Source organism: Trachurus trachurus (assembly GCF_905171665.1).
Source record: "Trachurus trachurus genome assembly, chromosome: 22".
In the NCBI taxonomy this organism is placed as follows: domain Eukaryota; kingdom Metazoa; phylum Chordata; class Actinopteri; order Carangiformes; family Carangidae; genus Trachurus; species Trachurus trachurus.
The window spans coordinates 15,658,726-15,714,173 of record NC_139907.1 but is presented as its reverse complement, the minus strand read 5'-3'; the positions used below and the strand labels follow the sequence as shown (position 1 = coordinate 15,714,173).

At 42.7% G+C, this 55,448-nt stretch overlaps 1 protein-coding gene across 1 annotated transcript; it reads left to right on the top strand.

Moving 5' to 3' along the window:
- Nucleotides 1-11,480: 11,480 nt before the first annotated feature.
- mboat2a (membrane bound O-acyltransferase domain containing 2a) lies at nucleotides 11,481-54,325 on the top strand. Its single transcript, XM_083998921.1, has 13 exons — nucleotides 11,481-11,687; nucleotides 33,696-33,841; nucleotides 37,656-37,733; nucleotides 42,608-42,703; nucleotides 44,460-44,515; nucleotides 45,976-46,030; nucleotides 46,890-47,076; nucleotides 48,101-48,293; nucleotides 48,776-48,879; nucleotides 48,979-49,043; nucleotides 49,197-49,329; nucleotides 50,009-50,160; nucleotides 51,919-54,325. Exons 1-13 carry the CDS (start codon nucleotides 11,604-11,606, stop codon nucleotides 52,097-52,099), a joined length of 1,530 nt encoding a protein of 509 aa, XP_083855047.1. The 5' UTR covers nucleotides 11,481-11,603; the 3' UTR covers nucleotides 52,100-54,325.
- Nucleotides 54,326-55,448: the final 1,123 nt, after the last annotated feature.

Sequence of the window (55,448 nt, the reverse complement as noted above, 5' to 3'; positions counted from 1 at the left end):
TGATCCAAAAGAGGAGAAAAGAGGACTTGGACTGACAGACAAACAGGAGGAGCTTCTTGCTAAACTCTCTCCAGAGCTGAAGGCGGAGTTCAAGGAAGCTTTCTCAAACAAGGCTTCAACGACACTATGCGCCAGCAGCAGCAATAAGCTGAAAGAGTACCCAGTCATAATGATGCTACTGGAAGTGACTACAAATTCAGGCCAGCTGATCGGCACCTTGATTGACCTGGCATCGGACACAAATTACATTTCCACTGAAGCCGCAGAGCGTCTCAAGTTGAATGGCGAAAGCATCAAGATGATTGTCCAAGGAGTTGGAGGAATGGAAAAGACAGTTTCTACTAAAAGGTACACCTTGAGGCTAAGAATAAAGACCCCCAAGGGTACAGTAACAGAACACAAACTCCTCTGCTACGGCTTGGATAACATTGCAATGGTGAACCAAGCAGTCACACCAGAGCAACTACAAAGGTTCTTCCCTGATGTTGCAACCAACGACTTGATCCGCCCCAAGAAGATTGACCTTCTAGTAAGCCACAGGGAAGGTCGCCTGGTCCCACAGCCAACCAAAGTAGAGGGAGACCTCGTCCTCTGGGATGGACCCCTAGGTAAGACTGTCGGTGGAACTCACCCTGAGCTTTTTGAAGAAGTTGACCTTGCGGTGCATAGGTCTGACACGCACTTCGCAAGATCAATGAGAACAGCATCAAAAGCATACAGAGAGATCCTTGTGGACCCTGCAGGATCTGGTGAAGTCCAAGGGACGATCGTCCGAAGTACTGCAACTTCCAACAAAGAAGTATTCGAGTGGTTCAAGTGGGATAGTGTTGGCGCGGCTTGTGATCCTCAATGTGGTGGCTGCAAATGTGGTAGGTGTCCCCCTGGAGGCAAGGAAATGACCCTAGGAGAGGAAAGGGACCTAGAAAAAATCAAAGAGTGCCTCACCTACGTGCAAGCGGACAAGCATTGCGAAACCCCTCACTGGGATGCAGCTTACCCATGGAAAGGAGATCCTGCGACGCTTCCTAATAACCGACGTGCAGTCGAAGCAACTTTTCTGAACACGGAAAAACGCCTTGAAAAGGAGCCAGAATGGAAGGCTGCGTACAGAGAGCAAATCCATGACATGGTCTCTAGGGGAGCTGCCGCTAAACTCACTAAAGACGAAATCGACAGTTGGAAGGGACCTAAGTGGTACATCAGTCATCTGGTTGCTCCTAATCCTCATTCAACCACCACACCTGTAAGGATTGTGTGGAACAGTAGCCAAGAGTTCATGGGAGTAAGTTTGAACGACCTCCTGCACAAGGGCCCAGATGTCCTCAATCAAATCAGAGGAGTCCTTCTGAGGTTTAGGAGTGGATTGTATGCTGCCTTAGGAGATGTGAAAAAAATGTACAACTCCGTTTGGCTAAAAGATAAAGAAGTGCATCTTCATCGTTTTCTTTGGAGAGACCGCCTGGAAGACGATATTGAGGTCTTTGCCGTAGTCAGGGTCAACATCGGTGACAAGCCTGCAGGCTGCATAGCCCAGGTTGCTATGAGAGAAACGGCAAACCTACCGCAGTTCGCTGCCATGGTTGAAGAACGTCGAGTTCTAGTAGAAGACAGCTATGTCGACGACATCTTAACTTCCCACGATGAAACAAAGACACTGGAAAAGATCACTAAAGGAGTGGAAGAGATTTTAAAAGCTGGAGGCTTCTCCCTTAAACCATGGATCTTCTCTGGCCAAAGTGGGAGGTCAGAAGACACAGCGAAGTCAAGTACGACCGAAACAGTCATGTCTGCGCCCAAAACTCTGGTGTTGCCTAACCAAATGCAAGACGAAGAGAGCAAAGCATTAGGAGTCGGCTATGAACCAGAGACAGACAAACTTCGTATAATGATGTCCATCAACTTCTCAAAGAAGCGAGGCAAAATGAGAACGGGACTCGACTTGCGAGAAGATGAAGTCAGAAGTAACACGCCAAATCCCTTAACGCGTCGAGTGTTGTTAAGTCAGATTGCAGCATTCTACGACCCCATTGGCCTAGCCTCACCAGCTAAGCAGAAAGGGGTTATGCTTGTAAGGGAATCTTATCAAGAGGCGGGGAAAGACAACTCAACTAAAGATACTTGGGACGACCCTCTCTCGCCAAAACTTCGGGAGGCGTCCATAAGACTCTTCGAGGAGTATGTAAGACTTGGTCACGTCAGATTCGAGAGAAGCCTTACACCACCAGGAGCCATTGGCCGGCCAGTGGGAGTCACGTTTTCAGATGGAAGTGAGGAGTCCTACGGAGCTGTGCTCTACCTTCGGTGGGAAACGCAGAACGGAGTCGTCGTGAGATTGGTTGAGTCAAAAGCCAAACTTACTCCTCTCAACCAAAAGGGAGACGTGATTAAGGCAGAGTTATGCGGCGCTGTCTTCGCAACCCGTCTTAAAAGGTACTTTGAGAAGCATTGCCGCATTGATGTCACACACTGGATCCACTTCGTAGATAGCCAAACAATCCTGGGAGCAATCCAGAAGGATAGTTATGGCTATCAGACTTTCTTTGCGAATCGCATCGGGGAAATCCAGAAGGCTGGACCAGTAGAAGATTGGAGATGGGTTGAGGGAAACCTCAACATTTCAGATATCATTACAAGGGGAGCATCTCCTGAGGAGCTCGGTGAAGAGTCGGAGTGGCAAAGAGGACCTGAATTCCTAAAGTGGCCAGAAGCTGAGTGGCCAGTGAAAACAGCCAGTGAGATAGTGGCTACCGTTGCTGATGACGTCAAAAGGCTCAAGAGGAAAGCTTTCTCAGCTGTGATCACTAGAGCTCAGTCGAAGAAAATGCCAAACTCCAGCCAAGCTGACGTCAGTTCAGACATGGGAGTCTCATCCGATGACCATAGTCATCTCCCGCTGCAACCCTCACTAAAAGATCAGGATCCAACTTCGGCAGAAGAGAGACCAAAGAGGAAACTTAGTGGTGTAGCTCTTGTGCGCCTTGTTGAACCAAAGCGGTTCGGTACGCTGTCAAAGTTGTGTGGGACCGTTGCCTGGACTCGACGAGCTGTGGAGTTCTGGTTAAAAATCTCAGATCCAGCAAAGTGGGAGGCAAAGTATTCAAGGCTGTCTGCAGAAGAAAGAGCAATTGCTTTCCAAGATCTGGCTCTTGTGGCCCAAGACGGCGTGGAATTTCGCGACACGACTCTAAACCGCCTGGTTGTGTTCAAGGACGACAATACAGGACTATTACTGTGTGGTGGTAGAGTCCAGTCTTGGAACGAAGACGGAACAGCTGTACCATTAATCCCCTTCCAGTCGTGGCTTGGAACCTTGCTGGCAAGAGACGCTCATGAGTCAAATCATGAAGGCGTTGCCGCCACACTGCTGCGTACAAGAAAAAAGGCCTGGGTGGTGCAAGGTCGGAGGATAGTCAAGAAGGTGATTAATGAGTGTCTCACTTGCAGGAAGCAGAGAGCTAGATTGTGCCAGCAGGTGATGAGCGACCTCCCTCGGGAACGTACCAGCAGAGCAAACCCATTTGAGTACACCACACTAGACCTCTTCGGTCCTTTTGAGGTGAGAGACGCTGTCAAGAAGAGGGTCAAGAAAAAGGTCTGGGGAGTAGTGTACTGTTGCATGGCTTCTAGAGCCGTCCACGCCGACCTCGTCGATGACCAATCTTCTGAAAGCTTTCTTCAGGCCTACTCTCGATTCACTGCGCTCAGGGGGCATCCGAAGAGGTTGTGGTCGGACAGAGGCTCAAACTTTGTAGGCGCTAAACCTGCACTAAAAGAGCTACACAGACATCTCGCCTGCTTGCAGAAGGATTCTGTTGAAGACATGGCCGCCAAAAATGGCACAGAATGGCAATGGGACTTCCACCCTGCGGACGCGCCCCACAGAAATGGAGCAGCCGAGGCAGCGGTTAAACTCATCAAAAGAGCTCTTCACAGCCTTTGCGGGTCAACTAGCTGTTACACCTGGGGAGAGTTCCAAACTCTTCTTTACTCAGCAGCTAACTTGACCAATGATCGACCCATTGACGCCAAGGCGCAAGAGCAGGAAGACGCAGTGGAGTACTTGACTCCTAACTCTCTTATCCTGGGACGCACAGGACTAGGAGGAGACATGCACGGAATCAACGTGGAAACCCATCCTTGGCGGAGGCTAAGAGCCGTCCAAGCTGGAGTGGACAAGTTCTGGTCTAAGTGGAGCGAGTTGGCAGGCCCAAACTTGTTTATCCGTCACAAGTGGCACAGAGCTGAGAGAAGTGTCAAAGTTGGTGACGTGGTCTGGTTAGCAGATCAAAATGCCTTGAGAGGACAGTTTCGACTTGGCCGAATCGTCGCTGCATATCCTGATAAGAAAGGGATCGTCCGGGATGTGGACTTGAAGATCTGCATGGGACTGTCTGGCCCCCATGTATCCAGGGTACAGAGAGGAACCTCTGACTTACCTACAACCATCGTGCTTCGCAGGGACGTGCGAAGGCTGGTGGTTTTGATTCCAGTTGAGGACTACCAGAAGTAGATAAGTCCTCACCAAGGGTACCCAAGGGACTCTGTTAGTTAGTAGGTAACCCTGGGAGGCAACTGAGTGATTAGTGGGCAAACCTACACTCAGTAGGAGGCAAGGTGGTGGTGCCTACCTCCTTAGTTAGCTTTGTGTTCGTGTTGGATCTACGAGGAACATCTAATCTTGAAGGACACTTATTTTGAAAGGCTATAAAGGCTTGGACTTTATGTTTGAGATACCTACTGAGAAACTCAAATGACTGTTAATTGTGGCCTCTTTGGATCTCTGATCAATCGGCCAAGTGGGAGGTGTTAAGACTTTCATTATTTAATCATTATTTGTAGCTCTGAGTATTTTATTTAAGAGTTTTGAACCTCTGCATTTTATTTTGAAAAGTCGTCATGACTTCCGGTAAACGGCATGACTTCCGGGTTTACGGGTCACATCAGTTGTGTCCGGGACTTCGGCAGGAGTACATGGCCCATTGGTGAGCTAGTGATGTTAGCTAAGAAATAGCCTGCAAACTATAAGCAGCTTGTGAATACATGATGTGTTGGTGCTTGTGTGTTAGTAAGCAGAAGAATGAGAGTGTGTTTGTTATTTATCGCTCGCGATTAGCGCTCGCGATTAGCGCCGCTAGCTAGCGTTAGCATTTCCGCTAGTTAGCAATAGCATTTCCGCTAGCTAGCATTAGCATTTCCGCTAGCTCCCGATTAGCTTGTTATGCTAGCGTTGTTAGCATTTGGGTTGGTGTTTAGCTGGCTGGTACTGACACTGATTTAATAATTTGGTCCGCTGTGTTTATTACAGTTCATTGTGTTAATTCATATTTAAAAAGTGTATGTTTTGTGAAGTAAAAAAGAATGTAAAAAAGTAAAAATAGCTATTTAAAGGTTATAATTTCATGAATACTATTTAACCTGGTATTTTTGGTTATTCCTTTCAGGTTTATGACCTGTGTTACGACCTGTGTTGTGACCTGTGTGGTCACCTGTGATCATTTGTAATACAAAATAAAGAAGATCAAGGGAAAGCACGAGTTATTCCTTCATGTGCTTCTGTCAAGCCCTTTCGGAGGGCTGAGAATTTAAAAAGTCCGAACAAACACACACATTTATTTATTTACGTGTTTCACTTGGGACCAAATAATGATCAATAGAAAACCATTTTGACATTAAAATCCAAAGATAATGAACAAAAGTGTGAAACGAAACAGGCCTCCTTAAATTCTGCTGCTCCCCCTACCATTTACACTCCCATCCCCTCCCCTCCCCTCCCCTGCCACCCCTATTGTGTGTCCACTCTGCAGGCTGCACTGGTCTGTGCAGTGCTGCCGAACTTTGCTGTCACAATCAGCTTAGTCCAGTCCTAATCTGCAAAAAAAAAAAACATGAAACGGTGAATGATATCAAATCTCAGAGTGCATGTGTAACCACAGGAAAATAAGGATGGAAGGAAAATGAGCAATTACAGAAATTAGCATTCACACTGTCATGAGCATCATTTCCTAAAAGCACATTGAAAAGCTCTAAGATAATGATGTCTCCTTTAACTGAGAGCGGCGAATGGGGAGACGGTAAGGCAGAGAGAAGCAGCGCGAGAGAGAGAGAGAGAGAGAGAGAGAGAGAGAGAGAGAGAGAGAGAGAGAGAGAGAGACGTTAGGACATATAAGGTCATACTGTAAGTGAGGGAAAATGAACGATTGCCCCACCCTTCCCCAAATGTGGGCAGAAAGTGAAACAATGAGCTGAGACTGCTCGTGTTTCTGCCACTGAAATAGATGGTGGTTATGGTGGATTTGACTCCACACCTTCCACATGTAGAGCTGATGTGAGGGGGAAAAGATGGGCGTGTGTCTATGCACTCAGCAGTTGAGCTGGAGGGCAGCCTCTCCTCCCCCCTCTATTACTCCTGGGTTTTGGTTATCACACTGCACTCAATCACGTGATATTCTAACTTTTACATCCAGGACGTTTTAACACTGATATTCCCAGTGTTCCCAGGCAGAGATTCATCAGTGTGCAAGAGCGTATTGATTGGCTAACACTGTTTATTGATTGGAAAATATGGCCCTGGTCTTAAGTAACATCTCAGTGATTCCCGCAGGTTGTTCTGCTGGACTGTTTTCAGTAATAATGATAATGTGCTCCGAGGAAATTCCCACTGGGATCACCAAGAACCACTGAAACACGCTGAGTACGCTCTCTTTGTCTGCAGACGCTGGCTACTGCAACCAAGATGGAAAGAGATGGAGGACAAGGGGTGCAACAAAGTCATAAGGATTGCAGTGGTAAATATTGCAGTAAATTCACATTACATGTTGTCTGTCTCTGAGGACCTTTTCTATTTCAAGAAGTCTTGTCCGATTGGGGGACTCAGGCCTGACAAGCGAACACAAAGACGCTTCCTGTCTGATCTGTGAAGAGAAAGGCTGCACGTCCCTGGAGGGGCTGCAAAACATGAACTATTGACTATATAAGGACCTTATGGACCTCTTGACCACAATACAGATCAGCCTTAGACCAGAGCCTGGCCTGGAAATAAACATCAGCCTCACAGTGATGGGGAGTATACCCTTTGAGGAGGAAGTATAATCACACATGTACTTATGAGCTGCATGGCCTTGATTATGATTGAGTGCCAACCTCATGTAACTCACCCACCATTCACACACTGCTGCAGCCTTCTATGCAGATTAGAGGAGGGGTTTTCTCTTCCCTGCTCTTCCTCATCATCTCTTTTCTCTCCTCTAAAACTGCACTCTACGGATGGAGTACCAGTCTGTATGTGAGAGAAAGAGAGGCGGTGAGAATGGGAAGGGGGGGGGTTGAGGTTGCCATGACAATGGCAACTTAACCAACTGTGTCTATCTTCACGATTGCGGCTTTAATTGGATATCATTCAGCAGGAAAAGAAACGCGTCAGCGTGGAGTGACATGAATGCAATGAATCTCTGGCTGTCGGCCTGTCTTAATGTCACCCTCCCCCCCCCCCCCCTCCCCTTGTGTAGTTGTGAATGATTAATGGTGATTATATAACAGCTGTAGTATGTGATGTAGTCCACTGAGGACGAGGGAACTTCCACAGGTGCTTGCTATGTTTAGATAGAGCGTTTATGTTTTTGTTTATGTGCCTTCAACTACTGACAAATCAGTAATATTAAAACAGATAAAGGCTCATGTGCTGCAGTGTGTTTTTGCTGCTTTTCTTTAATATTTGATGAACCCTTTTTGATTATAATATGATATGCAGCCTCAGAAAAAAAGAAAAGAAAAGAAAAGCTTTGTGATACACCAGTTTAACAATTGAACACACACACACATACACATGTGCAATGAGTCATTCTTCCACAACCCTAATGACTGGGATTCAAAATCAGGTTGACTAAAATGTGTAACCGCTCAGGTTTAGGGCCGAATACCATGATTCAGAGATGCCGGCTTAAGTTCGAAACAGTTCACCTTTCTTAAGACTCAGCAGGCAGAAGCAGGCCACAGCAAAAAAAATAGGTGTGGTCAGGGCGTGGGTACAGGTTGGTAACAGGCCGATGAACCAGGCAAAAAGAGCAGGCAAAGGCGGAAACAAGCAAAAGAGGCAAGAAAAACTGGAAATCTCCAGTGTGGAGAGCAATAAACCAACTGCCAGGGAAAGAATGGAAAGGAGCCAGAGTAAATACTTAAGAGCTGCTAGGGGAATAGGGAACAGGTGAGTACGTGTGAAGGGTGGCTAGGCAGAAGGGTGGTGGCATGACAGCATCTGAAACGACAAGAGAGTCAGTAAAACTGAAAAGGAAGAGAATGAGACCTCCTCATTGAAAACATAAGTCCAAAACAAGCCAATTGGTGGTGTAATGCACAATTAAGTTCGAGTACCACTGGGACAGCAAGCACTGGAAATGCAAGAAACAAAATAAGACAGGCTGATTGTTAAAGAGGAAACATGAAGCTCAACAAAAAAGGACATTCCTGAGAGACACACACATTTTTATTGTGAAATGAAAAATGTTAACAATTGTGCACAAGCAGGTGAGTCTTTATTTATTGATATTATTTGAAGGTTGTTGTTGTTGTTTTGGTGCAGTTTGTTTTCCTGAGTCTGCTGGTTTTGAATTGGACTCATGTGTATAAAACTTTGCCTCAATAACAACAACTCAACAAGCAGAATAAAAAAGCACAAGCACAAACCAGCCAAGGTGGCCTTCTCATCTCCAGACCTCTGATATAATGAGTGCAGTGAATAATTTAATAGACTGAAAGTCTTTTTCCTCATCATCAACTGTTATTATCATATTTCTATAACTAGAGTCACATTAGAGACATGTCATTTACTGATGCATATTCACACAATTGGCCTTTCACAATAAGTGTCACAACATTTTATAACAGCTATTACCTATTGAACATCAATGGTTATGGTGTAATATTTGTAGTTTTACCCTGAGAGAAAAATATTTAATCTGGCAGTTTAGACGTGGTGAACACCCATCCATGTCCACTCATGCTCATTTAACATAGATTTAAGTAATAATGCATAATGAATAATTGAAGGTCATTTATTATCATTTGATTAATGTGTTTTTCCTCCTCTCATTTATTATGTGGTGGACCTCCACTTGCTCTCTCCTCCTACTACCTCTTCCTCTAGCTCCAATAATAACTGGAGCTTGTCCACCAGGACACTTGAAGGTCTTTACTGTTTACTGCCCCACTGCCTCCATTCTTTATTTCTCATCCTCCCTTTATCCGTACCTTTCCACTGTGCCCTGTCTCTGCAGTCACTCATGGGAGGTTATGTGATATATATAATGTATATATCTTTTCTTTATGACTATGTGTCCCCAAAACTGAGTTAATGCTCTTTATGATAAGCAATGAAAAGGTCAGAGTTAAAGAGCTGTGATAACATTCCTGAGAGTGCAAGAGAGGAAGTTATATAGTGTGTGGACCATCAGCTGCCAACTCTGCTCTATATAAGGTTAGGGGTGTATATCATCTGTGCCCCTTTTTTGAATGAGAAAACTCATTGTTTGCATCAGAATACTTCCTGTCAGAATCTCCTAGTGCCTAGTCAATATGACAAGTCCATCTCTATTCATAGCTTGTTATCGAGTGATTCTCTCTGTGATGAAAAGCGTATATATTGATAATGACTTGGTGACAGCGCAGCATGTGGTGTACCAATCCTTCTGTCTTTCTGGAGTGAACTGAAACTGCAGTGGAGTCAGATGAGCCATTGTGGGTGAGTAAGTGCTGCTCTCTACTGGCTGCTGTGACTAGGTGCAAAAAACAACTTCACTGCTTCAAACAAAACATAACTACAGTAGATTAATTTAGGGAGGTAAAAAAAGACATAAAGAAAAGTGTGACTACAAAATATGATGCTAACATGTTCTAACATGTGTTATGGTAAAAAATTTAAACTCACAACATTTACAGTTTGATAAATTATGAACATAGTCAAAATGTGTCTGTGTATATTTTGCATTTTTAACCCTCTCTAATGGAAATAAAATGTTTGTTTCAAATGTACCAAAGGTGAGGAATGAGGAAATACAATAGATTCACCATACTAAAGGCTACATACTGCATGTTAGGTTCATGCACAAACCAGTAGGTGGTGCTAGTAGACAGTGAGGACAAAAAAGAAGGGTATTGCAAGTTACTATTCACAATAGTTCAATTTTTATTCAAACTTTAGAGATCTGTTTGTCCCATCTTTGAGCCACCTACATTTTTGTTAATTTTGAAACATGATTTTCTGTTCAGAATATCAGTGCCCCTTTTCATATAGGCCTAGCTCATATTGATTCTTACCTTTGACCTTTAGATGGATTTTTGTCATTGTAAGGTCATGATGCAGTGCAGTCATTGTTGTGCAGAACTGAGTAGCCTAACATCCAGCTCCTTATATCCTGTGCTTCATTTTTATCTGATAAAGACAGTAAAAAAGAGAACACAATATTCAACTGACAGAGACTTCATTCAGGAATATGCAGTGATATTAAATGTGCACCAAAAGCCCTAAAAATAAAATAATAATATCAAACACAATTTTATTTGCTATTTGAGCAACTGAAGAAATACATTATGTCCAATGCAGGACACTATAGACATGATTAAATATACCACAGCCTATATATTAATTCAGACAATAAGATCAGCACAGTCAATGCAGCTGCCCTGCTGTTACAGTAACACCATCTTTGGTCTCCTTGTGGTTGTGTCATCTTCTCCCTCACACACATACACACGCCTTACGTCACACTTTTCCACCTTCACGTGTGGTCGGCTATGCTATAAACATGGGTGTGCATGTGCGTGTGTGTATCATGTATGTGTGTTCAATTTGCCTTTACATCTGTAAATTAATACCCACCCACTCCGACTCCATCTCTAAAGGAGCACCGTGTGATGGGCTACTCTACGTGAGAGGTCAAAAATATATGATTATAGGTTATTACAGAGGGCTGGGTCGCCATCTCTCCACCCACACGAACACTTTTTTTTGTTGTCGCCAAAGCGACGCTTATGTCAAGATAGTTCACGTCCCACTCTACCGCGATAGCAACCTGTATCAGACGTATGTGCGTACGTACAAATAGGCCTCGGAAAAAAACAAAAACAAATTGAATGAGTAGGTAGCCCTACATAAAATGTTAGCTTACATGGTCATAGTTTTATATTTCAAGTAAAAACCAGTGAGAATATAGATTTTTGATTCCACCACACGCAAAAATATAGCTAGTTTTTGTCGCTAGGCCAGGCTACTGATACATATAACTTCCCACTTTTAGCCATTTAAACATAGATATAGAAACGTTTCTATATATATATATGCATTTAAACGCATATAATGTCATGTAACACAGGCTCCCTCACCAACTCTTGTTACTCTGGTTACGGGCGGCAGACGAAGCGAAGCGGTGGGCGGCTTGTGCTCTCGCCTTTCTTCTGTACTCTTTGTTTGATGTGTGCTGTGGATTACAACCATCCAGTCCGTCGCAACAGCAGCGGCAGCTGTAGTAGTGTATTTATCATCGCAGCGGCCGAGGGGAGTGAAGCGAACCGAAGGAAGGAGAGAGAAAGGATTTTCGGATCCCGACCCAAGCATGGCTACCCAAACGACAGCATCATGCACTGGATCCACTCTGTTGCAGCCAATCAGCGACATTATCAATCTCCCCCTCGATCAGGTATGTTTTTCTTTTTGTGAATAGAGACGTTATTGATTCGTGAGTAGAAAATGTAACGTTACCATAAGCAGCATATGTATCGCAGTTAGCTAGCATCTGGGGGTATAACGTTAGCAGAGGCTGATGGTGCGCATCGCTATTCTTCCTTAACGTTAGCTTAGCCTGTATACATTGCGGATTCACCCCCCAAAACGGCTGCTCATACACAAAAAAAAATCAGTGTCGGTGTTTTACTATCACCATAAGCCTGTAACCCTGTCAAGATGCACAGCAGCTAATGGCTTTAGTGTCTTCCTTTCGATGCCCAGAGCCTAATCCAGTGGTTTCCAAACTGGGGTCCGAGGACCCTCAGAGAGGCTCTGATCTGCTTTCTATCGGATCACCAGTTTAATCTGGATTAACTAGTTAAATTTCACTCAACATTGCCTTGAAGTTGGCCACAGAGCAGAGTTTAAGATGATTAATCTGCATCTGCTTTATGAACAGACACACTTTCTGACATGCAAGACAAAACAGCTGTGAAATGGATTCTTACAGTAATAGTCAGAAAGATCTCAGATTTGGCTCATCCTTCATTGTGCGTATTCAGTGGTGCTTAAATTAACCAGTCACCTCAGCACATCCAGTTTGGAGAAAGACATGCAGTCAAGATATTACTGTATTATGAGGCAATTCCTTAAGAATAGACGACTGCAGCAATCGCAGCTTGTGGAGCTTTATATTTATAACCCTAAACAAAGCCCAACATGTGTTTAGAGGACATTACTTGACCAGTTCATGTGCAGTGGGAGTTGGCTGAAGACCATAGGTGTGGTTCATCTACAGGATTATACTGAGATGACAGTGCCACTCTCATCACACATGCATATACGCACTGTACATTTCCATAGCAAAGACTGAAGTGGATACAGTGCACATAGCTCGTGGCTATGTGTGGAAGCTTCCGGTCGTATCGGCCTGGTTCAGTGACTCAGGGTTTGTTAGACATGTATGTGTCTCTGCAGTCCAGGTACTGTACACCCCCCATCAACACCACCAGTGTCTTCTCTCTTTATCGCCTCGTGCTGTTGATGATATGATTTGTTGAAGTGTGACTGTGGTTTGTCGAGAAAAGAAATGCACCCAGTCGACCACAGTGGTTTCCCCCCAAATACATAATGATTTCCACGTATTTACACAGAAGAGGTTGAAATGTCTCTAAAATACTTTCATTTTCTTTTTTATGCGGGTGTTGCCGTCTGGTAAATTTTTCTCGCGTCATCAATCATTCGTTACCTCACACGTTTCTTATCAGCAAGGGTCACACACACATAACCCTATTTCCTCTTGCTACCACTTTCACATGCAGGCGGCAAAAGCCCTACATTATTGCTCAAAGTGTAAACACCCGAGATTATAAAAGCGTGAATGGGAGGTTGTGTGAATCATAATATGCAAAACGGTGGACTTGAACAGTTTCAAACGAGCTGTGTGCAAACAAGAACTTGACTTCTTTGTCAACAGATCACGTTCACGGTGTTGCCTCCAAACCATGTGACACAACCCCTTGTCTTGTAATTCAGGCCCAATGGGAGCTCCATCGTACCTACAGTACATGTGCAGACTGGAATGTTTCATTATGTCTCCGGCGCTCTCCGCCCCCCCCCAAGCGCGCTGTGCTCTGACAGGAATGCTCCACGGCAAGAGCCGACCGTTTTTTAAAGGATCTGGTCTGGATCATAGAAACAAATAATTCTCTGAACTTGGGAAGGAGTTCAAGTGTTCATACTAGGGGTGTGTATTGGCAAGGACCTCACGATACGATACGTATCACGATACTTGGGTCACGATACGATATATTGCGATATATTGCGATATCCAAATTGTGCGATATATTGCGATATTACATAGTCCGCTGAAAAACTAAGAATGTATTATGCATCTTAAAATCCGAGTTGTAGGCCTATATTTACATTAAATGATAGTAGTAATTCATCACCAAATGAAAACTTTGTTAACATCTGTGTTTTCTAATAAGACAAACTTCTCAGTCTGTTTACCTCACTTCAATCTTTTGTATTGATACAAAATGGGCAAATATATGCATCTGACAAATTGTTTGTATTTCATACTAGTTCAAATTAATTAAATACAAACATGTAGATTGCTGCACTCTTACAAGTAAAAATAAAATTAAATATGTAGTTTTACATTTAAATAAAAATGTTAAATTGAAAATGAAATAACCTTATTATCTGAGACTGACATAACCTGCTGTATATTTACACTCCTGCGCTTCCACGTCCTGTCTGGCAATAAAGGCTGCAGTCACACAGACTGCAGTCACACACAGACACTGGCAGTGAGAGACACTCGTCCGTCAAACAAACACAACAAACAGCTGTGGATTTCCACGTGTGCTGAGCAGTGAGCGGAACCTACCGCGGCATCTCGCACCACAACAGCACCAGCTCCCGTTAGCTTAGCGGCTACCGGAGCCTGTCGGCTCTACAGTCTATGGTCAGCTCTGTAGCATTAGCTCCTCCAGCTGGGCTGCAGCGCTCGCGGTGCTCCGGTTCTACCTGGTTTCCGTGACAACGTGAACACAGCGGCTCCTCCGCTACGCTGAGAAGCTGTGAACAGTCTGCAGTAATCCGTGTTGTTGACGAGGGAGCGGACGCTTGGTGGCATGAGTGCAGGCGCTGTTAGCGTGTGTGGATTAGCATGTAGCTCGGCACAGACGCAGCCTGGCTTGCCCCGTTTAGGTGATCTGACAAGCCGCCTGAGGTGATGCCTCAGTGGGGTTGCACCAGGTGCAGCCCCGGTCTCTCCTGGTCCTTCACGACGTAGAAAGCCGAGCTCATCCAGCACACTGCACTGGGGTTTGCTTTGCTACGGACGAGTATCAGTCGGTGTCGGTCGCACTGTGGCACATTCTACACTTTATGAAACATGTGCATTATGTTTGATTTACAATGATGGGGCTTTCCTGATCTCTTCCTCTGATGCCTCCAACAACGCCATCTACTGGGCTGAACAAGCAACTACTACTTTAGTACCAAAAAAAATAAATTCACCTTTTTTTTTTCATCTCAATTTATATAATAAAATATCGATACTTGGCGTCCTTGTATCGATACAGTATCGCCGTTCAAAATATCGCGATATTGTGCCGTATCGATATTTTCTTACACCCCTAGTTCATACCTTGCCAATAATAAGTGGAACAATGAGTTCCCCTCTGTTGTGTATTTCTAATGGTAATAGTATTAAATATTTATAAGAAATAGGTATTAGACTACTCTAATAATAGTAATAACACAATTTGTAATTGGTTTGTTGTTCAGAGGGCTATAATTATTAATGATGACTTTTATTTTTTTATTCTATGTCTGAACAGTTGCCAAGCCTCTTGCCTCGGTGCCATAGGGGTTTACTCGGAGGATGTGTAGCATTTACAAAGCAGGAAATGAGAAGTCAAAAATATTGGTATTGACTCTCCCAGTCATATGCCTCTGGCCTTTGCGCATGTCGTTTCTCTCTATTTGAATGGGCACTGGCTGAGTACACAAGAAAGGCATTGCAACAAACAGGACACATTATCATGGGATCATAACACCCCCCTCCCTCCCCCAATACTTTGTTGGACAGGTGTCACCCCCGTGACAATGTGGCTTGTTAGCTTCCTGCCAGCTGGGAGCATTACTGTGCCAGAGCTGCTGTCAACATCGCGGAAATCAATACAGCCACTCAGATACAGTATGATCTGTGTGCATCACAGACATTGACACTCATTTTTTTATGAGGCCATTATAGTGTGCCACCTCACTGTATGTTGTTAGGATGTAAGTAACCCATAGGGGGGACAGGACAGGTCTCTGCACCAGACGGTGTCACAGCTATAATAGGACCTGGGAAATCTGAACCAACACTATGCTTCTGCCTCTCTCTCTCTCTCTCTCTCTCTCTCTCTCTCTTCCTTCCTCTTTACTTTTCTTTCTCTTGCTATCACATATGGCCTTTCCCCACTCTGGTACTACTTATAACACCTCCTACAGCATTTCTCTGTGCCCACCACCACACCACACATGTTTCACCCACTCTGAAGGGGTTCTGAAACGACAGAGATGTATTATAGGCTCGAAATTCCACGTCCTCACCTCCAGCTGCGTCGGCCCTGGATTTGGTTATATTTGCATCTGCTTGTCACAAACCTTGTGGCGTTAAGGTCATAAACACTATAAAGTGCTGCTCCCAGACTTGTAGACGTTGACCTGATGGTGTTCATTAGGGAAATCCTTGACATTTTACAGCATATTATCTGGCCTCCACCACCCAGAGTTTAAACACCCAGGCTGTTGCTTTACACCTTTGTTTTTCTGCTCATGTCGATTTCAGTCTAAAAAGCAGACATGTTGTCTTTTATTCCAGTACATTGACCTACACTGATGTCTGTGTGGTTATCGTCAATGTCATAGTAGTCTTTAAGTGCGGAATTGAAAAGGTTTCTTTAAAGGCCTTTTGGATGAAAGGTGAAATGTCTTCAAGCAACCAAGAAAGAAGTTCAGTGGCCTTCAATTCAGCTCTCAAAGACTTTAATTACAGATTTTGCATACTGCTATATCTCCCTTCCTTTAAGCCTTTGCATAGCATTTGATGTCAGGCAGCATTGACACTATGACACTAACCCTTGCAGATTGGGCTCAAGGTTTAATTGTGGTTCCTGTTCTCTTTTCATATCATCATACACAGAAAATATAACCAAATTTATGTCACAACACCACAGACCTTGTTGCTGTGTTTAGCTGCTAAAGCTAGCTTGAAAACATAAAAAAGAGGCCCCGGTTTATCCACCTGAGATGTTGACTTTAAGGCATCTGACCTTGGAGGAATTGTTTCCTCGAAGAAAGGACTTTTGTAACAGGCTCAGTTGTATCATCAGCTGTGAAGTCATTCTACAGCTGCAGCTGTTTCAATATGCAGCAGCTGGACTCCTCCACCGGCTCCTTCACATACACAATGAACCCTCACAACTTTCTGTTTGTTTGTTCATCTCCTCATTGTCTTGCATCCTAATATATTTATGAGGAATTGTGCCCTTACACAAGTGATTTTGTACCATGCAGTCCAAAACAAAGAGTGGCTGATTTTGTGACTTGCCTTTCGATATTTAGTTTGCATTTTAAATCTCTTGTTTTTTTCTATTGAAGGAAGTAGAAAAAGGGGAAGTGAGTAGTGACTTAAGTTTACCGATGCTTGAATTCTGTAGGTTTTCAGTTGTACGGCATGTGACAAGTTGTGTGTGTTCGACAGACGCAGTTAAGCCTCAGTTTTCTCCGTGTCCCATACTTTAATGACACAACAAAAGAAAATGTCAGTTTTCTGGCTTTTGCTATTTTTATCTCTGAATAGCAGGAGCATAATGCTTCCAATGCCTCTATTGAGAAACATGCAGATGGCTTCGCGGCACATCAATCATGTCAGTGAAGCAACAATGTTGGACATAATGATGCTGCAGCCTCGCAGGTATACCAGCTCACGGAGCAGAGGTGGTGCCGCCGCTGTGGTTGCAAAAAAAGGCCCTGCTGCCCAGCTGTACAATCAGTCTTCTGTTTATGTGACATATTGGATTGCAGTTTGTCAGTTGACAGCCACATCTTTTATCATGATAACAAGCCTTCTTTTGTTGTCGCTGCTGCATTTTCCACCAGGCTATTGTACTGTAGGCCTGTGAGCCCACACAGTGCCGAGGGTTTGACTCCAAGCTCTCCTTTTATCCACTGACTGCTCCCTGCTATCAGTGATACAAGTCTAATACTGTCATATAATGAATGGGTGGGGTGAAATGAGGCGGTCACATCACTCAGAGTTATTCATAACGTCTCTTGATCCTTGTAAAACAATCATACAAGTTGATATTTCCATCTCTGAGCGGAAGTGTTGAAGGTTTTTCGTGTAGCTGTGCCTAAAGAATCTCCTGTTGGCTCACCTCAATGGTCCCTCACTGCCGCTGACTGAATCCCCAAAGCTCCTGAGCCTGGGACCACTCGTCTTACTTTTAAGCCCTTGGGTCTCGTCAGAGTTTCCCTACCTCCCCTTTGTCTTTAATTGGCCGCCCTCTGGGGAGTCTTATCCCTCCAATTGATTTCTTTCCCTCTTGGCTCTCACTAATGGAGTGCTGCTGACTGCTGCCATTATTGTGGCGCATAATCAACAACACACAAGCATGTGTGATTTCTCCTGGGGAATATGGAAAGACTTGGCTGGTGTCGTTAATGTGACTGGATGGTTGAAGCAGCTCTTTCATAAAGGTGGCTCAGACTTATATGATCATGTATTTAATGAGGGTTGAGAGTCAGGGTTAGAAGAACTGACCCTCTGTCAGTTTGGCATGAAGAAAAATAATCTAAATCGCTGTTTAGTCTACTCTTAAATCCTCTGGACTTTTTTATTTACTTGTTTATGGAGAGTTTGACCCAGTTTAGCTTATTTATGTATTGATGTAATACTGCCTTGGTGAACCTATTAGATCATAGTTACGACAACGCTTTCACCTCTGTATTATTTGAGGTTAAGCATTATTATCATGACTTCCATGTGTGGTTTTATTGCTCACAGTCTTGGTATTGCAAAGCTGTTACACTAAAAGCACCAATCAAGGCCTGAGCTATGTTATCAGAGGCATGAGGGAGAAATGTAGTTGATAAATCTTGTGTGGCGCCTTGTAATAGAGCAAAACACATGGGTGGGGGTGTGTCACTGTAGAGCTAGATCTTGATACGCTTAGGAAATCTGTGTTTCTGTCATTCATCCTCCCTGTGGCCACAAAAGTGGATGTTCACATGACTCAGCTTACTAACTCATGAGTCCCATTGGTAACGGAGGGCTGTTTTGAGGGTGTGCCAAAAAAAAAAATTGTACGGTTGGGTTTGGAGATCCAGCGCAGAAACACAGGGAAGCATCATAACAGCTTCAGATGACTCTACGGGCCGAGCAACTAGACATATTTGTTGTTGCAGATTTGCAGATTAATGTTAACAAGCAGAGGTCAGCTTTGAAATCTTGCCTCTGGTTATGATGGGGTCATCACAGTTCACTTTGATAGCTGATAACCAGTCTCCAAGGCATTTCACAAATGTTGTTTGCTTCTTCTATTCAATTTCAGGCCAGGCCAGCCAGCATTTATGATCACATAGCTGAGGTCAATAATATCTGCACAAAACTCTTACATTCTGTGCAACAGCTGCTCCTTTCTGACTTATCGCTGTGCTCAGCCGGGAGTCCAATGGGGCTGAAGTTAGACGCATCCAATATAAATGAAAGGGCATGAATATTTATCAGCGTGACTTTGCACTGTCACTCGTAACGTTCATTGGAATAAGTAAGTGAAGTCGTTCAGCTAAATTGCCTTTGCACGAACGGTTCGCTTATATTTTTCCAATGGCTCTTTGATCCGGTAAGTAGTCAATCTGAGTATTGATCATCGCTGACAAGTTGCGCTATCATCTGAAAAGTTCAGTCACTAAATGCGGAATTGATTCACAGTGTTGACTCCTCAGGGCTTTCTGCTATCGATTCCTTTAAACCTGATCACCTGTGTCCATACGTGACCATACCGATCAGTTAGAGGTGCTGTCATACAGATACATTCAAGGAACCAAAACATGAAGTGATCCAGAGTTTGTTTGGGACTGAACTGAGACCACTTCTCGAAAAAAAGAAGGAGGAACGATTGGTAATTGCTTTGGTCTGTCTGCACCTGACTGCCTGTACTGGTCTAAAGAAGCAAAGGTGTAAAAACACCTTTAAAATCGTCTTTTTTCAGTTCATTGTCCTTCATAGAGGGAAACAAAGTACCACAATAGAACATTTAAGAACACAATGAAAGATAAAATAAAACAATACAATGGAGAAGAGGGTTGTTTCCGAATGACATCGACTGAAATGAGAATGTAATAATGACTAGATAAAATAGTGCCCTCATTCTATCTCATTTCGTAGTACCCACAAACACACTGCATCTGCTTCCCTGTTCCCTTCAGTGACTTCACTTCCCAGTAAATTACAGCCATGGAGCAGGACGGGGCCTCGGATGAGGGATCTTCCTGTGAGACTTTGGCCTGAGTCGATGTCGTCTGTAGCGACATATCTGAGCAGTGCCGTGGTAGAGCGACCACACAACGTTCACTCAGCCGGCAAATGTCAGTTACTTAACATGCTTATGTAACAATATTGCCCAGCAATTTCATTCTTTTTGTAGCTTTACTGGGGGAAAAAATACCTTTTGTTCAATTCTGATACTTGAACATTACTGTGAAGTTTGAGCTTTTAAGTGGACTTTTTTTTATTGTGAATCACAGCGCAGTCTTTCTAAAGCCTCAGCGCTCCATGTTTCCATGTCAACACGTCAACTGGTCATTTGAGTACTTGACTGCAGATTCTTGCCGGAGTGCTAAGTCACTTGAAAGGATCGGTTGAGTAAAGGTTGTCTCGCCGCTCTTGGCACATCACTGAGGACTCTTTGACTGTTGCATATATGCCGCTGTATCATAGCAACTGAGTGCTTTCTGTTCTTTCGTTCTAGTTGCCAATGCTGGGAATATTGTCTCGAGTCAATCCCACTTCCCCTTTACCTCACAAACTGTTGTTAAAGTGCTGTAGGTCTAATTACACAGGCTTATACATTAACTAACAATGTAAGTCAAATTTAAGGGCTTATGGTTCTTGAGTCCATTTAATTCCTGAACACATGATCTGCCATTTTTATTCTGGAGGACTCCTGCCTCTGAAATACTAAGATGCTGAATGTATTTTCTTGTGGTTCACTGCTTGTCTAAGTGTCTTCTGTGTTGTATGCTGCCTAGAAAATTACACACAGGCACTTGTTTGCGTACTGGAACGTCCTGTAATAGTTCTTAGGGTGGCTCAGTCTCTGTGAATGATGGCTTGTATATTTGCTGGGTGTTTTGCCGTTGGAGACCTTAGAGCGACAGCACTGATGGTCAAAATAGAAAGGGGACAACATGTGCTGCAATGACCAATTTCCTTTTTTTTTTTAAAGGAAGGAGTAACTTTTTTCAGAAGCATGAAGCCTACGTGCTGAAAACAGACATACAGCAAGAGAAGCATGAATCAGAGACGTGAGTTGCGCTGATTCCACCAAGTTGCACTGCGTCATTATTCAAGTCATTTCAAAGCCTCTTATTCTCCAAGCAAGACTGATCATGCTTGGCAGCATACAGTACTCTCTGTCTTTATGCACACCGTGTGCAGGAACTACAGCTGTGGCCCTGTGTTCAAACAACATGAGGGTGGTTATTATACTATAGTTTGGCGAGAGGCTGTCTCCAGTATTATTATTAGCAAAGTCTCAAGAGTGACAGGACTTTTGCTTCAGCAGCTCTGTGTGAATGAAACCGGGTGATGAGCAGGCAGTAGCTCAGTGTTTTTGCCTCTTGGGCCAAATATCCAGACAACTTTTTTTTTAAATGGAAAGATGGCTACAGACGAATTATCTTGCATTTCTGGTCTGCTCTGTCTTTTTTTTGTGTGTGTGCAAAACGTGAGCATTTATGCTTTGCTTTAAAGGAATAGTTAAACATTTTGGCAAATTGGCCCTTTGCCATAATCCCTATAGTTTTAGGAGTAGGTTTGTTACCTTTAATTCTCGGTGCAAGCTGTTTTTAGAACGGCGGAGCAGAGCTATGAGCTGCTCAGAGCTACGCTACAGAGGCTAATGGGATTTCTTGGTTTTCCTCATCAAACTCATCAAATACACAATCCAACAACTCCAAAACGCTCCGGTGGACAAGTTGTGAACTGCACATTCACCACGCTATGAGATAATACTGGGACGTCACGTTACAGAGTTGTTTTCGAGGCAAATGCAGAGACTGCTTGCCAAAAAACTGCCTCCGACTGGAACGCGCATTAGCGGTATTGCATGAATTTAAAGGTAACAAACCTACTCCTAAAACTATAGGGATTATGGCAATGGGCCAATTTGCCAAAATGTTGAACTATCCCTTTAAAGGACTTCAGGCTCACATCGCAGCGATTAAAAACATGATTTAATATCATTCTCTACCAGCATTTACAGCCATCAGGGGTGACACTGTGATGCAATGGTCAACGCCACCTCACAGAAAGAGGATTCTGGGTTTGATTCACAGTTCTGGGCATTTCTGCATTGGTTTTTGCCACGTTCCTCAGCTTCCTCAAACAGTCCAAATGCATGCACAGTATCGGTTGATTGGCAGTGGAAGTGTGAATGTCAGTGTGTGTGTTGTTTGTGAGCGCTATGATGACCTACCTGCAGGACGACCCCGCCGGCGCCCTATGTCAGCTGGGATTGGCTCCAGGGAAATTAAACTATAAAATCTGCTTGTATGTGTTAAATATTTTAGATTGAAAACAGCAGAAAAGGATCTGCTGGTGGATTGCTGTCATTAAATCTGATGGAAAATTTAGAATTTTCCACAATATCTGTCTTTCACACTTGCATAGACTGTGGGAGTAAGCTGTCATTCTTTTTTTTCTTTTTTTTTCTTTTTTTTTTTACTGATGTCTGAAAACCAAGAAAATAACAGATCCACTGGCTCGTCTGTGTTGGCTCCAAAATTGTCCACATTTCCCATTGAGAACGCTTTTTGAAACTCCCTTTCCTTCCTGCTAGTGGAGTCATATTATAAATCGGATGTCTCCACCACTGGCAGTTGTTTGCTAAGAGTTATGTGCATATCAAATGTGGATGTCAAACAATGCCACTTGTGTATATCTTAATCCGTTTACATTATTCAGCACTGTGCTAGAGATACGCATCCACAGGCAGCAGGAATATATCTACCGGGCGACATCATCAGACAGCAACAATTTCATCAATTTATTGGTTTATACCTTACAAAACATTTTATGGAGCACACTGCATTTTTCATTGGGACATACTGCTGATCCCTGTGTGTCTGTTTCTCTGTAATGGTGCCAACTACATGTTTGAATATTTGCATTTTGTGGCTGGCAGGTGTTAAAGGGATAGTTCACCCAAAATTCAAATTTCACTCATTATCTACTCTGGGCTGGGAGAATTTTCAGAGTCCTCCGTGCCTTCTCGGAGTTACGGGGGGGTCCGCGCAGCAGTATTTGTCCATATAATGGTTGTGAATGGAGCTCACTTTTCTTCGTCCAAAAAGACACACCAAAAAACATCCAAATACCTCCATACTGCTCGTCTGTAATGTCCCTCTTGTATTGAAGCCCCGACATGAGAAATTGTTCCGCCAGGAAGAGCAGTGAACTGAGACACTGGGAGCTTCCGCTACAAACAAGCTTAAAATATAGACTTATTTAATTTTTTTCGGAACAACTTCTCATGTTGGGGCTTCAATACAAGAGGGACATTACAGACGAGCAGTATGGAGGTATTTGGATGTTTTTTGGTGTGTCTTTTTGGACGAAGAAAAGTGAGCTCCATTCAGAACCATCATATGGACAAATACTGCTGCGCGGACCCCCCCGTAACTCCGAGAAGGCACGGAGGACTCCCAGCCCTTAGTCGACATGAGGGTGAGTAGATAATGAGTGAAATTTGATTTTGGGTGAACTATCCCTTTAACGTGTATCAAAGGGGATAAGTGGTAATTGGCATCCCAAGTCTGCACAGCCCACATAGGACGTTTTCTACGAAGAATGCTGGCTAATGATATTTCTGTAGAATATAATAATAATCATACACTCGCACTTCGTCTCTCCTCTCTCCCTCCTGTTGCTGTGGTGCTGTGTGTTTGTTGTGCCGCTGACATGGTAACATACAGTATATGCACATAAGCCAAAGTCACTCCTCATTGTGTAATTGTATCCTGATGTGATAACATGACTTCATCATGAAGCATTTCTATTGAACCAGGAGCACGCTCTAACCAAAAGCAGCCCTGTAATCTTTGCGTGGGTCTGTACTTGTGTGTTTTTTTTTTTTTTTTTTTACTTATTTTTTAAGAAAAGACTCACACACGCACACACATATATTGTGTGCTTGGTTCTGGCCCAGTGCTGCCAGCTGCCTTGTGGGGAATGGCTGATTGTTTCGCTATTAATAGCCAGCCTGACCGTAGAGCCTGACTGGGATCTGTGGATCAGCTCAGAGAGGGAGAGTGCCACGCTGCAGGCCTTAACACTCCTGTGTGTGTGTGTGTGTGTGTGGTGTGTGTGTGTGTGCATCAGTGCATGCTTCCTTTTGGGCTGCCTCTATCCCCCCTCTGGTACTTTCCTCATGATTTCCAGCATCAACACGAGCACATTTTCAGCCCCCTTTTTTTTTTTTTTTTTTAAGGATTGTAGTAAATCTATTGCAACAAATTCATCATGCAAAGAACAAGAATACTGTTGTTCCCATCCTGTCAGCATGATCTAGTTTCACTGAGCACACACACACACACACACAAAAGTCAGTTTGTCTTGAGGAGCCCGACCAGCTGTGCCATATTTGTCAGCCAAGACTAAAGTAGTCATGACATTGCGTGTGTCTTTGTCTGGCTGCAGGTAGTGTAAGTACACACACACATGTGTTTGTTTGCCAGTGTGTGTTTGCAGAACACTGCCAGGCCCTTCACCACTCTCATTTCCCTCCAGCTGGGGAGGGGGCTGCTGAATTGCAGAGGATGGAGCAGCATTATGTTGATTCTCCAGCTGGCTTTTCCTGCTCTGGTCTTCTCTCCACGTTCTCTCCCTTTGAAACCTGAATTTGAACAGCTCTAATATATAAATCATACTAGTCGGTGCTTCGGCAGCTTCCTGCACGCTTTTGCTGAGAATTTCTAAGCTCTGTTTTCTTCCACTCCCTTCATAACATTAGCAAACACTCATATCATCAGCTGTTGTTAATCTCTCTGTGGGAATTAGACATCACCGCTCTCTAAAGAGGATCAGGACCTGTCTATATGTAATATACTATACACGCTGTGGAGACACATTGCTTAGAATTCAGACAGTGACACTAGTTGAGTTTAACTTGGGGGTGGAGGGAGGGAGGGAGGGTGGGTGGGTGGGTGGGGGCTTTGATTCCCCTCCCTCCACACTGGCAGCAGCGCCCTGAATCTGCATGAGTCATTGTTGGACTACAGCTGATGGAAATGAAATGAGACTGTGCAGAACGGGGAGAGTAGCGTCACATAAGCCGTACGGGTGGTGGTGGTGGTGGAAGAAGAGTGTATGTGTGTGTCTGTGTGTGTGTGCAGGGGGGGGGGGGGGTGGGGTGGTGGTGTGACTTAATGACATGGAAAAAAGGGTTTTATGCTAATGACTGTCTAAATTTATCTCCCACTTTGTGTAGGCACACACACACACACACACACACACACACAGATGCAGGCACACATGCACAAACAGGAACCCACCGGTCGCTGTGGGTATAAGGCTTGGATAAGGGAAGCATACACTGCTGCTCCCTTTGAGAAGGAACTATTTTGGTCTCATTGGGCTAAACACAGACCATGCGAGGGGAGGGGGAGGGGACCGAGGAGTACTACTTATGAAAAATCATATTAGTGTGTGTGTGTGTGTGTGTGTGTGTGTGTGTGTGTGTGTGTGTGTGTGTTGCTGCACGCACTCATTGAAGGAGTGAAAGTCATTGCCTAAGCAAAAAGCTCTCTCATGGGAAAGACGTCCTCCACCTATAGACAGCAGTTCAGACTGAACAAGCCAGTTTGATTCAGACGCTTATCTGTCTCCTGTGTGTTCTCTCACTGTGCTCACACACTGACACAGACGGCTAAATAAAAACGAGAAAGTACCAAGACTGGACGCAAACTCTCATTTTCATCAACATCTTTTTTTCCCGGTTGATGATTCCAACTTTGTTTCCCACCAGACTTTTTCCTCCAGAGCCGGTGTGAGGTTGATATATTTTTGGTTCTTGAGTGAAATATAGCCACTGGATTGACTGCTGTGACAGCTGTTACAGATGTTCGCAGTCCCTCAAGGACGAATTGGGTGATTCGGCGTCTTGTTTTTTTTTTATATAAAAGGGAAGAGGAATAACTGTAACTGGGCCCCAGATGACAAATAACTCATCATCTGTCTGTTCTCTTATTCGTCATCACTCGTGTGTCTCTCTGTGTGTGTGTGTGTGTGTGTGTGTGTGTGTGTGTGTGTGTGTGTGTGTGTGTGTGTGTGTGTGTGTGTGTGTGTGTGTGTGTGTGTGTGTGTGTGTGTGTGTGTGTGTGTGTGTGTGTGTTTTCGCAGCCTCTCTGCCTGGCTGCTGCTCCTCTCTAATGTGACATGTCCGGCTGATATGGTGCATTGCAACACGAGCAAGGGGGCAGCTAACTGTGGCATTATGGTGGTTGGAGTGAAATCATGATTGTGGGTGAAGTCACAGTCAGTCCTTTTGAAAACTAAAAGTGAAGAAAACAAATCAGGGAATAAAAAGTAAAAAAAAACAAAAAAAAAACAGGGACGGTGGTGTTAGGTTGACATGAACAGGAGGTGCGTTCAAGCCCCCCTGAGGGTCTGGATGTTTCCTCTCCCTCACACGTACACCAGACAGACAAACAGACAGACATACCACACTGTATTTCACTCAGTAATGAGCTTCAGGAAAAGGGGCTTATCTCTGTCTTCCACTGCATCCACAATGACTTCCTCCCTCTTTCAGTCTTTGTGTCGGACAATAATGCAACGCTCCTTAAAGCCTTTAGAGATGAACCCCTCCGTGCTGCGGCTGACAGGAGGAACCGCCTGACAGCTTATTGCCCTGAAGTACCAGGCAGTTGCTCACTGGGCTCTCTGCCACCCATCAAAACATCTGCATGCTCTCACCTTCTGCGCCTCTCTGATCCATACACACCGTAACCACACGCGAGTGGAGGGAGGGAGAGACCCATGCTGTTTAAGGGGGTACGCTTGTTCTCACTGAGCCTCAGTGCAGTGGGGTTTTATTTCAAATATGGTGTGAGTGGGGTTTGTTAACGTGAGTGAGAAGAAAGGAAAGAAAGCAATAATGGTGTGTTTTTGTAGTTACAAAAACCCATACAACTTTCCTTCCCATGCCGTGTTTCCTAATAATTGCATACTTCTATGGTTTGAACCACACTCACACTTTACGTTCATTCAGTGTTTCTCTCCAGTTTAGTCTTTTATGTACTGTATGTCGTCTTTTTTTTAAAATCCCCTAAGGCAGTGATTCTTAACCATAGGGCCGCGGCCCACGCTTGGGCCGCCAGCACCCCCCAGAGGGCCCCAAAAAACGTTCAGTTTTGCACCTGTGGGCTGCAAGGGCCGCGGACTGCGTAGACCAGCATGTCCAAAGTCCGGCCCGCGTCTCTGGCCTCCAAACAGGCTGAATGACAAGAGGGAGTGAAGCCTCTTGTCAGTCATCCAGGATCTTTGTCTCTGTGGGGGGAGGCGGGGCCGCTACCACACACACAGTGCTGCATGTGAACCTACGCTAGGTAACGTCAGTGTTGCCAACTTGGCGACTTTCCAAACCCTCTTAAAGCAGAACTATGCAGGATTTCGGCTGTAATTATTGAGGCTCAGAGACACTGTGATGGCTGAGTGACCTATTATGAGGTGAATGGGGTCTAGGCCAATGCGCCCACCCCCCCCACTGGCTGAAAACCGCACTTGCAAGATCAGTCCTCCGTCTCGGTGTCCCAAATCTCATCAATGGATAGAACTATAGCGAGAAACTGCCTTACGGCAGTACGAGATAAGAACGCAGATGACGTCATGCATGTCATGAATCGTGATTGGTTTGAGTTTGGAAAGTCAGAGGAAACCATGGAAACATGAAATGTTTAGAAGTTCGGCTTGTGGCTACACGGAGCTAATGCTAACACGGACACACACACACCATGGATCTTTTATAAGATAATGTAATACATCATGACACACACACACCTTCGCGTTTTGGAACCTTTATTCATGTGTGTGTATGTCTGTGTCTTTGTGTCTTTGTCTGTGTGTGGCCGTATTAGCGTTAGCTCCGTATTAGCGTTAGCTCCGTATTAGCGTTAGCGCCGTGTTAGCGTTAGCTCCGTGTTAGCGTTAGCTCCGTGTTAGCAGGGCTTAGCAAACACCGCTCTCTACCTTCAGCAGTAAACACAAGCACGTGTAGGGAGGGGGTGGAGGAGGTGATGGCGGCGAGTTTCTTTTTTTACGACAGTGACATGTGCCTCCCAGAACTGTGGGGGAGCCCCGGAGAGGGAAAAAAAGAGAAACCAACGAAGGAGCGAGCTATTTCCGGCCGACTTGCATAGTTCTGCTTTAACGACTTTCTTTTAGTCAAAAGCGACTAGCGACAAATCTAGCGACTTTTCCGGTGCTGTTACAAACGTTTCTGGTTTGGAGACTCGGACGTGAAAGCACGTCATCACTGCTGTTTTCAACGGTGCTGCCGTGAGCCCCCCGCCCCCGTCCCTACAGCCCCCACCGGCGGTGTCACGGAGTTGTCCCCGCTACAGAGACCCGCTCCACGCCGCTGACACCCCCACCACACAGTGCGACATAAACAGCCTCAGCGCAGTCACTACTCACCTCATCTACTGTGATGACACATGGTCAATATCTATTGAAGTGCTATTTTGTTGATACTTGATAAGAAAATTTTTTGATTTAAAAAAAAAAAAATTCCAGACAAATTTTTCTTCATTTTATGTGGTCTTCAAATATGAAAAGCAGAGTGATTTTTGGTAAAAACTTGTTTAGATTTGTTTATCTGTGAAGAAATGAAAAGAATTCCATTTGCAATAAAACAGTAGGCTATTACAGTAAATAGTTAATTTTATATATATATATATATATATTTAATGGGCCCCGGGCCACTTTATACTATAAAAATTGGGCCTCAAGGTCAAAAAGGTTAAGAACCCCTGCCCTAAGGAACTTTCAGTGGGTTTGCTGCAGTGCATTTATCCAAACCAGTGGCTCTTTCCCTTTCTTTGTCTCCCTTTTGAATCTCTTACAAACTGTTCTGCAGCACAGATATTCTGCCTTACATTCTGTACAATAAGAGTGCTGTACCCCAGGGTAAGGTTTGGCTTCAGAATGAATCAATAATGGAGAAGGAGATCCATGCATTATGAATGAAGAAACAACGCACCCTGGCACAGGAACTTGTCTGTTGCAAAATGTTTATTCAGTAAACTACGATTCCAACTCCGGCGAAAAAAACATTTAGTCATGTCTTTTAACAGAGAGTGATATTGTCCCTTTGTTTTTGCCGTGCAGTGCATTATCTAGAATTCTGTTGTCACTGTAACTTTCTGGAAAAAAAAGTGCAGCATGCACAACTCTTTCCATGCATGCAGTATACGTATGTGGGATGTATGGTAGCCCTGAGGACTCAATGCACTGATAAAAAAACACATGCATTGCAAATATACAAAACGCAAGCAACTGAATAAAGCAACTTCACTGCAAATACACACAACCTGAAAAAATAAAGAAACGCCCTGCAAGTACGCACAACACGACCAAAGAGGCAAACATACCACAGATACATCCAACAAAACCAAATGAAGAAACAACCTACAAATAGACAAACATGCTGAAAGTAGTCAGCTAATATTTGAATTGGCTAACAATAAGGAAATAAATAGGATGAGTGAGCTCATTTTCCAACACCACTGCTGAGAAGTCATTGACTTTCCAACATCATTACTTTTTAGTGTCCCCCTAGAAACACTTCTGTTTGTGCTGTGTGTGACATGCTTCTGTTTTCTGTTTTCTTTTTTTTCTGTTTTCTTTCATTAGCTTTTTGTTTTGCATTTCTCAGAAGTTGCAGTGTATTACATGGTTGGTCACTGCAAGGAAGGAATCTCTTTGAACGTGATACTCTTGCGTCAGTTGTAAAAATCACATCTGAGAGTGAAATGTAGCAAGAGTCCGCTGGCATGTGGTGGCATTATATAACTGTTACTTAGGCAAAAGAACTGTAATATTTATTTTGACACTTGATCTTCCAACTGTGCTGGCATTAATTCCCAATGTGGCTCTACTACATCACAATATTTCTGTATCAAGTGATTTTAGCTCCATTCAGAAACACAAATGAAGTGATACTTTGGCATTTTGTTAAGCATGAACACTTTGACATTTTCAGTAGCTGAGGACAGACCCAGAATATTTTTGAATCACCCACGTCATCTTAGCCAAAAGCAATCATCTCTCTTGACTTGACTTAGCTGAGCTGAAGTGACACATCATGGGATGGTGACAGATACAGCAAGCTGTTAATTTACTTTGTAAAATAATACTGCGCATTTGTTGACGTACGGTCGTGCTGAGTCCATAAGAGGTGTTGATATTATTGCATAAACACCATGGGAATGGGAATGGAAGCAATAAGATGCAGCTTGTCGCCTGTTCAAATTTCACACTGGGAACGATTGCATGTATCTTGAGCTTGTGTGACGTGGAGCAAAATCCTCTCTTTGGTGCCGTCTCTTTATTGATGTTTCCTCAGTTTATTAGTTGCTGCGGCTCCACGGCACCTGAAATCTCTGATAAACTGGCCAGTAATTAATCAACAGGTCCAATTACAAGCCTGCGTGAGGAGACAACAGACGGCCGTTTCATGGTCAGAGAGAAACGTTTATTTTAAAGTCTGTCCTGTTCTCTCTGTGAGTCATGTTGTGTTTGATAGCTGTTTTTGGACTGATGTGTGTGGTTCTGGGCAAACAGACAGTTTGTGTCTTTTTTTTGATGCGTACAGCCCCTTGAGTAAATTGGGCGTGTGTCAAAGAGGTCGTAACAGGTTTTTTCATGAAACCACTTGTCTTTATCATGTAGTTCCAATCTTTGCAGCAGTTTTTATGCTTCACAATCAATTGCTTGTGAATGTCAAAAGTCAGCTACTGGCAACTTATTCTTCACATTGCATGAAAAGCTGTGGGATTTTTGTCACACAATCAGCCTTTAGTACTTCAGTACTTGCTTGCATTGCTTGACTTTGCTGAGGCCTTCAACAATACAGTTCCTCTGTCCCGCCCTTCCAGTCTCCTACATGAAATTCCTTCCTCACAAAGCAATATGGTGATATCCAGGGAGGGGCTGATTTTACACCCACTTGCGCTCTGGTTGTTGCACAGACACAAGTCATACTTCCTTTAGTTCAGGTTCATTTCACATTTTACTTTCAGGACACAAGGACACAGTTGTTTTAACAGTAGTTATAAGATATGTTTGTCTTTGCTGTGTAGCCATGCACATTAGTATGCAAGGGAAAACATACTTGATTCATGCCGTAACCATATTAACCGTATGATATTACTGACTATTTATTGCTCGTGTTGGTCGCTTTGATAAATCAGGTTGGGCATGTTTGCTGGTTTGCAGATGAGCCAGTCAGTCATCCTGTGGGCAGGCTCACAGGCTGCAGTCAGGTTTTCATTCAGCCAACCAACATGCGGTGGCTTCTTCAGCTAGAGAGCAGCTTGAAGTAATCAAAGCATAAAATGACTTCCAAGGCTGTGGATTTGGTAAACACTATTTGGGAAAAAAAAGAGGCTTGCAGAAGAAGAAGCTGAGGGAGGTCTTTTTTTATGTTATTCGCTGTCCTCACCAAAAGCATCTCATTTATTTAGTTATTTTTTCAACAGTTTAGGTCTAAGAGGTAGGAGTGGGCGATTTGCAGTTGAACCTTGGTCTCATTTTGCCAGATTTGTGGCACTAGAGATTGTCCATCACTCAGCTATTCACATGGGCCAGGGATTGATTTTTAGATAAAAACTAGGCCTATTTACGATATTATCCATGGCTGAATGGAAGCAGCAGTCAGTGTCAATAAAAAAAAAATCTTTATTGGCACAAAAGTGGGTTGGCTTGTAGATGATTCATAACAGATGCCTTGGAGTGATTGATTGTTGACTGGTTGTTTGCTTTTAGATACCACAAGAACGCTATCTGCGGTTAAAACGACACTCCTTGGTTGAAAACAAATGGCTGTAAGATAACTTAACCTAAATATTGTTAGCTTTTGAGCTAAGCTCCAATAGTTGGCTCAGGACCAGCTCAGATTATTTGTTAATTATACTCATCTTTGTCCCAAGTGGGATCCTCCCTTAAACAATACCATCCATGACAATAGGAGGCCAGCTCCTGTTATTGAGGCTCTCGCGCTTTGTTTGTGTGTGTGTGTGTGTGTTTACTCATGTACACATACATGGCAAAACAAAAAACCACCAATATCCCCTGCCAAGTGCCATCTGATATAATGCACTCATACAGGCTAATGCAGCAGATGATTTGTTGCTACAGCTGTTAGCCGTGCAGACTTAAAGGGCCCACATTAGGGCTATGTCTGCCCCCCCCTCCTCTCACTCTCATTAATCATGCAGGTTGCATAGATAATGGATGGTGCTCATGGTCTCTCTAGCCTTTCACTGCTTACTGGCCAGACGGATCTGTTAACATGACCTATATACATGGACAGGCCATTATGTCTACAGACATGCATCACTTAGCGTGACATCAAACAATGAGGTGTTCTTGGAGGATATGTGTTCATTTATTGTATTTAATATAATGGGGGACTGGAGGCAGAGAGGACGGACTTTAGAGGGGATGGAGAAATAAATCAGCAGGCTTTTACTTTGTGTGTGTGTGTGTGTGTGTGTGTGTGTGTGTGTGTGTGTGTGTGTGTGTGTGTGTGTGTGTGTGTGTGTGTGTGTGTGTGTGTGTGTGTGTGTGTGAGTGTGTGTGCGCGCAAGTGCACGTTGTGATGATAAGAGTGGGAAATAGATTATTAATAGCACAACACAAGACACTTCAGACACTGCCCCTGAGTCATCACACTGTGTGGTTTGAGAGGACATACACATGCCCTCAACACTGTGTAATACCTCCAGTAATGATGTCAGAGAGTGATAATTGGAAAAATAAACAAGTGTCTACAGATGGCTGTCGTGGTCATGACGGTGGTTTCATCATATAGTCTTAAAATAATCAAATTGACAGGATAACATGATCCGGTCAGATCAATAGGGCATAATGTACATGGCCTTCCTTCAGGATGAGTAGAGATAAAGTGTTAGTAATCAAACAGAGAGGTTTCCATTGTCTCCTCCTTGATGGATCCAGTCAATCACACTATTGTCTAGAGTAAAGCCTCTTTGCTGTACCATTTGGAGACATTAGCAGATGAAACAAGGTCTCAAACAGCCAGTGTAACCCAGCTATACTATAACTTGTCAGACAGAATGTGTTTGACCATAATGTGCAAATATAACATTTATATATTTTGAATTAAACAATCATAACTCGGGCTGAATGATTGAAAAAAAAAATCTAATTATGGTTTTTCTGGCAGACATTGTGTTTGTCTTATGAGTCACATTTCAGATGGAATGATCTTTTTGCATTTCATTTTCACTGAAAAACAAAGTGATAATGATGTGATGATGTGACAAGGTGAAGTAGCTCCAGCAAGACTGCTGCAGTTACCCCAGCAGACAATATGGCCAACACTAACTGCTTTGTTAACCCCTGCATACTAGCAAGTTTTAGCCTGGTTTTAGCATTTTAGCACAGTCACAACAACACCATAGTGAAAAAAAAAGTTGTTTTACTAATATTCCCTATTATTTGTTTGTTATGACAAAATCTAGCAAAGCAAAGAGACTGCTATCACAAATGTGCATATCATGCTAATGTAGCTAATGGCCATGCTAAAGAAGTTAGCATGCTAGCTAGTTAGCCACTCACCAGTTAAAAGGACTGATTTAAACCTTTATTTTTTACATTTCATTTCGTTTATTTGTGTTGAATTTCCAACCCCTAACATTGCAGATTTTTAAAGTAGCAGTCTTAACCTTGTTGTTCTGTATTTACACTTTGTTACGTGATAATATCCTCTGTATTTCTAAAATTCCCCCTGTCAACCAGGTCAACAGTGTGGTAACTCTCTCTCATTATTCCTCATCCTTTATTTATCTCCCTTAATGTCACTCTAATCCCATAACTAGGCTCAGCTCCAGCTTGCCAGTCTTTTTGGCTTCCTCTGTAACCATGTATTTTGTGTGCTCCTGTGTGCAGGTTAACTTTGTGGCAGGTCAGCTTTTTGCCCTGCTGATGGCCGTGTGGTTCCGGCTCTACCTCCACCCCAGTAAGACCAGCCCCTTCATCAGACATGTGGTGGCTACTCTGCTGGGCTTCTACTTGGCTCTCTTCTGCTTTGGCTGGTGAGTCACTCACTGTTGATCAGCTTTTCTTGCCCACTTCCTTCCTCAGATTCTCTCTCTCTCTACGACATTATTTTAGTAAGATCCTCTTCCAGCAGACTGTGGCAGTATTCCAGTTTGATACTGTTGTTGTACTTACAGTAATATTACTACAGTTAATGCTGATTGTTGTGGTTGTTTTAAAAGGATGTTCTTATTCTTCAGGATCAGTTATATGAAGTCTTATATAATGTTTTGTAATGAAAGGAATTGTTATGCCGCTCTGCCTCATTTCAGCTTTCCTACATTTCCCAGAATGCTTCATCCTAAACCCCAGAGAATGTATGTGAGCATTTTAGCTATTGCAGACTGAGTTTATTTAATGAATCAGTTACAAAACTGAAAGAAAGTTAGTTGTCAGTTGTTATTTTGGTGATCAACCAATTAAATTATATGAGGTTTAACCACTGATTAATGTTTCCATGGCTGTAAACTGTATGACACTATATTAAGAAAGGAAACATTTGATAGACTCAATGATTAATAAAGCAAATAACTGCCAGATCCATTGATAATAAAATCATCTTTAATTGCAGCCATTTGAGCTGTGCTTTTTGCAAATAAGTTTACCCTTAAGTCAAATGAAAAGTTTAATTTATTCAAAAATTAAGACAGAATAATGGAAAAAAAATGGAATTATTAACTAACACATTGGGTAATTGTGTCATCTAATGTGAATTTAATTAACGGCTTCATGGACGGCTTTAAATTTCTAAGTATTGTTAATTATTTAACACTTAATAACCACTTATGCAGTCTCTAGTACAGAGTATTTAATTCATTAACTTTCTTTTTAAAGGTCACCCCCATTGAGTTTGCTCATTCTTCTTCTTCTTCTGTTGTCATGTCTTCATCCCACACCCCTCTCCTTGTTTGCGACCTGTCAACCGTTGCCTTGCTTCCCTCCTCTCACTTCAGCCGCTCCCTCGCGGCCCTTCCCCTCCTCGTTCTCCCTCACCCTGCACTCATTCTCTTCATCCTTGCCAAAGCAAATGGGTCGATGGGGTAGTAACTGATATCCAATTAGAAAGCTATTGCCCTGTAATAGACAACCCACTGTACCTCTGGCAGAGTGCCTCTCAAAGTGCTGCTCTGTGTGTGTGTGTGTGTGTGTGTGTGTGTGTGTGTGTGTGTGTGTGTGTGTGTGTGTGTGTGTGTGTGTGTGTGTGTGTGTGTGTGTGTGTGTGTGTGTGTGTGTGTGTGTGTGTGTGTGTGTGTGTGTGTGTGTGTGTGTGTGCGTGCGTGCGTGCGTGCGTGCGTGCGTGCGTGCGTGCGTGCGTGCGTGCGTGCGTGCGTGCGTGCGTGCGTGCGTGTGTGTGTGTAAAATAGAGCAAACCTAAGAAACAGTAGCTAGACATCCAGCAAGCGGAAAATGCAAACCAGGTGAAATGTTACCTGATCGCCAGGTTGTAGGTGATGTAGGGTCGAGGCGATGCTTCATCTGATAACCTGTGGCAATAGACAGTTCATGTGCTGGACGCGCCCGGCCGACACCGAGCTGCGGTTGGATGATATCATCTGTTGTGGCTGGGAGAGCTAATGCTGTATAATTCATTCCTGAATCAGAAACCACACGATCACGTAGTTACCGTAAGTGTCTTGATAAGGGTACATGAAGGTGAAAGCGGGAACTGACAGCTGTAATATACAGTATATTGCTTATCAAATATTGCTTATCATATGTCAGCAAATTATTTTATTAATCTGAATTTTGCAAGAGGGAAATGGTTTAAAGTTCAGGTCAAACATGTATAGAAAAGTGTATTTGGATGTACCTGTAAGAATTTTAATGGTCTTACTCAATGTTTCATAGCAACATAGTAAAAATATGTCTAAATGTGTAAACAATTGTGGAACCAAAACACAGAATCAATTGCAGAATGTGTGTAGTAATGTATGAAGTATGATCACTGAGCTGTGGATGGGAACTGGTTTATATTTAACTGCATTAGAAGGAGAAGTGGAGGATGGACAATAAGACAAAAAGAACCTACATATTTTCAGAATAAAAATAAAATCATTACACAGTTTAGGTCGCTTTCACTTCATCAAAGATCGATTTCTATTCATGCTTTACGTTTGAGCCATGACTGCCTCTTTGCCCAAATGGGTCAAACAATCAATATATGAAGTTTATGTCTGTGAGGGCCTGCCAGAGAGTTTTATGCACTATAGTAATTAAAAGACCCATATAAATGTCTATAAGTAGATGCATTTTACCGAGGTATTATATGATCTCTATTGTACAATACTTGGCTTGCTGCTGCCGAGTTATAGGCTACATTAATTACAAGAGTAAATTTGTTCCTGTCACTTACATGTCTGGTTTGGAGCACCACGCAGTGTAGTGACTGCAGAGCTTGGCCTCACTGACATGAAATAATTTGGTGAATGCGCCAAGTGAAGCCATGCACAGCCATGTTTATTATTTTTAGGGTCCCATCAACATCTGCCAGTGTGACTCGGCTTGTACGTAACGCACGACTGCATCTGTGCACATACACATTCATTCACTCATCTGCGTAGCTTCATTCACCTGCACACACGCACACATAATAATTTCAACTTCCGCTGTTCTCACACACTGAACTCTCTCACTCGTCTTAGAGGGCACCTGGTTGCAGGTCCTGGAGGATGTGAGCCTTGCAGATGCTGCAGAGTGTTGGTTTATTTTGGGATGTATTCCCTCTTTGTCAGATGTACAAGCTCTTTTTTTTTTTTTGAAAGCCACTGGAGAAAACAATTGGAGATTGTTCAACCGTTTTCTTCCGTCAAAGGGGACTGAGTTCATTCTAGGCCTTTTAGACATGAGAACAGATTGTCATGTTTGTTTATTGCTTCCCTAGAGAACAGGCCAGCAGTTACAATGTCCTTCTGTGTAAGAATTACATCTCTTCCCTCTCCATCCTTTAGATACAGTATTACTGCATTCTTTATTGGGCAAAAAAAAAACCAACAACTTAATTTAGTTCTCCCACCCTCTCTTCCCTTGTGCCCTGCCAACCCCTGATGCCCTTGCCCCCTTTGTTGACTCACTGCAAGCTCAGTGTGGCATCTCTCCTCTTCCTGGAGGGCTTGACGTCGGCAGCATCACACACTGTGCCCTTCAAAGACCCATCTGGTAGCTGCTGCTGCTGCTGCTGCTGCTGCTGCTGCTTTTGAACTGTGCATTTGTGCCCTGTATTTGTGCTTCAGGGGGGAAGAAGAGAGGCGGATGTTTGATCAACACGGATGCACATTGGCGCGCTGTTCCCTGAATCTGTGCGATCAGAGAGATCTCGCAGGGAGAAGACACGGGAATCAATTAAGGGCGTAGTGTGACGGCCGTCGTCACCATCCTGTCCTGTGACTGGAGATGACACATTGCTGTGTAGTAAAAGGAGGGAGGGGTGCGGGGTTCACATGATCGATGGTGTGATCGCGATTTCATAATACTGTAAGTTTCCGATGTGAGGTAACAAAATAGGATGTGGATCATAATACAGAGAGGAAATAAAGTCCTGGAGCATTGTCTGCAAGAATACGTTCTCCAATCCAAGAATGAACCATGTCAGCAAAATGTTAAGTTGTGAATCCAGCACTAAGCTGAGACAGCACTCAGAAGCTCCGGGCTTAAACCTAAAGAATCAGTGTCGAATCCTGAGTCACCAAGCGTCAACCCCAGCAAATCATCCTGTCGCAGCACACTAAATACCTCTCAGCTGCCTTTTTTTCTGTATTTCTCATTTGCACCAATGATGTACTGTATTATTTATGTTGCCTGTCTCCTTCACAGGTATTCCCTCCACTTCCTGGTGCAGAGTGGTCTGTCCTACAGTGTCATGGTCTTCGCCGGCCTGGAGCACATGCACAAGTAAGTCAAGTGGAGAGCAATCAAATGTTTCTGCCTCAAATGTGTTATGTCACTCATGATGTCTCAGTATCACACATCATTTCTTATACTAATAAACCCAAAAGAGGAAGAGGCAGGACAAAGCAAAATATTGTAAGAAATGTTAGATCACATATTAGATAATATAAATGCTGCAAATTGGTTGACTATGAACTAGACTTGTCTGTTTGTGCTCATCTTGGTCATGATGACAACAATTTTGCCTCCCAGGCTTCCATCTGTGACCCGGGCTCATCATTATCATCATTATCATCATCATCATCATCATCATCACACATATACACACACCCACACATTGTCTTTTGTACCAGAATCCAAGGTTATGAGTTGCAGGTGCAAACAGTAGATGTTTACCCCTGGGGAGGGCACTTTAAATAGATGCTAACAAAAACATTAATCACAAAAGCAGCCGCACTCGCAGAGAAATGACTCAAAAGTCCAATGACAGATTGACAATGACGTTTTTGACGTGCAGCAGCGTTTTTACATGAAATGTCACATCACGCATGCATTTCCCTGGAGGTTCAGCCCTCTTGCAAACTCAGTATTAGTCGGCTTTTAAGCCCCGGCGTTCTGCCTCTCTGGTGTAAGTGGGGTAGATAAGCAGTGTCCGCGCTCCTCTCGCTGTAACTCCTGTGAAACTGAAAGCTGTGGCTATCGCCCATGCAATGCTGGCACACCTCCATCACACTCAGAGATAAGGCACATCCGGCCTCTGGATGAAGGTGCGGCTCAGGAGCTGGAATGGGAGAGGAGAGAAGAGGAGAGGAGAGGAGGGGAAAGGGGCGCACTGACATGTCCGATGTTTACAGAGGGCGTTGAACCCAGTGCCTCGGTTAAGGAGTGGGTGGGGGGTGCGTTTGCATAACAAATAAGTTGAGGTTTAAATCTGGCTTTGCCAATTGAGAGTAAAAGTCATTCTAATATATAACACATGACCTTTACTCTTTGAATTACCTTTAAACTGGTTCCAAAGGTCGTTAATGTTTATAATATTAAAGTACATACACTATGGCATTTTACAATTGCCTTATGGGAAAATTACATGTTGTTACAATTCTTCATTCGTCACTCATCTCTTACACTGCCCAGTCTACTCATAATAACAAGGCTGTCCGTTCCTCTTATATTCTCTTATATTGATAATTATAATACTGCAGAGAGAGGTTCAGATGAATGTTGAATATATATACAGATGGAAAATCTTGTTCTTGGAGAGTTGCTTCCTGCCGTGACAACACCCAGGCCTGGGACAGTCAAACTTTGCGAATGCACAGCACAACACACTCCCAAGACCACTGCACTGTGGTCAGGACTTATGTTCTCTATTTGTTGTTCTCCCACTCAGACACAGGCTCCTCGGGGAGCGAGGGGTGGGGTGGAGGGGGGGCAGTGAGTGCAGTGTAACAGCTTGATGGAGTCATAAAAAGCTTCTTTTTTTTTTCTATCTTGACTTGCCGTGAATTTGTGGCTCTACAGTCACGAGATGAGCTTTTTGTCCAGGGGGGGCCGTGGCGTCATATTTCATACCATTCACTCTTGCAGCCGCTCTGGATTCTATCGCTCTCCTCCCCCTCCCTCCCTCCCTCCCTCCCTCCCTGAATTCCCTCCCTGCTTTCTTTAACCGTTCACCTGTTGGACGTGTTTAGCAGACAGCGAATGTTCTAGACGCTTGCCTACTTGCCTCCAGTGTGAACACAGCACTGCCTGCTGGTCGACAGCGGCGGGTGGGGGAGAACTGTGAAATTGCTGGATATGGTGTAACGAATGAAGAGGGCTGCCACATTAATGCAAGTGCCCACTTTAATTTAATCTGGATCCAAAGAGGAACATAACACAATTACAATATCTCAGTGCTCTCACACTCGATTGATTATTGTATCCTATAGCTCATTTTATCATTTTATTTTTTACAGCAAGTTAATGTTTTTCTGTTGCTTTCAAGCTTTTTGACTTACGTTGGCAATGTTCAGTTGGAATGATAAACACATTTTCCTGACTCTGCTTTCCCATCTTGCAACAACATCAGATGTTTATCATGCACGTCTCAGCCTACAGGTTTTGGGGAAAACACCGAGTTAAATCTAACAACAACGTCTGCATATGTCAGTTAATTACCTGAGGCAGTAGGCGGTGTGGACTGACTGGGACTCGGACGAGGTTAGACAGGGAGGAGAGGAGGGGTCATGCTGACAGTTGAGAGAGGCGTCTCTCTCCAGCTGTCTACCTACCTAGCTCTCATACGTAACTTTTTGTCTGTCTATTTTTCTATATGGACTTTTAATGTGAATTGGGACCTATTTTTTGTGTAAAAGTGTGTTTTATCTATTTGTATACTGTGAATTAACAACTATGCTAACTCCAGCATATTTACATTGATGCTCTGGCTGACATGTTGATTAATATGCAGTGTCCTAATCAAATAAATAAATAAATAAATAAATAAAATAAAATAGTATCTAGTGGACACTTTGAAGCGCGGGGGCTCTGAACTTTAGCGCTCTGGGATGATCCACCTATCACCAGAAGGGCCTCAGTTAAAGATACCTACAATTGAGGCTTTCGTTCTCTATATGTAGCAGGAGTGTGCTTATTTGTTATTCAGATGAGTCTTAGTGTGTCACGTGACTGTGACAAGTGTGCGAAATCCAGCCTCACAACTGGATACCGAGCAGATGGAAATTTCCTCTGGATCTGTGTGTGCATTTGAGCGGACATGAAGCGCGCCTTGAGGCATTTTACTACGTATGTTTACACAGCCCTTCGGAGAGGGAGGGGGGGGGGGGGGGGCTTGGTGTGTTCAGACATTTATTTGTAGCCTGTGTCTGTCTTGTTTTCAACGCTCCATGTGGCGGCGTGTATCCATAACTGCAGCTCCCGTGTGAAGCTGCGTCTACACACATTGACCCGTCTGTCTGCCGCCATCCCGCAGTAGGGAGGCCACGTCTGTTTTAGTCCCAGGCTACATCTCATGTCTTGAGTGGTAATGAAACACCCACCCCACTGAGCTGTGAAGTGCACACAGACACAAATCAGATGAGGATAAAGACTCAGTAGTGGTCTCACTGCAGATATAGCTGCTTTAGCACATACAGTATAGCTCATATCCTCACTGATAACTGCAGCTGTGCCCTGCCAGCACAACAGAGCCTGCAAACATTGGAGGTGTCAACAGAAAACATTGAAAGCTTTGTTGCTCTGTTAAAATGTCAATGTAGTTTAGTATGTTTTTAAGCAATAAGAGTTTTTTTTTAAATGTGTTTACTGTACTTTACCTTGATATAACCTGAGCGGTCTGCTACAGGATAAAGTCAAATTCCATCCTAGTGTAAACAAGTGAGGAGAGAACCTGTTTTTCTGATGTGTACAACACATCCCCTGCTGCTCTGCCCCCCCCCTGGTCTCAAGCTGCTGTACTTTCAGTTTGAAGTTGTGTTGGCCGCTTTGGACCCTGGTTTATGTGTTTTCTTGTCTAGTTTGGTCATGCTTTTTTATGTTCAGCAAAACTGAACATTGTGACTTTTAAATCTTATTTAGAATAAAATCACATAAATGCAGCAGAGACATCTATGCAGCTTGTGAGGTTACTGATAAACCAAACCTTTGAGTTTGGTTCCAACTTAGGTCAATTTGGCAACAAATCAGCAACTTCTGTTACTGCAGTTCACTTTTAAATCAAAACATCCACAGCTAATCTATTAATAATCATCAGGTTAAGTTTACAGGCAGATCAAACCTTTCTTTTCTTTTTTGGAAAACTAATGTTATTTCATCATTAGGCTGCAGTAGATTGCACTGTATCGAAAATCTGCACTATTAAAATGAATCATTGCCACAACACACATATTTAAACTTGTATCAATGATTGTATCTGTGGAGCACACTTGAATGAGTCCTGTTGCTTCAGGGCTGATCTGGGAATATGGTTCTTATTGTAAAAAAAAAAAAAAGCAATACGGTTCCCATATGTGTAGGATGCTGAAGACCGTTGTGTACACTGTTATGCCCATAAAAACACGCCAAGTGTGGGTTGGATACAGACACAGAAATCTCAGAGCACATAAAAGGACTGTGTAATGATTATCTCCTCCACACAGAGCCTTCTCTAAAGGGGGTTGTGATTAATAGTCAAGTGTAACGCTAGTAGTTTTTTTTAAAAGATGGAGACAGCTCTTGAAAGGATTGAAAATATTTCAGATTTCCAGCAGTGCGGGTGGATTATTTTATTTAACGTATGTGTGGTTTTTTTGTTTTTTTTACTATTTTTGGAAGATCAGATGATGTCTTGGCTGTATCTTGGACTGCAGTTACAGTGGGCTCTCAGAATCAGGAGGTGCTGTTCTGTCTTATCTCCAGTGCAGCCTCGCTTTAGCCGGGGCCGCTGCTCTCCATCTCAGAGCAGCACAATCCTCTTATTGTTGGCAGTGGAGGAATGCTTCCTAGCTAGCTTCGACTTGGGCTGACTCTGCAACAGCTTTGTACCACAGGCTTCAGGGCTGCTCTGTCTTTGGTGTTGCGTTGAAAGGTTGTGTTGTCCTCTGTCTTCAGCCACTGACAGTGACACATTATTGGAGCCTCCTCTTCCCTTTTGTCTCATTTTTGACCCCCTCCCCCTCCTTCCATCGCTCTGCCCTGTTTCAGAGGCCACTGTCTTTTGTACTGTATTGGAAGTACAAAAGAATTGCTTTCTCTCCTCAGAACTACAAATTAAAGCTTTACACTATGTGTATCAGGATGACAACCTCCGTACCACGGTGGGACTTAAATTCCTGACAACAAATGTACCTTTATTTATCTAAGATCTTGTTTCTCTCTTCTTCTTTTTCTCCGTACAGGTACTGCTTCATTGTCACGCTCGGCTACCTGATCTTGTGTCAGATCACGCGGGTGTACGTGTTTGACTATGGCATGTACTCTGCAGACTTTACAGGGTAAGCTACAAGCATACAACAACAACAACAACAAGCATAAAATGCTGACACATATTGAGGTTTTTGGCACTAGAATACAAGAGTAGTTTGTATGACTGTGTTGGTCAGTCTGTCTGCTTGACAATCCCATTTAGCAGGAATTCAAAATTACATCAGAGCACTTTCTTAATTGATGTTGACAATGTTTTCCTTAATTAGCAGTGCCAAAAATGTTATACAATTACAATGTATCATAATGGGTTATGGCAATACTCAGAAAATGATCACAAAATATTTATGGTAATAATATTGCATTGTGGGGCCTCACTGCCAATCTATAGTTTGGTAATGAAAAGCTGAAGGCCTTCACTGATGTGAATCAAGTAGAGCACAGACGATGCTACAAAGAGAAGTGACCAGTGAGAGTGAGAGGAGTCTCATACATGACTCAACCCGTCTGAGCTGAGCAGTAACAAGAGCTTGTCACACTGCTCAGCTGTGTCCACAGGAGGACGTTGATGGGGGCTGTAGCTGCTTGTGGTTGGTTCCCTCTCCTCCAGACTGTCTGACAATCCAAGCAGACAGCCTGCACTCCCAGCAGGGTGGGGGTGGCTAGTTGCTAAGCAACCTTATGCAAACCCATACTGTCTCTGTAAGGGCAGAGAGATTTTCACTCTTTTCAACCGCCGCGTCTGCTGTCCCTTTGTTTTTCTCAAAAATGTCAAATTCACATGTTTTTCAAAATGTCATTGTCACCCTTGCGGGCAAATGTGCTTTGTTCTACGTATAGGAGCAGGTGGGTTATAATATATCCTCAAACCTGTGAGGACATGCTGCTTGGTTTGGACTCTGTAGCCTAACTTCATGCTGCTACCAGCAGTTTTCATGCATAAAATTAGTCAAGACCTTGGACTTGCTGATGCAAGTATCAACAGAAAGGTTTTATATATCTAAATGCAGGCTAAGGCACGCAAGTGCAGATTGTACAACATCATACATAACCTGCTTTGATAGAGAACAGTTTTATTAAGTCAGGAGAAATGGAGCTGAGTAGCACAGGACTGAAGTGGGGCCTAAAGAAAAAAAAAACAGCTACAGGAAGCTAAATGGTGGCCTTCAATTATACTGGACGAAGATACTTTTGCAGATAACACTGTTACAAAATTGCTAGCATACTAGCTTAGCATCTAAGGCAGTGGTTCCCAACCTTTTTTGGCTCATGGCCCCATTTTGACATCACAAATTTCTGGCGACCCTATGTGCATCACGCCGATCACGGCCGTCAATCAAGATGCGCCAGCTCAGATATTTTTATATGCTGCATTTTATTTGATTTGTGTGGTGTTTTTAATCATAATTCTAAAAAGAATAATAATTAGTTGAAAATATTTTTATCAGTAATTTTTTTTAATCAATTACTAGACATTTCAGGCGACCCCGTTTGAATTCCAGGCAACCCCAAGGTTGAAAAACACTGATCTGAAGGTCATTAGTTACAAAATAAGAAAAAAGTTTTCCTTCCCTGCCATACATGACGCAGTAATACTGGCTGAATACGTGCAGAGTGGCAGTTTCACAGGAACATGTGACTAATCCAAAAACAACAGACAATGAAGGTCATGTATATATTAACAATATTTATGAGAAAATGTCAGCTTTGTAAGAAAGACACTTCTAATAGAGCGATGTTTGTATGTGTGGTACATGAGTATTTGTCTTGTGAAGAGGTTTGAAGTTCACAATTTTAACTTGCATCTGTGTAATGCTCTCTTTTCAGGCCCATGATGGTTATAACACAGAAGATTACCAGCTTGGCATTTGAAATACATGATGGTAAGACAAGTGTCTCTAATGTGTGTGTTTATATTTTTAAAAAAGGAAAAAAAAAAAGACATACACGACAGAAGCGAAAATGCTAGTCTGATTCTCTTAGGAGTTTAAAATCAGATCACACGGCCACATTTCCAAAGCAGTAGTCACTTCTGACTTCTCTGAACCAGAAAGAGCACAAACACAGTTATGTAAGTTATGGAGCAATGACCAAGTGTGCACTCCCTCCCTCCCTCCCTCCCTCCTTCCCTCCTTCCCTCTAGGTTTAATGGCTGACTTTGAACACAAGATGAGTGTTAAAACTTGATGCCTTTTAACCATTTTTAAGGTGTGTGTGTGTGTGTGTGTGTGTGTGGGGGGGGGGCAGGCCAATCATGTACCATAGAAACACTGTGGACCCTCTGACTTTTTAACGCAGAGTAGCTTTAGTCGATCCCAGTTTATCTCCAGCTGGCTGACCTGTATTTCACACAGTCACAGCTTTTTGAAGTGAATGGAGAGCTCTAACTGAAGCGCCACGTGTGCTAATGAGCAATAAATAAAGATGGAGGCTTGACACCAGGATTAAAAATAAGCAAGTGTGATCAAGTATCAAGAGGCAAGGAGATAGAGAGGGTGACGAGAGTCACTCACAGCTTTTTAGCTCCCACTTGGAGTCTTAAGTCCCCTCAGGATCTTCCAGACTGAACACAGTCAGCACTGCGGCCTGATAACTATTTGTATATTAGTGTGTGTCGGTGGGTCCATCTATATGTATGCAATGAGTATAGTGTTTTAAATTCTGTTCAGATCACTGGGTCTCCTTGCAACTGTGACTGTAATGAAAAACTTAAAACTCCCACCACTCTGTTTGCACTGACACACACTGCTTTGTTTTTCGCTGTGTTTTCATACAGTGAAATACTTGAATACGTACTCCCCGCGTTGCCAGAGCTGGCCACGAGTGCTCGGTCTAATGAGCTCCATAACCGCGGGTCATCATAAACAAAGAGTGGACTGATTAAAACAAATTCACTCAGATGAATTTAGCCCAGAGAAGCGAGCCGACATTTACAAACAAACCTCCTCGCTAATAATAAAGGTAACCAGCAACCGCTACCTTGGGCCAGGATTGTCCTCCTTGAATATTTATCATTCATGAGGCCAACACAAACATACGTGAGGAACAATGGAACAACCGGTGTTAGATGATGTGGTCTCATGAGGTTATGCACACAACGAGCCTCCTCTTCCTGTTGCATCATCTCTTCTTTCCACGCTGTGCCCTCCCACCCTCTCCTTCTGCCAAGTCAGCTGACTGGACTTGGTATTGTTTATGTTTCAGGGCCATTTGTATGTCCTTTGAGGCCCCTGAGCCTGCGTGCTGCTTTGCATACTTGCTTGTCATCGTTATGCACTTCAATGTAGAGTTTTGTATATGAGTTACAAAAAGCATCTCTGTGTGTGTATGTGTGTGTCTGTAGGTTTGACAAAGCGGGAGGGGCAGCTGACTCCCAGTCAGAAATACCTAGCTATCAGGTATGTGACTCAGGTATGTTTTTATTGTTTCAGGTGATGGGTTAATTCAGTCAAACTTAATTAAAAAGCCTGACACGGTTTTAAATTATAATTAATGAGCTCAGTTTGAAAGAAATTATGCACTTTATTTTAATAATCGCTTCATTGCTTGCATAGAAATGGTAGTGCTGCTGGTTTGTGGAGAGAATGCAAAACAAAACAAAAAAATGCAGGATTTGATTAGAGATATGAGTTACTGCTATAAGTCAACATGGAGTTAATATGTGACAAGGGAGCTGAGACAACGTAGCTGAACACAGCAGAGATAAGGCACAGGACAGAGAACAAGCATCTTGACATCATTGTTGTGTAAAAATTCACAGCCACAAAACGTTCTAATCTTGGAAATAACACGGTGTACATTCAGTGTATCTGCAAGGCTGCGAACCTTTGTTCCATCAACTTTTTTGCTGGGCTGCTGTCAGTCAGCTGCTAACCCAGAGGTCTGCTGGGAAGTCGGGCGAATGAGCAGTAGAAACAAGAGCTCCTGCTCAGCCAGTTAATCAGATCGCTGCCTCACCCGGCAGATTAAACTCACCAGGGGAGGGTGACAGACCACAACATTTCCAGAGTCAATAGAGGCACTCAGAGACCTCCCTCTCAGATTCACAGGGGGGGCTGATAGTCATCCCTGTGTGCGGTATTTGGTCTGCACTGCTATTACACTATATTTTAAATTGATGTCTCAGAAAAGGGGATTTCAGGCTACTACTCGACACATATAATACTGGTTAGTGTTAGATGAAACTATGTAATAGTAAAACTTCAAAAACATACTGTATATATCTCCTGATGTACGTTTCTCCTTGTGGCCCTCAAGTCGGATGCCCAGCTTGCTGGAGTACCTGAGCTACAACTGTAACTTCATGGGCATCCTGGCAGGGCCCACCTGCTCCTACAACGACTACATGGCCTTCATCGAGGGAACAGGCTACCAGCCGCGCCACCAGGAGAACGCCAACGGCAAGGAGAATGGGAAGTACAAGCAGAGTGAACCCTCACCCAAGGTACAGCACGCTTTAGTGGAGATTCTGTATAGTAATGAGAAATATAACTCATGGCTGCCCATAAAGTTGAAATAAAACATATTTTTTCCTCTTCTTATGAAATGTCTGTGACAATGTGATTTATTCTTCATAGATAAGGTGTATATCTATCTCAAAACTCTATCGACCAATCTTTTCTAGGCATGTTTAAATGAAACCACAATTAGCCTTTATAATAGGAATAAAAAGATGAATGTGCCTGAAAACAAAATTATTCCAACTTTATGGGCAACCATATAGTAAAGTTCCACCAAGAGAACTGTTACAATAAATACTCAATATAGTAGAAACACAACAATTTCTTTCCCACATTCAGGTCAAGTCTGCAAACACTGTTGTACAGTAGACCCACATTTTTGCGTTATTGTAGCAGAAAAAGACCCCCAAAATGCTTTAAACCCTCAAAGAGAGTATAATTTGAAATCATAATGAATGGTTGTGATATTGCAAAATTGGACTTTAAACTCTGTAATTCTCTTTTAAGTGCATATTTGGGTAATGTTAGAAAAAGGCCCAGAGTGGAGTTTTTAAGAAGCTCAGTATAATTATACAGCATTTGGTTTCCTTTAGAGAAACCAAAACTAAGACTTTATTGAGAATTTAATGACCCAAATGACTAAACCTCAAGGTTATTTCTGTATCCGCACTGCATAATGCATTAATAATTGAATTACACTCCAAGATTTGAGTGTGTTTGTCTTATAAGAGAAAGGAACTGAGTCAAACACGGACGTTGCTAAATATAAAACATGACAGAACGCTCAAGGTTTTTAAAGTGTCATATCCGATAATGTGGTTATTGTTCTTTTCACCTTTTCGAGAAATCATACAAGTCCTGACACCCACTCCATCCCATTTGTCTTAATTCTTCATGTAAAGTGTCATTGAGAGTCTATTATTATTATTTTGAATATAACAAAGTATAACAAGTTTCACCTGGGACTGATTCTTTTTGTCTGCCTGTGTCCTCCTCTTCTCCACCCAGAATGACGTCATCTCCAAGCTGTGCACATGTGCCATCTCGCTGGCCATCTATCTCTCTCTGTGCAAGGTGCTCCCAGTGGAGCACTCCATTAACGACGACTTTGTCAACTCCACGCCGTTTTATCTTCAGATCATCTACCTGTACCTGGCCATGCTGGCTCTGAGGCCAAAGTACTACTTTGTTTGGACACTTGGTGAGTTTGATATGACTTTATCTAGCAGGATACTTATTTTTTATTTAACTTTTTTGCAAATAAAATCAACAGGTATCAGAAGAGATTTGCAGCAAATTCAATGAGCTGCAGGACTAAAACTCATATGAATTTTCTATGGAAGTGTTCCTGCTTTGGTTGTAGTTTAATACCTCTGCTTCTTTGATGCTATGAACTCACTGAGCTGTTCTTGGTTTAGAGAGTTTGGTTATTTTTAAAGTAGCCAGTGAGTTGCCTAAAAAAGCAGCCCAAACTCTTATTTAACAATAAATCCTGAAGTAACAGTGCCATCTAGTGCTGAAAAAGGAAACTGCAGCTCTTTTTATTCACTCCCATGACAAATCCATGTGATGCTGCGTCTCCATCTGTTTCTGTCATTGCTTTCCAAACTGATGTATTCCAAGGATTGGTAGCTGTTGTCATCCTTCACAGAACTCAGAAACATTTGTCCCTCTCTCCTGCAGCTGATGCTATCAACAATGCAGCCGGGTTTGGCTTCAATGGATACAACAAAGATGGCTCCCCACGGTGGGACCTGATATCAAATCTCAGAATCCTGGACATTGAGGTAAGGCTGCTCTTTTTGAGATTTACAGTATTATATCCTCCTGACTCAAGCTCTTTTAGACTAAAGCCTCATTTTGTATTGTTTACCATCCAATTCCAGTTTGCCACGAGTTTCAAGATGTTCCTAGACAACTGGAATATCCAGACAGCTCTTTGGCTCAAAAGGTAAAAAGCCTTGTTCAGTGTGTGTGTGTGAGAGGAAGCCCTGCTGTTGAGGTATCAGCATAAATGTGATTACCTGGCAGCTGTCCTTTTGGAGCATGGCTAGAAATCTGAAGCTAAAACTTGATGCCTCTTGAATGTCTGTCCTATCCCCAGGGTGTGTTATGAGCGATGTTCTATCAACCCCACCGCTGCCACCTTCCTGCTGTCGGCCATGTGGCACGGGGTGTACCCCGGGTACTACCTGACCTTCCTCACTGGCATTGTCATGACCATGGCTGCACGTGCAGTGAGTACACATCTACACAGTGCCCTAATGGTGGAGTTTTTTCTCGCCAGATTGAAAAAGAGATAAAAATCCAAATTCTTGAGCAGTGTATTGTACTCTCTCTGCCTTTGTTGTACAAATACTGTGGTGAAAATTCATTTATTTTGCTTTAGATGCACCGCGGTTACTTAGCAAACCAACACACATGCAACAAAATCCCTTTATGGAGAGTAAGGGGATAATGATAACGTAGTATACCACTTATACCTCATTTTAAGTATGAGGCCATTACCACTAATCTTTGCTAAGCCAGAGCTCTTCACTCTGGTCTTGTGAAAGAAGGAGCCAAGAGGATATTTTTGTAGAGGCAGTGGCGTGTTGGAAGAAACACAATATAATTCTAGGTAATCTACTTGGGAAGGTTTGATTAACACATCAAGTTTTGTTGGGCAGGTGAGTTTCTACTTCAATATCAAGGAAGCAACACAGAGAACCTGACCTTTCACCATGTAACAACTGGCCACTGCCACACAGACAGCTTTAGTGAGCAGAGCTTGGCAGTGATACTTGTTGTCATAGAAGCTTTCAATAATTAGGTCAGTTAGCTCAATTCAAGGCGAGTGTTTAATTCACAGCTTCGTTTACTTTAATATTACTCTGAGAAGTTCAACTTGGGTTGTTTTTCCCCTCTTTCCTCCAGGTGAGGCACAACATCAGACCGTACTTCCTGGTCTCTGACTCATACAAGTGCATCTATGATGTCATCACGTGGGCAAGCACTCAGGTTGCCATTAGCTACACGGTGGTGCCATTTGTCCTACTTGCTGTGGGACCTTCACTCAAATTCTACAGGTATGTGCGCTCGATGGAACTGTGTGTTGATATTGATGCTGTGTGTTGTGGAGCAGCAGAAGCAGCAGAGTATCTACTGACTTCTAAGTAGCAGAGGGAGCTGTTCGCACTATTGTTGTTTAAAATGATTATGATATCTGGCTTGCAGATGGAGTCGCCACCTACAGTGTGGAAATTAACACTTTTTCATTAACCTGGTTCCCTCTTGTTGGCTGTAACGGGCTGTAACAGTTAACGAGACAGCTTAACGAGCGAAGGATGTGGAGGATTGATCGAGGAAATAAAATGAGCAGCCTTAATGCTGCCCGGCTGCTGCTGTGAAATAAAGTGCCAACAATGGCCGGTGTCATTCACAGAAGGCCTGCTGTTGAAGCAGCATGTGGCAGACTGACAGTCAGTATTAAACAGGACTCATTAAAGGAACTGGGAGGTGGAGCTGTGAAATACAGTATATACAGTACAGTGTGTGTGTGTGTTGTAATATTGTTGAGGTTAAGAATATAATAAGCACATGTTGGTACAGGTCTGTCATTCTATATGTAGGTTAGTTTGACAGAGAGCCGTTGTGTCTCATTTCTGTATCATCAGCTTTTTACCCTCTGCTGTTTTCCTTTGGCTAATTATTATGCATAGTATGGGTTTATTAAAACTGCAGCCATGCTGGCAACTTCATAGCTGTGTTCGAAACTGCCTACTACTACATACTGCATACTGCCTACTAATTGAAAGAATTAGTATGAAATTCCTAAGCTGACTTCTCACACTGTTCACAAGTGTACAGCCAGTATCCCAGAATGCATTTTGCACATTTGCAACAGCGACGACTGCCATGAATTTCAAAGAAGGATGACAGTATTCGCTGATTACACAGTTTACAGGTCAAATTTCAGCTTTTTGCTTTTTTTTTTTCAGGCAAGAATTTAACCGTGTTTGGGTTTCTTAATGGAAACAATGGCAGTTTGTAAATTTGGCACGGTTATTTCAGAGATAATGGTGCACTGTGCAGTGACATCAGATACAGGAACCTCTGCCCCGAGCCAGCCATTGTATTTTGAAGAGCTGCAATGCATCATGGGGCAGTATGTCCAGTATGCTTGCAGAGCATACACAGAAATTCTTTCTAATCAAGTACACATCCCTAAACATCTTCCCTGATTAAATGTACATACTCAATTTAATTATTATTTAGCAAAAACATTACGTCCACAAAATGTAATGAGTTGAAAAATGTATCCTTTTGTCATGTTTTAAAGATACAGATTTAGAAATATATTTGACTTCTGTTGTAAAATTAAAATTGAATAATCAGGAACAGGCAAAAACTATTAGACTACTTATTTAATTCAAATGTATCCCTTTTGATTAGCAGGTCCCCAAATTGTTAATTAATTCTAATTGTGCCTTTTTATTGTTGTTGTAAAAATTCAATGTTAAATAAAGTTAAATTGAAAAAATAGGTGGTTCTGAATACAGCCCATGAGTTGGTAGCGTAGCACTAATGCAGCCACCAGCATGCTAACATTCTCATAACGGTGATGTAATGACATCCAGCAGCTGTTGGGATATTTCAGTCTGGATCAAAGTGGTAGACGAAGCAGCCAACAGGCCGACATTACCATCCCATCATCCACTTTGCCAACCTGGCGAGAAAACTGACATACGATTCTTTGCTCTGCACTTTTTCTCTCGTTTCTCTCTGCTACCAATGCCTTTAATGGACTGTGTTGAGCTAATTGTTGCTTTGGGATGTCTGTGCAGGTCCTGGTACTTCTGCTTACACCTCCTGTGTCTGCTGGTGGTAGTGGTCCTCCCTGTCAAATCGAGACGCTGGCAGGTCAAAGAGCAGCAGGACGGCCTACAGAAGGACAGCCTACTGGACAACCAGACAGAGCACAACAGCACAGACAACAACTGCAACCAGAAAGACAAAGCCACATGAGGCTCGGGAGCGGTGACGCAACAGTCCCTTCAGCAGCAGAAACACTGAGATGAACTACAAAAACCACTGAGAGCTGGAGTGTGGCGAGTCTGTTTACTTGACAAAGAACCAAATATCGGACACTCTGAGAATCCTAATAGACAGAAAACACAACGTTAATGTCCTGTCAAAACTTCCAGTAGCAAGGATGACAGCAATCACACTGACATGGAAAAGAGACCAGGATGTAACAATGGCCACGGTGTAATCTAATGAGTGATAGTGGTTACTTTACATTACATGAGTGGATACGAAGACTTCAAAGCTGCCTTAAACCCTCTATGTACTCAGTTATGGTGGCACGCTACAAGAACATGAATGCAGTTACACCACTGAGGTGTAGGTTTATTCAAAGAGAACAGAAGTGCAGTATGTGGAGGGTTTTTGTCATTGTTTGGATACAAACCTCTGTTAGGCGGAAACAAAAAAGTGTGTTCATGTAAAAGAAACATTACCTTTATCATCAGCTGCCAATTTCAAACAGGCCTTAGGATCCTCAAAACATTGTTTGATTTCTATGTCTTTTTTAAAATCTTTATTCAAGAAGAATTCTCATCGAAAGCGTTTTGTATTTAGACGTTTGTGACGACACTATTTGAAATCCATTCTTAATGATTTTTTCTTTTCCCTTTTGGAATATGAATTGAGTGTGGAATTCAGATTTTGTCCATCTCCAGCAGTGGAAAGTCTAAAAGAGGCACTCCCGTAACTAAATGGATTTCTATTTCTTTTTATATTTTTCATATCTGCTGCTTTTTTGACAAAACATGACTCATCCGACAAGCGTGTGTTTCAAAGGGAGATTATTTACCAGGTCATGGTTTTGATTACTTAATTTTTTTTCTGACTTGGGGTCCAGTGGTGTGTGATCTTTTGTTTGTTTGTTTTTAGTTTTTTTTATGTGTTCATATTTTTCACACAGCAGGTTTCCTCTGGGTTCAAATGTCTTGCCTCTGTAATACTAGAAGTCTCTAAAACAATTTCATCAGTGCAAATCCTAAAGAATAAAAGCGTATAATTGGTGAAACACAGTGGATTAACATCACTGCGGATCAGATTACCACATTCACTGGGGATTTATTTAATTGTCATAAGGTTGAAGGTTATTAACTAGTTGAATGTAAAAGTAATGTTTCCAAATTGATGCACAGCTCATGATAGCACATACTGTATTCAGGCTCTAAACCACGTGCAATTCACGTTTGTCTGTGAGGAAATCTGACACGGTTATTTATGTATGTGACATGATAATATTGTACAAAATTCAGAGACATAGACCAGCTGTTGTGGTAAATTGTCTTATTTCATATTGTGTGCTCTTATGTTAGTCTAGGGGATGTTTCAAGGTGCATTTACTGTATGGTTTAGAGACACTGGTTCCTCATTGTTTCGGTCCATGGCTCACCTTAAGCCTTTCAAATCATCCAGGTTACTCTTTACAACATGCAGCAGTTCAAACAGCCACTATTGTGGTGCTAAACTGTATCATAACACACTTTTAGCGGGTTTAGTGAAGAATATGTGGTGCACAGAAGTCAACCTAAAAAGCACCTACTTGTTGTTTCACTTTTTTTTAAGTATCTGTTAGAGCAGGAAATCATCTGGGGATTTCAACACAGTAGAATTGTGCATATTTTTTTCTCTAAAAGAAAAATGTCAATGAATTGAGTTGGTTTGGTGCATTTGTGTTATATAAAACAATAACAAAGCAGCCAAGGTGAGTTTTGAAGTATGGACCTCCTTTAATTTCTTTTTAAGACTTTCTAACATTGCATATTCCTGCCATAACTGTGTGTGTACCAGTATTTGTGTGATCCGTACATGTTGATGTGGTCTCAAGTAAACTATATTTGTAGCCTGGGCCCTGTGTAGGAGTGTGTGGCCCACCTATGGGAAAGGGATGTCATACTACAAACATAGCGATTATTGCACTGCATGGCCACCCAAACCAGCAGATCAATGCAAACTGCTCCATATGTCCAAAGTGCCAAATCATGAATGGCGCATTTTGTTTTGTGTGTAGGTATGCATGTATGGGTGCCTGTGTGTGTTAAGTGTGTGTTTGAGAGAGAGAACACGTGTGTCCATGTAGTATGTATGTGTGTGAGTGTGTGTAACATAATGGTTATTTTTGTGTCAGAGGGAAATTTATTGAGAGATTTGTATAACAGTACATTAAAATTCTGATTTATGTGGCAAAATAAAGAGAATTATTTTTAAACACTAAAATTATGTCTTATTTTTGTCCAATAATACAAATTAATATTGGTAAAGTAATTACAGTATAACAGTGGAAAATAGATATGTTTTGTGTCACTGGTGAAAATTTATATAGGGTGACATCAGGTAAATTGGGCCATCAGGTAAAATGAGCCAGTTAAGGTTTGAGCCTCCTAGCTTTTTAAGTTTTAACAGGCAATGGCTGTAAATGATTTCAAATTGTTGCTACAACTGTACTTGGAAAAAAACAATTGATTTGAGTGGTCTCTGGTTGCTGTTGTGGGTGGGACAATGCTTTATATCCAGCCTGCTGAGGAGAAGTGTGCGAAAAGTGGCCTGGCAAACAAATTTCACTTGAAACTGATAAGGTTGATAACTCCGTAAAAAAACAGATCTACAATAAAAAATGTGATTTATAATACACATTGTGATTCCCCCCATTGGATAGAATGCAAAATTCTTGCTAAGCTTACTTATTTTTAATTTAAATGCATTTTTTGTGGGTGGCCCAATTTACCTTAATGCATCATGGTAAATTGAGCCATGCATTTCAGCTAAAATGGGCCACATACAAAACACAGTCTTACACTGAAGTTACACAGAAATTGAGGGTGCAAAACATGTTCAAAGTTAGATATATATCCAAGGTTGGTCAGTGCCACTCATGGTGCCATTAGCACTGTGGGGGAAAAAATGGCATCTATAATGCCACACCCACACATACACACACAGTAAAAGAGCCTATAACATAGTCAGTTAACAAAGAGCATAGCAACAACATGATCATGCAATTTTAAAATGCATTTTAAGATTAAAAAATGTCTTCAACCTCTTATGTATTCACTGTTAATGTTAAGTTTAGTGTTGTAGTTTAGTAGTAGTAGTGTCAATTAATTATTAAAATTTAAATGATTTCTGCTAAAATTACTGTGTTGTTCTCTCTTGGCCCAATTTAACTGAACGGCTGGCCCATTTTACCTGAACCTTCATCGTACCTCGAGAGGGAATATCCCGATACTTTAACTCTCATAATTCCAAAATAATTATACTTTTTAATTTTTTTTTCACACAGAAACATTTAAGAGACCTA

Excerpts from the sequence above, each read along its gene's own strand:
- mboat2a (XM_083998921.1), top strand. The coding sequence starts at position 11,604 with ATGGCTACCCAAACGACAGCATCATGCACTGGATCCACTCTGTTGCAG. Across the intron at positions 37,734-42,607 it reads GGCCTGGAGCACATGCACAA|GTACTGCTTCATTGTCACGC; the intron begins GTAAGTCAAGTG and ends TTCTCCGTACAG. Across the intron at positions 49,044-49,196 it reads ACAGCTCTTTGGCTCAAAAG|GGTGTGTTATGAGCGATGTT; the intron begins GTAAAAAGCCTT and ends TCCTATCCCCAG.